At 59.3% G+C, this 68,970-nt stretch overlaps 2 protein-coding genes and 1 long non-coding RNA gene across 3 annotated transcripts; 1 reads left to right on the top strand and 2 right to left on the bottom strand.

Annotated features, from left to right (window-relative positions):
- Positions 1-39,393: 39,393 nt before the first annotated feature.
- Positions 39,394-40,196, bottom strand: LOC123385562. Its single transcript, XR_006598354.1, has 2 exons — positions 40,014-40,196; positions 39,394-39,582 (listed from the first exon to the last, which is right to left on the bottom strand). It is a non-coding gene; the product is annotated as an uncharacterized LOC123385562 (long non-coding RNA).
- A 9,307-nt stretch (positions 40,197-49,503) lies between these two features.
- Positions 49,504-51,545, bottom strand: MRPL36 (mitochondrial ribosomal protein L36). The gene is made up of 2 exons (XM_023239789.2): positions 50,211-51,545; positions 49,504-49,918 (listed from the first exon to the last, which is right to left on the bottom strand). The coding sequence occupies exons 1-2, from the start codon at positions 50,453-50,455 to the stop codon at positions 49,603-49,605; spliced, it is 561 nt and encodes a 186-aa protein (XP_023095557.2). The 5' UTR covers positions 50,456-51,545; the 3' UTR covers positions 49,504-49,602.
- Positions 51,546-51,640: 95 nt separating this feature from the next.
- Positions 51,641-59,085, top strand: NDUFS6 (NADH:ubiquinone oxidoreductase subunit S6). Its single transcript, XM_023239793.2, has 4 exons — positions 51,641-51,809; positions 52,550-52,603; positions 57,941-58,063; positions 58,909-59,085. Exons 1-4 carry the CDS (start codon positions 51,678-51,680, stop codon positions 58,975-58,977), a joined length of 378 nt encoding a protein of 125 aa, XP_023095561.1. The 5' UTR covers positions 51,641-51,677; the 3' UTR covers positions 58,978-59,085.
- The last annotated feature ends 9,885 nt before the right edge of the window (positions 59,086-68,970 follow it).

Below are 68,970 nucleotides of genomic sequence, written 5' to 3'. Positions count from 1 at the left end.
CGGGCCAGAGGGTTATTTCCGTTTGGGGATGTCGGAAGTGCTCACACAGTCTGGGCTTCTGGGATAGATCACGTGCCAGACCTGAGCACAGTGATGGGAGGTCGCCTGTGCCCTCTCTCTGTCCCCGGTCCTGAGTGCAGTGATGGAGACCTCCTGTGCCCTCCCCTGTCCCCTGTCCTGAGTGCAGTGATGGGAGGTCGCCTGTGCCCTCCCTCTGTCCCCTGTCCTGAGTGCAGTGATGGAGATCACCTGTGCCCTCCCCTGTCCCCGGTCCTGAGTGCAGTGATGGGAGGTCGCCTGTGCCCTCCCCTGTCCCCTGTCCTGAGTGCAGTGATGGAGATCTCCTGTGCCCTCCCCCCGTCCCCTGTCCCCTGTCCTGAGTGCAGTGATGGAGATCTCCTGTGCCCTCCCCTGTCCCCGGTCCTGAGTGCAGTGATGGGAGATCACCTGTGGCCTGCAGCTGCCCCCAGGCCTCCTAGGGAATTATGGGAAGATAAATTTGCATAAACCTGTGTGCTCCCCCCCCCCCCCACTGGCGTCCTCCTCTAGGGACACAGACTAAGGGGAAGGGAGTAAGGAGCCCGAGAAAGCCTTGCCGACCCCCCGATGAGTTTTGTGCAACTTCTCAGTCTCTCTGTGTCTGTTTCTATCGACCCCACTTTCCCCCTCCCCCTCATTTGGGTACCATGTTGGGAAGTGTGCAGTTTTCCTGGTTTGCCCACCGAGTCCTGGGCTAGGTTCCCCACGGTGGTTTCGCCCTGGCGACTGGGCTCTGGTTCCTCTGCTCGCTGAGTGGGAGGTGTCCTGTGTCCCAGGGTGTAGACGCCCCCCCGCAGTCCAGGGGAAACATGGTGTGAGCCACGTGTGCAACTTGAGCCAGAAGAAACGGGCAAAGTCATTGCATAATACATTTTATATCACCCAGTGCATCCAAAGTATTCGGCACATACTGACTAGACACCCACTGCTGAGAGAGTTTACTTCAGTTCTTTCCTGCCTGAGGTCGGAGCGGCACCTCTGGGTTCGGACCAGTTGCGTTTCAAAGGGTCCAGGGCGCGTGGGCTCCCGCTGCCATATTGATGGTGCCGGTCTAGACCCGGGAGCTGCAGATGCTTCAGACTCAAGTGGCTTCAGACCAACCCCGAGCCGGTTGAGTAAATGGGACCTACAGCAGACTATTTCCCGGCGAGGCAGGCAGGCAGGCACCCTCGTGACCCTCGTGGTTTGGGTGTGGAGTTCATGGGCCCTGCGCGAGGGTCTGGGTGAGGGTCTCCCGGGGTGGCGGGGGAAGGGGCGAAAGGGGGGGGTCAGGACTGGTCCAAATTTCATCCTGCTGGAGACCCCTCCTCCTCACTCTGCACACGCCTGACACCGCCTGCGGGGGGGGGGGGGCGGGGAGGGGCCCGCCGACCCTCCCCCATCCTGGAGCCCCTCGGCAGGTGCACGCCCTGCTTCCCAGCCTCACTCACTCCCCTCTCGGGGCTCGGGGCACCTCGGGGTGCAGGCTCCGCTGACCTTCTGCCTGGCTCCGCCCCCAGATCCCAGGGCTTCGCTCACCTGCCGGCCTGACTCCTCCTGCCCCACCCAGACCTGCCCAGGGGCAGCAAGACGGTCTGGAAGGCTAGGGGGAGGGGGGAATGCCCAGGGGACCCTCAGCAGGGCTTTCCTGTTCAGTTCCTACTGCGAAGTGTCTGCTCACTGGGAGGTGGGCGAAGGCGGCTGGTGGGGGTCACGCTGGAGGTGGAGCCCCAGAACCTCGGGGAGGAAAATCAGGCTGTAATCAAGCAAAACGGGTCTGAAATGATCCGCGGACTCCACCCGAGCCCCCACCCCCCTAAAGGCCTCTCTCTCCGTCTGGGGGATGTGAGCCCGAGGTTTTGCAGGAAAACGTTTAAGTATGGCTGCTGTGTAGCCGGCAACGGCATCGGATCCTGACCCCTGGGTCCGGGACTCCCGGCCTCCAGAACCCAGAGAAGCAGGGGGTCTCTGCTGGGTAATTAGGTATAGTCAGGGTTGAGCTGGGCAGAGTTTGAGGTCAGGATCAAGGGGAGGAAAATGAACTTCTCTGGTCCAGCCCTTCCCATGGAAGAGCAGTTTACGTCAGGATACGGGGCCCTGCCTCCGTTCTCCTCACATCCCGTGTGGGGCCAGCCCCGGGCTCCACCTTGGGGTTCCGGATGCAGCCGCCTCCCGGCTCTGCGGGCCTCTCTCAGGACAGGGCGCCGCGGCGGCCGAGGCCCAGGCTCAGGGGACCACGACGGGGCGGCCGGGGCTCCGGGGAGAGCTCGGCCCACAGAGGTCCGGGTGCTTCAGATCCTGAGACCACATCTACCCCGCCCTTCGAGGCCGGCGAACATTCCACGACAGGGGCCTTTCCAGCGGCAAGAAAGAAGTAACTCTGGGAGACAGCTTGGACTTTTGAGGAGCTTTCCTACCAGGGTGGGGTGAAAAACTGAAAATTACTCTGAAGCATGCGCTGCAAACTCTGCCTATCGCGCGTGTCCTGACTGAACCTTTTTGGTTCTAGGACATTTATTTGGACGCTTTACAGTCTGAGCGCCAGCGGGAGGGATGGAACCCAACAGCTGAGTTCCCCGCACGCAGCCCCGGGCCGGACGGAAAAAGCGGAGGCGTCACCACGGCCACTGCAGGTGCCCGTCCTTCCCGGGCCTGCACGGAGCCCACTGCTCTGGTCTGTCAAGCGGTTGGTCACCCCAAACCTCCACCCCCGCTGGGGGCCACGCTCTTCTTACCATTTGATTCATGTGGCCTGTGCTGCTCGGTCCCCAGCCAATGTGCTGGACAGGCCACAGGTGCTGTAAAATCTTTGCGCGTGGCACAGGGAGCGGGGTGCCCGCACTCACTCGTGGCGGAACCCCGTGGCTGCCGTGGACATGAACTAGGAACTGAGTGCCGGGCCAGGGCGGGGGGTGCCGTGGGCGCGGTGTGCCTGCTTCCTGGCCTAGTCTGGGCTGTCAGTCCCCTCTGGAACGCCCCGGGCCCAAGGGCAGAGCCCTGTCACAGCTGTGACGCACTCTGTGCGTAGTGATGGGAATAGATGAGTCGGAACGGCCTCTCTAGAGCGACCATCACTTTATTGGAGATGAATAAAAAAAGACTTTTTAAAGGATTTTTTTTTTTTTTAAATAAAAGAACACTGTGTAGACGTGCACCTTTGGAGGCAGGACCGGGAGACCCCTTCCGTGTTACACGGGCCGGTCGGTTCTTCCGTTTGTCATTGATATATGTGGCATGAAAATACAGAACGCATGCATAACATAAAGGCTGCGTAAATATACATTAAGGAGAAGCGGTTCCCTTATCTGCATTCGCAGGGTCGCCAGATCCATCAATACGGGTGCAGCCCGGCTCTGGGTCCCGGTCCCGGGGGCCGTGGGCAGGTGGGACCCATGCGTTGTGCAGTCAAATGCAGCCGGCTTCCATTTAGAAATTCCTATTGTGGGGCAGGGGCAAAGTATCTATAATAATTTTAAGGACATTTCCCAAATGTTTATTTAGATAAAAGATGGGTAACAGTAAAACTCGGGAACCTGCAGCCTGATAACAGGTTTTATTAATGACCTGCCATACGCCAGGGCTGGATAATTAAAGTTTTTCCCCCCAAAGGAAGAGAGTGGACAAATTTATTTGATGGTTTGATAACCAGGGACACTGGTTGAAAACTATTGATATAATCGGAGCTCATTCGATTTGCTCAAGACAGCCACTCCTATCAGCTAATTTCACCTGTGCATAGTTAATTATCCTCCGAATGCATATGGGCGAGCCATTAATAAAATTTGACTATGTCATAGTCTCTTTGTCGCCACGTGTGCCTTCTATCTCCTGCATCTCCTTCGTCTTTCGCCCCCTTTTTTCGTTTTCAAAATTCCTTTCCATTCTCTCTTAAAAAAAAAAAAAACGGAGCGAGGGAAGACGGATGCGGCGGCGCAGGGGCGCGCGTGGAGGGCGCTGGAGCGGCCCCGCAGCTGCGCCCCTGCTGACGCCGGGCCCTGCGGCCCCGCAGCCTTCCGAGCGTGTGCAGGTCCCGGGCGGCGGGCCGCACCCGGAGCTCTGGGTGGGGCTGGGGGCCGCCCGGGGGGGGGGGGGGGGGGCCAGGAAGCCCTGAGCGTGTCACCCGCCCACGCGCCCGAACTTGTCGAGGCATGGTGTATCTTCCTCCGGTCATGGCCCTGAGCAAGTCAGTTAATTTCTCTGATTTCCCATTTTCTCGGATGTAAAATGGGGTTGATAGTATCTACTTTCAGTGAACACGTGGGCTGCAAAAGCGACAGATGTAGAAGGCATGTTGGAAGACACCCCTAGAGAAGGGAGGCCCCAGAGGCCAGGGAGGGCAGGGGAGGAGGGAAGGGGGGAAGAAGCAGAGGGGAAGACGGGGGAGGGGAGAGGAGAGGAGGAGGGAGGGGGGAGGGGGGAGGGGGGAGAGAGGAGGGGCCGTCAGCACCCCCCATTGGAACCACCTGGACTCTGCCCCCGTGGCCCCCAACCAAGTCCAAGGTCCACGGTGGCCTGACCTGGTCACCCTCCCGGCCCTACCTCAAGGTCAGTTGGCCCTGCTGGAGATCCCGTACCCCAGCCCGGCCTGCGGGTCATGGGGTGATGGCACCGGCTTCCCGGGTCACTGGACAGCACGGCCCCAGGATAGCCGTCGCGGCCCCATCATTTGCCCCTCTCCCCAGGTGCGGCACCTCCGACTCTCTTACTCGTCCTGCTCAGACCCTGCCCCACCATTGGAGGGTCCCCTCGGTGACCTGCCATCCGGGCAGAGTCCCCTGCCCACTGGCCTCCTGCTTCTACTCCTGCCTGGGAGCCTCCTGCCGGTCCCCACAGCCGCTGGAGGGATGCTGGCCGATCCACCCCAGAGCTGGTCACTCCCTTGCCGAGCGCTGCAGAGGCTCCCACAGCACCTGGGATAAAATCCACACCCCTTGACCCAGCCCATGGGGTCTCCCAGGCGCCACTGACCCTCAGTCCCTGTGGCCCCCTGCCCTCCCCCCCCCACTGCTTTGTGGCCCCCTCGGCAGCCCCAGGGCCTCTGCTTGGCCACTGCGTGGTGTGCTCTCCCACCCAGACCAGCACACCCCGCCTTCCTCCCGCTCAGGTCTCCCCTGACTCTTCGTGGAGGGACCACGGTCCGAGCACCCCCCACCGTCCCCCATCACACATCATATGCTTGTTACTCCCAACCTTTCCTTCCCACGTCTTGTGACTTCTTTGCTCATGTCTGCACCCTGGGGGGTGAGGAGGGGCTCAGACATCTGGCTCTTGGCAGTGTTCCTGCACAGAGTTAGCACCCCAAAAGCACACGCTGAGGAATGAACATCCTTTTGTGGGGATGCCTTACTGCACGAACCATGGGTGGAATTTGCACCTGCTGATCAAGCTGACCTGGGTGAGAGAGTCCAAGATGCCCGAGGCCCTTCTACAACAGGGCCCCCGCACCTGCTTCCCCCGGACCTGCATGGGGGAGTCCCATAGACGTGCTCTTGCGGGGCTTCCCAGAGCCTGCGGGTCCCCTGCAGAAGGTGGTGGTGGAGAGGGCACAGGTGGGGGATGCCTTGGCCTGTTTTGAGTTTCTTGTTCTGGGCCAAGTCCCTGGGACGTGGAGTCTCCCTGGACCACATGTTCCTAAAAGATGATGTTCTCAGTTTGAGCTTGGAGGTCCCATTGCCATCTGGGGCTAGAGATGAGGGGTTAGGGGCCCTGGGGTGGGGGTTGGCTGGGAGGAAAGCTGATAGGCCCCCTTGGGCTGCTGCAGGCTCGGGGTGAGCCACGTCCTCGGCCACGGCCCGCCCTCTGGTGGGGGTGGGGATGTGGGGCCCGGGTCTCTGGAGCCCCTGGAATCAGACAGGTGGCAGCTGGTGGGACCTGAGCTTGCCTGCAGAAGGCCTTCCAGGTCCTCACGCGAAGGGCCGTAGGTCCACAGTGGACGCCCCAGTCTGTAAACCAGGAGCCAGAGAGTGGGCGTGGGGCCTGGGGGTTCTGGTGGGACCTGGGGAGGGGGCCGGGCCTGGATTTCAGGGTTCTCTGCAGTGATACCCGGGTCAAGAAGGCCGTGAAGGCCGTGCCTGGTGTTGCTCATGGGAAGCGTGCTGGCTGGAGCGTGGGGAGAAAGGCTGCAGCCTGCCCGTAGCCGGGTAGGGGGTAGAGCATGGGTGAAATCCAGCAGAGGGAGAGGCTGAGATCTGGAGCCCGGGAAGGCTCGTTACCGTGATGTTGGTCGTGGGTGCGGGAACACGGGCGTGGGCCAGAGTCCTCTCTAGCCGTCTACGATCGCAGCGGGGCATTAGCCCCCTGCCGGCCTCGGGAGTGGCTGGTCTGGTGGACCGTGGGCGTCAGATGCCACACACGGGTGGCCAAGGGGCCGCTACCGGAAAACACGCAGGGCAGGTAGAGATGAGAGGGTGCCCCCTCCAACCGACCGTATGAGGTATTTACGGTCGGCTCCTCAAGCCCGAGGGCTTTGTTCTCTGTGTGACGAGAATGACAGCCTCAGCCTCCCGTGGTCTCTGCCCTCGCGCAGACACGTGGCCTGTGTGTGTGCAAGCACGTGCGCCACTCACAGCTCCACGCACCTGGGGCTGTTCGGGGGAGGGGGTGCTGCAGAAGGCAGGGTGCTTCCGGCGTGTGCTACCCACTGTGTGTCAGATGCGTTCCGGGCAGGGGCGCTTGGAGGTGAGCAGAATAGGACACCTCTACTCAGGGGAACGACAGCCCCCAGCAGGGCCGAGTATCCGATGGCTCTCACCCTGTAACAGATCGCCGAGTCTGGGGGCTGCAGACAACCACCACTGGGATCTGGGTGTCAGCAGGTGGCTGGAGGGGTAGGAGTTCCCACACTCGAGTCCCCACAGCAGTAATTTGGCAGCCACCTGTGGACAGAAGTGCCTTTGAGCACACTTCAGGATCAAGGTTGGGACCCGAGAAACCCCAGACAAGGGAAAGTTGTTTTGAGGAGGGATGTCTACACTTGGATGGCAGTTCCAGCCCCAAACCTGGGAACTGCCCCATCCCCTTTGGAGATCAGCTACATTTGACCAGGGCCCTGGGGGCAGTTGTACCTGCCCGAAGTCCTGAGCCTGCCTCCTGCTCCTCCTAGTGACAGTCCAGGAACAGTCCTCTCCACCTAGGGACCTGCTGGGAAGTGTTCCCGTCCATGGCCCTGGAGGCAGCTCAGCCATGATCCAAGGGCAATCCTTGGTCTGCGTAGGAACCTGCCCAAGGACGTGACAGGATTCCTTCAAGGGACCAGGTGGGAGCCACTTCTTCCATAAGCATGGTAACAGGCCTGTTGTTCACAGACCAAACTTGAGATTGAAGTAGACACTTGTCCCAGCAACAGCCCTGCTGACCGAGGACCTGGAGGCAGTTCTGTTCGCCCTGGGTCCAGAGAGGGCCCCTACCCTCCCTAGTCTCTGGTGACAAACATGGAAGAGGAGTCATCACAACAGATACCACAGAAATACAAAGGATCATAAGAGACAACTATGAACAATTACATGCCAACAAATCAAATAACCTAAAATAAATGGATAAATTCCTAGAAACACACAACCTACCAAGACTGGATCAGAAAGGACTAGAAAATCTGAACAAATAGAAGGCAAGGAGATTGAAGCAGTAATCAAAAACCTCCCAGCCAGGAAAACCCAGGACATGGATGGCTTCATGTTGCCCCAAATATTTAAAGAAGAGTTCATGCCAATCACTCGCAAACTCTTCCAAATAATTGAAGAGGAGAGAACACTTCCAAACTTACTTTATGAGACCCGCATTATGCTCATTCCTAGCCAGGCAAGGACACTACAAGGAAAGAGAATTATAGGGCAATATCCCTGTAATGGATGCAAAAATCCTCAACTAAATACTAGCAAATCAAGACTAATAGGACATACAAAGGATCATACACCATGATCAAGTGGGATTCATCCCTGGGATGCGAAGATGGGTTCAACATGTAGAAATCAATCAAGGTGATCCACAACATTGGCAGAATGAAACATTTATAAAAAGCATTTGACAAAATTAAACATCCTTTCATGATAAAAACTCCACAAATTAGGTATAGAAAGAATGTACCCCAATATAATAAACACAGAGATGACAGCCCACAACTTACATCATCCTCGATGATCACAAGTTGGAAGCTTTTGCTCCAGAATCAGGAACAAGGCAAGGATGCCCACTCTCACCACTTTCATTCAGCACAGTAGTGGAAGTCCTAGCTACAGCAATTAGGCAAGAAAAAGTAAAATCAGAAAGGAAAAAGGAATACGTGACTATTTGTAGATGACATTGCCTTACATATAGAAAATCCTCTAATAAACCGATCCTATAAAGTTGCAGGACACAAAATGAACACATAAAATCAGTTGTGTTTGTATACAGTAAGAACGAACCATCTGAAAAAGAAATGAAGAAAATGATCCCATTTACAATAGCATCAAAATGAACAAAATACTTAGGAAAACATTTAGCCAAGGAGGTAAAAGATCTGAACACTGAAAGCTATGACATGGATGGAAGAATGAATGAATGGAGGGATATCCCATGTTCATGGATTGGAAGAATTAATATTGTTAGACTGTGCATCCTACCCAAAGCAATCTTTTCATAGGAATAGAAAAAGAAATCCTAAAATTTGTAGGTAACCTCAAAAGAACTCACATAGGCAAAACCCTATTGAGAAAGAACAGAATTGGGGGCACCACAGCTCTTGATTTCTTGAACCATATTTCAAGTCTATAGTAATCAAAACAGTGTGATGCTGGCATAAAAACAACCACGTAGACCAACAGAACAGAGAGCTCAGAAATAACCCCCCCCCCCCCCACCACACACACACAATAGGCAACTAATCTTTGACAAGAGACCCAAGAGCTCTCCATGGGGAAAGGACAGTCTTTTCAATAAATGGTGCTGGAAAAACTGAATGTCTACATGCAGAAGAATGGAATTGTATCCTTATCTTATGCCATTCATAAGAATTAACTCAAAATCGATTAAAGATTGAAATGTAAGACCTGAAACCATAAAACTCCTAAAAGAAAGCTTAGGGGAAAAGCTCCTTGACCTTGACCTAAGACCTTCGTCTTAGCAGTAGATCTTCAGTGTTCCCCCCACACATGCACGACGGCAACTGGGCGAGGTGGTGGGTGTGTAAATTCACTGGGTCACGGTAATCACATCGCCATATATACATAGACCAAATCATCACGTTACACCTCAAGTATGTACAATGTGTATTTGTCAGTCACACCTCGGTGAATCTGCAAAACCACGTCCGTTCATCACTCGTGATTCCCTGGATGCCATGTTGGTCTGGACTCCGTGGGGCTCAGGGGGGTCCTGGTGTGGGTGTGAGTTCCAGTTGTGGCTGAGCTTGTGGGTTTGGGGCCCTGGCTGGCACACCCAGCTGGCCAGGCCCTGGGCGTGTGGCTTCTGATCACGAGAGATTTCCGGAGGGAGGCCCTTGAGATTTCTGCCCCTTCTCCCGGAACGCAGGGGGCCTCCCTGCTGGTGGTGGGCTGCAGGTCATGAGGATGTGCAAGCAGCCTGAGGCCACGGGGCAGGAACAGAGGCCTCCAGTCCACATCCAGCGTCAACTTTTGAGGCATGTGAGTGAAGGCCCCTGGATGTGGGCCCTCCAGACCCGTCAAGACCTAGAGGGACTGCAGCCCCCACGTCTCATCTGCAGCCTCACGAGGGGCCCGAGACAGAACCTGCCGGCCTAGCTGTCTCCACATCCGGACCCAGAGAAATGATGTGAGGAAGTTACAGGCTTCATGTTGACAAGTTCTGGGTAATTTGTCATGCTGCAAGGACAACCGGTCAACCCTGCAGCCATCCAGGCATCACCGTGCACGGTCTCCAAGTCACAGCGAGGCACTTTCTGATCCCCTGAACTATCCTTCCCGGGTCCTGAGAAAATTGTTATAAAAGCTGTGCGTTAGGGCACAGAAAGTCAAAGAAGCAACAGTCCATTTTGTACCCAGAGTGTGTTCCCCGGGCAGCCTGGGTGCTGGACGGGGTGTGCTTTGACACGTCCGTTGGCACCCGGCTCCCCGACCCTCCCTGCGGAGCGGCTTGGGGGACGGTGGCCAGGTGAGTGCAGGTCCCCTGGCCTCTGGCCTCCCCACATCCGGGGCTGTGAGCCGTGGCCCTCATGGGAAGAGGGGTGCCCAGCTCAGGAACTGTTCGTAACTGGTTGTCTTCTCCTTGCTCTGCCAGCTTCAGGGCCATCTCATGTACGGGTGTGGGGTAAGATGCAGAACACGTGGCTGAGTTTGAGTTTCAGTTAATGATTGTTTTTGTTTTTTTAGTATAAGTACGTCCCACGCAGTATTTGGGACATACGTATACCAAAAAATCATTTGCTGTTTATCTGGGGCCCGTCTTCTTGCTGCTCTTGGTTTCTCTACAGCTGGCAAGTCTCTCTCTCTCACACACACACACACACACACACACACACACACACACACACGAGTGGAGAGGGAGCCTGCACGCCTCTGCCCTATCCTTGCAGAGGAACAGCTTGGGGCGCCCTGCCGTGGGGCATTCAGCACCGAGAGGGTCCATGGGCCCAGGGTGCACAGCATTCCTCCAGGCCACGGGCTGACAACTTAGAAGTGCCGTTAAGAAGGCCCAGGGATGAGCGTGTGGGATCGCCTGCGGGGCCGGCCCCTGCACCCCTCCGTGGCCGACCCGCTGGACGCAGCAGTTGGTCCTGGGAAACCAGCGCGCGGTCCCCGTGCCCTTGTGCTCCCCCTCTCTCCGTGACCTTGACCTGGCCCCTCCCGGGCCTCACCTGAAAAGGGAGAGGCCGGTCGGGCGACCTGCGATAGCCCCGTGCGTTCTCTGATCTCCCGTGTAAGGGGACTTTCGTCGGAGGTGCTGTTTAGGGAAATGGCGATGTTCTCGTGGCCCAGGCAAGCGTGCTTGCGCTCGTCGTGGCTGCGAGGGACCCGAGTCTCTTCCGGTTGGCCGCACCGTTCTGTGGCTTCTAACACCCAAGCACGGTGAGGATAAGTCACGGCTTCTCACTGGCTCGGGTTCGGTCAGTGACCTGGTTCCCGCGTCCCCGGCTTTCGTTTCCAGGCGAACGTGTGCTTCCGCTGCCTCTGACGTAGACACGAGGGTCCCTGGAACAGACTGACACTGAGCCGTGCTTCCTTTATTTTCCAGAAGCAAGAAGAGTTTTACACTTAGTATCTGAAGATTTCTCCTTTCCCTTTGGGTTTTATTTCCCTCAGCCACACCGAGGGTTTCGTGTTCCCTGCACGTAGCAGAGGGTTACGAGTTCTCCCCAGTTACGTGTTCCCCGACTCCAGCAAGGGTCCTCACGGACGGGACTGGTCAGTTCCCCCTTCCACCTGTCCTTTCGTCCCGGAGACGGACGCAGCTCATCCTGGGACGTCCGGCCGCGTGACAGACAGCGGCCGGCGGGACGGGACCGCGGCGGCATGCTCCTGCGGCCTGGGGGATGTGGCCCTGGCTGGCCCTGGCTCGGCAGCCTTTAGGGATCCACCCCAGCAGAAGGGGTGCGCCTCTCCTTCTCCAAACTCTGTTCAGACCCAAAGGAGGCCTGGTGTGCAGCCCGAGTGGGGCTCACTGGTGACTGTCACCAGAGAGACCCAAGTGCTGAAATACTTGTATGTCCCGGCCATGGGTAGGCGTCCGTGTGGGGAGGATGGTGGGCCCTGGCCCGAGCAGAGCTGTGACTCCTGGAGGAAACCTGGATGCCTTTCAGGGCCACACAGAAGCGACCCGGGCCCTGCGGCAGGGAAGGGTCCCATGCTGGCCAAGCCGCGGCAGGTTCCTGAGGCTGACGGGTTGGGGGGCCGGACTGGTGAGCGATGGGGGCGAGGGCTCAGGGTGGTCCTGCTCTCCGGACCCCGTCCCCCTTCTGGTGCCCACACTGCCATTAGCACCGCCCAGCGAGGAAGCCCTGTGTTCTGGGCCGGATTTTGTCCTCCCGGAAATACGTGCCAGAGTCCTAACCTCCAGGACACCTGACTGTGACCTCACGTGGAATGAGGGTCTTCACAGAGGTAATTAAGTCAAAGTAAGGTCATAGGGTGGGTCTTGATCCAATATGACTGACTCAGAGACACACACACACACGGAGAAGACGCGACAGTAACACGGTGAAGTGTCTACACGCCCAGGAAGGCCTGGGGTTGCCGGGACCCCCCCAGTCCGGGGGAGATTCTCCCTCGTGGCACAAGTCTGTGACACCTTGGTCTTGGACTGCTGAGCCATGGTGCTGTGCACCCAGGACACTCTGGCCGTGGGGCTGCAGTCTGGGGACACCGCGTCCGTGTGTGTCCCCGTGCTGGGCAGGTCCTCAGGTGCTCAAGGAGACAAGACTCCCGCCCGCCCGTGCTCTGCGCTCTGTGTGGCCATGTTTACAGATGAAGCCTTGGGGACGCCAGGTCCTTCCCGGTACATGGTGATCACCCCAAAAAGACAAAGATGCAGCATCGGCCACCCTGAGGGAGCCCCCCTTGCCGGAGAGACAGTGGTCCCATGAGAAGTCTGCCGTGATCTTTTCTGGAGGAAACCGAAAGGCGAGGCCCCTTCGTCCCCTGATGGACCTGAGCAGCAATCAGCCCCGGGCGGCGGAGAAGGTTTCCTGAGTCCCGGCATCGTAGACTCACCAGGAGGGTTTGGTGCGAGCGTCCAGCTCTGGGCCCTCCTGACCTGGTGACTGAGAGGCACAAAGAAGGTCGTCGGCCCCAGGGCCGGAGTGAGCACCGGGATCGGGCACCCGCTCTCTGGCCGGGGAGGGCCCCTCCCCTGCCGTCCGTCCCTTCCAGACAGGACTTGGGGCGCGGCGCTGTGTCCTGTCTCCTGGTTCTGGGTCCCTCCTGGGCTGACGCTGGGCGGCCAGGCCCGCTGAGCCCTCCCCGTGGTCAGCTCCGGAAGTCTGTCCTCAGCCGGCCCGGGGCCTGAGCTGCTGCAGAGTTACATCCAGCAGACCATCCTTTCCCGGAGATCTGGCTCTTCTGGGCTTGGGGACAGCTGGTTTTGTCATCAAGACGTCTACTGTTTTCAGAAAGCTTCTAACTCTGTTTACACGTTCACCGTGTCCTTGAGCGGGGCGCTTTCTCTGATTTTCAGTGAGATTCGGCAAAACGATTTGCCGACCCAGTCACCGCCTGGCTATTTCATCCAGCAAACATTCCCTCCGTGAGCACCCACTGATTAGGATTTGTGCACACGGCAGTGAGGGTACGGGGTGAACGAGGCCAAGAAGTGCCTGCCCCCATGGGGTTGAGGACCTGACTTTGTCCAAGGGGCGAGGGACCCAGCAGACAAGGACAGAGGCCCGGGGGCCCCCGGAGGGACTGCTGCGCACAAGAAGCTCCTGGGTGCCCAGAAGTTCCCCGAATGTCCCCTGCGGACAGTGCAGGAAGCCTCGGTGGCCGAGGCAGCCCAAAAATGGAATCTGTTGAGGCAGCTACCACAGCCTCCCACCAGGGCAGCGGGAGGCTGAGACGCACCGCCTTCGAGAAAGCCAGTGAGAGTGGGGGTCTGGACTGTGTCCCCCGAAATGCACATGTTGGAGTCTTTTACTTTTTTGGAAGCAGGGTGCTTTCAGGAGAAGATGGGGTCACACTGGAGCAGGTGGGCCCTAACCCAACAGGGCCCGTGACCTCATAAGAAGGGCAAGTCTGGGGCAGGCTCACATGGAAGGCGCCCCGTGATGTGGGGGCAGAGGTGGGGACACTGAGCCGGAGAGACGCAAGGACCAGAGTCCCCTCCCCGCCTTGGGGACCAACCCTGCCTCACGTCCATGCCGGGGAGGACAGACTTGCTTTGTGCGGCCGCCCCACCTGCCTGACTGCAGTCAGAGTGCGGGAAAGGGGAAAACGCTTAACACGAGGAGGGTCTCCGGACCTGCTGAAGAGTCAGACCTGAAGTTTGCGTGCTCGTTATGGAAATTCTGGTAAATGAGCCGATTTCCCATTGCCGATCTTCTGGAAATGGCTGAGGGAGGAGTGGGGGGGGGGTCCCTGGAAAGCCCCCCCCCCCCCCCGCCGCCCCGCAGCTGTGGCTCTGGGCCCGTCCTGTGTCCCACTGGGAGTCTCACTGACCCCATCCTCCAGGCAAAGCTCCAGGGACTGTGTATCAGTCAGAGGCGGCCAAATCTGGAAATGAAAGCCCTGCCAGTGACTCCCAGCAGGAAGACTGCACTGTCCCTCCGGGTCGAGGCGGGTGGGAACAGGTGTCTCCTCCAGAGTGGAGCCAGGTAAGGGGCACCGTTGCCCACCTGAGGGGACGCCTACCGAAGGCCGGGTCCGGAGACACATCTCAGGCGCCCCCCGGACTAACGGCCCCAGGGAGAGCGACCTCGGGGGCACTTGCGGGAGAGAGGGCTTTCCTGCCCACCTCTCCTCCGGACCACCACCCCTCGGGCTGCCACGGGGCACGGGTCATGGAAGCAACCACCGGGCAGGCCTTCCTCTTCCAGGAAGAAGCCACTGGGCCTTGAGGGCAGTGACTTGGACGGATGGTCCCGGCCCCTCCCAACCATTCCCGGCCGGGCCAGCGGCAGACCGCAGCCAAGCGTCCTCCGGGGCACCCCGTGCGCCCCGCGTCTGCACAGAGCAGGCCCGCAGTGAGCGGCGGCCGGTGGGAGGCTGGCGCCCGTCCCTGTCCCCCCCGCCCCTCCCCTCCCCCCGGTGGGGGATGTGCGGGAGCAGGCTGCCCAGATTAGGATCTCGGCTCCTTACAAGATGTATGAACGCGCGGGGCTCCCTGCTGGGGCGCGATTCTCCTGGCCCATTAGCGGGGTATCCATCACGGAGCCGTATCTCCCTCTGGAGGGCGGGGAACGGCCATCCTGGCCTGCGGTGTGCGGCCCCCGCGTGTCGCGCGATCCATCCCCGGGTGCCGCTGCTGACAGCGCATCAGGACGTGCGGCTCCCCGCGGCCCCGGTGCCTGGGGGGTCAGGGAAAGGAGCTACGTGTCCCGGGAGGTGGCGGCACAGGCCTTGGGAGGGAAGCGTGGCTGAGTGGCCCGGCAAGGGGAGGACGGTCAGTCTGACGCCCGTGGGCACCCTGGGGGCCGTGGGCCGGGAAGAACGTGCCGTGTTTTCTCTCCGTGTTGAGTAGCGGGCGGCCTCCCGCACCCCCGCCCTGCCTCCGTCCTCACGGGCCTTCCCCCGTGGGCCTGCGTCTCCCCTTTTCGGAGCCTCGCAAAGACCCCATCGTTGGATTTAAGGCCTACCCGAAACCGATCTCATTTCCAACTTCTTACCTCAATCACGTCTGGAAAGACCGTATTTCCCAACAAGGCCACGTTCACAGGGCATCAGGACTTGAACACATGTTTTTGGGGACACGACTCAGCCCACTGCAATGCTTTAAGGGCACTGGCCTCTGCTTCTGGTGCTGGCCGTGGGCCTGCGGACTTGTGACTGTCACCCCTGCTATTGGGACACCGAGTTTACACTCTGGCCAAACGGAGCACCGGCAGTAACGAAGCAGGGTTGGGGCCCCTTCTCGTCCCCGACGCTCGACCAACCCAGGTCGTCTCTGGGTGACTTCTGGGCCCTCAGCGCTTCCCCTCAGCTGTCAGCTCACCCAGTTGGGAGCCCCTCCCGGCCGCACCGCCAACAGGACCGCGTCCCGGCCCCTTGGGTCCCGTGGGCCTTTGGGTTTGCGGCTCTCACTGTCTAAGATAATGCTGCGCACCCCTGGCTGCCGTCTGTCCCCGAGACACCGTGGGCTCCCCAAGAAGGTCAGCTCTGGGGGCAGGTGCCCCTGCCTGCCACCCCCGAGCTGCCGCGTCCTGGAGGCTCTGCAGAGGAAGCTCTCCCTCCCCGCGCTGCCAGATGCCCTGTGGACAAGCCACGTATGGAGGACAAGAGGTCAGGCCCACCCACCACGGATCTGTGAGCCCCTCCAGCAGCTACGGCAGGAGCCTGGAAGCGACTCCTGCCTGCGGAACCTCCCAGGACGCAGCCTGGCCCCCGCGGTCAGTGGGGACCCTGGGCTGGTGGGCCTGGTGAAGCCACACTGCTTCCGGACCACAGAAGGGCAGCCTGCCGGAAGCCACCCAGTTCTGGAGCGACTTACCCGGCAGCACCAGGTGACTGAAGCCTTGTGTTTTGTGGGCCCGGGGTATCCGTCCTGCTCCGGCGGTCACTGTGGCCACAACACGCGGCCCTGTTTTATTTCCCACTTTGTACGTGGAAACCCCACGAGGGGACATGTTTGGGGGACATGCCAGGAGTCACAGGCCGGATACAGATCGTGGTCCCGTGGCCCGCGTATCCTTGTGGGAGGCGTGCGAGCGACCTCTCCGAGCCCCGCTTCCCCTGGCTGGCTGGGCCCCATTCACCTCGGTCTTCTCTGCGAGGAGGACCCGGAAGGTGCCGTCCCGGGGCGGGGGGCATCCCCGAGGCCCTCCCGGCAGTCGACCTGGGACTGGGTCCGTCCGTGTCCCGGGAAGGGTTAAGACAGCTACTGGCAGATGAGGAAAGACAAGGAGCGCCAATGGGCGGACAGACGCCCTCGGTGCCCTGTGGGCCGCTGTGACCACACGCATCTCACGCGCACTGTGCGCGTAGGGTTTACGCCCACAGCACACATACGCGATACAGCCACGCAGGCCCTTCTGCCCACCCTGCTCCCCCTTTCCTGTCGCCACTGCCCTGGTGTCTGGACACCGGCCAAATCTGGTCTAGTTGGCTCCTTTGAGGAGAATCCAGGCTGCGTTGTGACCCTGCCGTCTTCCTGGGCCCTTCCCGGTGGTGGCGCGTGGGGGGTGTCCGGGCAGCGGCCCTGGGGGCGCGCGTGGGGCGCTGGGACGAACGACTGTGGGCGGGGGCGGCGGGGCCAGGCTGGATCGGGTGTGGCGTCGTTCCTGATCCAGTCTCTGCAAGTGTCAGTGTCCCTCACACCAGGTTCTGGGGAGCCGCCACCTTGGGGACAGGGTCCCTCCCGGCTGCCGGCCGTCTGCCCACTCCAGCATCCGGGTGTCTGCTCCCTCCGCCCACAGGCTCGCTGGGCAGGACCTCCCTCCTCAGCCTCCTTGGGCACACACCTGGGCTGTGGGGCTCAGCTCCACACTGACTGCCCCTCGCCAGCGGGGGGCTTGCCCAGAGCAGGTGCTGTTGGAGTGGGCAGCGGACAGGGAGGCCTTCGTGTCCACCCGTGACCTGCGTGCGGGCTGGTGGCCCCACAGACGGTCCCACCCGTGGCCCCGGCTTCTCCCGGAACTTGGAACGAGGCCACCGTGACCTGGCGTTTCCGTTCGAGGACGCTCAGCCACACACACGGCTTTGACGGGCAGAACTCGCTTTGTGTTCAATAAAAGACGACACAGGAGATCATTAGAGTCACGATGTCAGATTGAATGTGCTTCTGTGTGCGAGAGTTGGGCCCCTTTAGGCATCCTGCAATTTGCTTTGTCTTGCTAGAAACAGTGTGGTCCCCAAAGACCGTGGCACGAAGGCCATTACAAAACGTAATTCATATTGCATAAGTTCAGGGTGTTCTGCACAACGACAGAGGCAGGCAACGGTGCAGGATTTATGCTCTGCTGTGGACAAGGCATGTATGAGTCATGCGGGTCCCAGGGCCCTGCGGCCAGGCGCTCCCTCAGGACGTGCTCGGCCTTCGCGGTTAAAGCCGAAGGGGGTTGGCTTCTTGGACACACGGGGCGCGCTGCTTCCCTGGGCCTCTGCAGGACGGCGAGAACGAGGCCAGCGCCTCCTTGTTTCACACCCCACGCTTGTCATCTGTCTGGAGACCGGGCCTGGCTTTGCCTCATTGCTGTCTGGGGCCTGCGGACGGGACGGGAAACGCGGGAGCACGGGGACGCGCCGCACGCAGAGAGCTGACGAATGACTTGTTAGAACGTGAAGGAAGGAGGCGGACGGCCCAGGAGAAAATGCGCCACAGACTCACGGGACGGCTCCCAGGGCAGGACGGCAGCCGCCCGGAAAGCGGAGCGCCCTCACGAGCCACCAGTATCACGGGGAGCTGCGGGCCCCGCCAGCGGGACGGGGAGGGGTGCCAGGCTGCTCTTGGGTTGACACAGAGCCAGCAGGTCTCAGGAGGACGTAGGCGTGGAGCCAGCTGTGCGACACGTCCCCCAGGCGTGAAGCTGGGCGTCAGCACGATTCTGCATCAATACGGGGTCACACACCCTGCCTGGAGGGGAGGTCCAGGCCCTCCCCCCAGCCCCCACCCCTGCCCTGAAGCTTCTGGACAGGCCCCTGCTGGGCGGGGGTGGCGGTCACCAAAGCTAGGTGACAAAAGCCATCCCGAAGGCTCACAGTGTCACCCGCCTGGTCCACGGTGCCCACTCCGAGGGGAACCAAGTCCTGGGTGACAGCCGTAGGCTGTGCACAAGCCTTCACACGCGGTGCACACACTTCACACGCCGTGCACACACCTTCACGCCGTGCACACGCCTTCACACGCACGATGCAAGAGGGAACATGGGGAGGCTCAAACAAAGATCAGGAACGGTCTCCTAGGGGGTTTGGGACGTCCTATTAGACGGTTGGCTCCGGAATCATTTGTGCTTTGTACAAAGAATAAAATTAAAGCAAAATGAAGAAAATGCAATCCCGAAAATTGAAAACAAGCTAAAACAAAAGAACCTAATTATGTATCAAGTTGGTGACAAAACCCCAGGGAGAAAAGCATTATTTCAAGACTTGAGAACACAGTACTTTGTTCATTCTCCGTGGGAAATATTGTAGGGAGATTATCTTAGGGAAGGAGCAAGAGAGGCCAGCCAGCCCTTCAGAAATGGGGGAGAGGATGGGGGGGGAGGGAGGAGGGGAGAGAGAAGGGAGGGAGGAGGGGAGGGAGGGGGTTAAGGAGAGGAGGTGGGGGAGGGGAAGGAGAGAAGGAGGGTAGGGGGAGGGCAGGGAGAGTAGGGGGAGGGTAGGGAGCTGGCTAAAGAGGAGAGGAGGTGGGGGGGAGGAAGAGAGGGGAGGGAAAGGGCAGGGAGAGCAGGGGGAGGGAGGAGGCCAAGGAGGAGAGGAGGTGGGGGAGGGTAATGGAGCTGGGGGGAGAGCAGGAGGCGCTAGTGTGCTTCCAGGAGGCCCCGCTGTGGCCCTGGCGGTGCCTGCCTCCGCCTCTCCACGCCTCCCCCTCCCGGCGCCGCCACCTGCGGCCCCTGCCCTGGTGGCCCAGGGACGTGGGAAGCCGCGAGGGCAGGGGCCCCTGGGCGAGGAGCCGCGTGGGTGCGGACAACGGGCGCAGGGAGGGAGGGAAGGGCCTCCCGGGGAGGGTGCCCAGGGCCCTTGGGGGCCTCTTTCAGGGGCCTGACACCCCGCGGTCAGCCGAGGGCGCTGGCCGCCCCGCAGGACGTGGGGGATCGGGGTCCGTTCCTCTGAAGGCCAGCGGGACCCCGGGGCCCGAGGGGGCGGGGCTGCGGCAGGTGTCCGCCCCACCGGATTTGCACGTGCTCGGTGTGTGGTTTCTAGGTGAAGGGGCGGCTGTAATCGGTGTCCCTGACCTCGGAGGGGAGCCGGGTCTGGGAGGGGATGGGGGCGAAGCCGAGGCCCGGGGCTTTTCTTTGCCCTTTTAGATGGGGCTGTGACATCTTGAAGATATTTACCTAATTCTAAGGAAACCTAACAGTCCAACCCCTGAACATGGAAAGCCAGGCTCCCTGAAGTCTCGCTGTTCCTTCCGTCCTAGGCGCGACCACCCTTCCACGGCAGCAGCACCGGCCCAGGTGACCGCAGCAGGCGGGAGGACAGGCTGGGGACGCGACAGTCTGGAAACTCCAGCGGTGCTGCGAGCTGTGCGCGCAGGAGGGGTCTCCTCCGGAAAGCTGCGCCGTGTCTAGAGAGTGTGGGGGACAGAGGAGTATGACAGGCACCCTGTCACCAAGATCCATTGGCTAGGGGGGCCCGAGTGCTGAGTGTTGCCGTTTCTGGGGGGCTGGTCACTGCGAGAAGCCGGAAGGTTCGGGGGCCGCGTCCCCCTTGCCTTGGCTGTGGGGACCACCCGGAGAGGCCGTGCCCGGTCCTGTCGGTGAACCGTCGATGGCACTTGCAGCTGGGGATGAGGTCCCCAGAACCTTCCGCTGGGTGCAAGCGGAGGGGGCCGCAGGCCTGGGCGCCGTGGGCCACGTGCCCACCCCATCCTGGGGTAGTTCTCGGCACCCGCCCGGGCAGAGGGAACTCGGGGCAGCGTCACCACGGGCGCCCCTTGCTTCTCCCGGCCATGGGTCCCCATGCCGTGCCAACCTGTGGATGGCCACTTGGCTAGCTTGCTTCCAAACGGCAGACAGAGCCTGGCCCCTGGCACACACGTGCCCGCGTGGTTTTCCCAGCTCCTCTCTGCTGCAGACCCCTCCCCCTCGTGCCACCTGGCCCTCCTCTCTCCCGCCTGAGGGGTCGGTCCCAAGTCGGGCTAGTGTCCCCCAGAGAGAGAGGACTGTGTTTTCCTTGAGAGAGAAGTCTGCTTCTGACCTGGTTTTCTCACTCCATTTAATTTTTGTTTGGCTTTTGTTCGCTGTTTTAATTACCAAAGCAGGGCGTGCCCCTGGTGGCAAGTCGAACTGCGTAATGAGAACGTTAGCCCTCCCTCCCAGCCTCCAGAGGTGCGATGTTAGGAGTCGGGTTATTACCTGTCTACGCTTGTGCAAACGTGCACTTCAAATTACGCAAGTGAGCATTGGCTGTCTTGTTACTTTTATTTTTATTTTTTAAATGTTTATTTTTGAGGGAGGGGGACAGAGCACGAGCAGGGGAGGGGCAGAGAGAGGGAGACACAGAATCCGAAGCGGGCTCCAGGCTCCGAGCCGTCAGCACAGGGCCCGCCTCGGGGCTGGAACCCACGGACCGTGAGATCATGACCTGAGCTGAAGCATCCGTCACGACCTGAGAGATGCTTAACCGACTGAGCCACGCAGACGCCGCTGTCTTGTCACTTTTAAACAGAACCAGAGGCTTACCGCGCCCACTGCTCAGGAAAGTTCCTCTCTCTTAATGCACCTGGCAGGCTGCTTCTGAGTTGGACCCCCCCTCCCCCGCCACACAGCTAACACACTAGGGGCCTGTCCGCGTGTCACAAACACGGGAACAGCGATTGTGTGTGCTTTACCAAAGCCTCCGGAGAGCGGACCGTCGCGCTGGCCTGACGCTCTGCGGGAATGGAACGGCCGTGTCGGGAGCCATTCACCTCTGCAGGGGACGCGCACCGTGTTCTACTCGCCTTCCGCCACGGGAGCGTAGGCCGGGGCTTCAAGTTGTTACCAGTTCAAACCCTTGACTGTGTGTCATCGCTTGGGACCCCTGAGCGGCTCGGTTGGTTGAATGTCAGACTCTGGATTTTGGCTCGGGTCACGATCTCGGGGTCGTGGGATCGAGCCCCGCATCTGTGCTGAGAGTGGGGAGCCTGCCTGGGATTCTCTCTCTCCCTCTTTGCCGCTCCCTCAATAAGTAAAACATTTGAAGATGTCGCGTTTATAAGTTAGTCTTTGCGCGTGATGGATACCCCCAGAGCGTGAGCGGGCGTGAAGCACATTCACTTCTCAGCAGACACAGCTTTCTCAAAGGTGGTTTGGATTCGCGCCTCGGCCAGAGACGTGAAGGGCACCGATCCCCCCGCGCCCCTCGGCGCCCGTGAGCAAGTGTGCGGTCGGGCGGCCGATCGCCAAGGCAGGAGGGGGTCTCTGCTTCCGCCACCGTCTGCTTCCCCTCACCCCCTCCTCGGCTCTGGGGGCCCCCCTCGCCAGTGGCGGGCTCCCGTCTTCACTGTTCTCCCACCGATTGCTCGGCTCTTCCTAAGGAAGAAGGGCGAGGGCTTGTCTAGGAGGGAGAGCGGCCCTTTGTCCGTCACGCGGCCCTCCGGTCCCCTCACTACCCGTGTTTCTGCAGCGTGGCCTTGCCGTGCAGGAACACAAAACTTGTTAAAGTAAATGGTATCTGACGTTCCTTTAAGAGTTGGGGTCTTAAGAAAAATTCTCCCAACTTCCAGCTTATAAAAAATTACCATCAAATTTCCTTCTAATGACTTTATTGTTTTATCTGTAACCTAATCTTTCGGTGGCCCCGTCTTTCCCGTAGAGACTGTGTGAAGGCTGGTGCCCATTTTCTCCCGGAGAGGAGCTCAGGCGGGCACTGCCACCCCCTCCCAGGTCCAGACACTCAGCCTGACGGACCCTCGTCCCCAGTGTGCTGGGAGACCGTGTACGTGCCTGCAGGCTCCCCCTTCCCACGTGCACACATGGCACCTGGACCCCCGGCTCTCAGGAAACCAGCCGTGTAGAGGGTAGGATGTGTTAAACCAGCAGCAGGTGACTCTAGAGAACAAATAATTCCCAGATCTGAAACGTTACTAAGAGTGTTTTAATTAGTATCTACAGTTTATACATTTATAAAAGTTTTTTAAAAGCCAGTTCCCAGCAAAAAGAAACAGAGAACGATTTTCTAAAAAGGAAGAGAAAAAGAAGAAACCTACCAGAAACTAAAACTATGATTGCCGTCCTCCGTGCCCTCCACGCCCTCCACGCGGTCCCAACAAGGCACGTAACACAAGGCAAGTCAGCAGTGTGGACGTGGCTTCAAACTGCATCAGAGGGATCCTTCAGCACAGGAGACAACAGGTGCTGGCGAGGATGAGGAGAAAGGGGACTGTCCTGTACTGTTGGTGGGAATGCAGACTGGTGCAGAGATTGTGGAGAAGAGTTGGAGGGTCCTCAAAAAGTTAAAGATAGAACTACTCGGGGCGCCTGGGTGGCTCAGTCGGTTGAGCGTCCGACTTCGGCTCAGGTCATGATTTCGTGGTTCGTGAGTTCCAGCCCCGCGTCGGGCTCTGTGCTGACAGCTCGGAGCCCGGAGCCTGCTTCGGATTCTGTGTCTCCCTCTCTCTCTGCTCCTCCCCCACTTGTTCTCTGTCTCTCTCTGTCTCTAAAAAATAAATAAGAATGTAAAACAATAAAAAGATAGAACTGCTCTAGGACCCAGCAATTGTCCTACTGGATATTTACGCAAAGAATGCAAAAATACCGATTTGCAGGGACATGTGCACCCCAATGTCTATAGCAGCATGGTCGACAGTAGCCAAATTAGGGAAGGAGCCCAAGTGTCCACTGACTGATGAATGGATAAAGAAGATGTACATACACACAAGGGAATACTACTCGGCAATCAAAAAGGATGAAATCTTGCCATTTGCCACGATGCGGGTGGGGCTACAGAACGTTCTGCAAAGTGAAATAAGTCAGAGAAGGACACACCCCATATGATCTCACTCACATGTGGCATTTAGGAAACAAAAGAAATGAGTCCAGGGAGGAAGGGGTGCGCAGGGCGTGGGGAGGCAAACCTGGCTTCAGCCTCACAGCCTGTGGGGGTCAGACGGGGCGCCCCGAACCCTCGTGGGCCCGGGGGGAGGCCGGCACCGAGCACGGCGCACGTGGTGAGATCACGGTGGAAACGCCCTGCCCCGCGTCCCCCACGACTGGCCCTCCGGGGAGCTCACCCCGGGGGTCACGCAGGCCTCAGAACGTCCCAGGCTGTGACCTCTGCCCTGGCCCCCTGATCAGCAGCAGCCTGGGGGTGCAGGTACGGTGGGTCTGGGCGGCCCCCGAGTGGGGGAAGGGGCGTTGCCACAGCGGAGGGGCTGCCGGGTGAGCCGGAAGCATGCGGAAAGGGCCCTCCCTGCTGACCGCAGGGGTGCGGGTGTGAAGGGGTGAGTGTGGAGCAGAGCAGGGCGCCGGCCTCCTGTGTGTTTATTTCCTGCACGAAGACCTCGTCAGGTAGGAATTCAGCAGGACCCTTCCCTGTTGAGGATCCCCAAGCAGGTGGTCCCCACGTGGCAGGTGGTGGACACGGCCGGCCACCAGACTGCCTGCGTCCAGGGCGGCCGCCCCCGCTCCCAGTGGCTGACAGGCTGCCCGTGGCGCCAGCGCTTGGGGCCCGGCAGGGACTTCCACCTGACCAGCCTCGAACATCTGGGAACCACTCTGTCGGGAGGCTTGGGGCCCGGGAAGGGAGGCCTGAGTTGGACGGGCCAGCCAGGCTGGTCCTTCCCGCAGGTGCTGGTGCCTCAGGTGTGGACGTGACGCCCGGGGCTGCAGTCCTGGTTTTGTCTCTTGGACAGTGGCCCAGCGGGCACATCTTCGGCCCCCTGAGCCCCGTGCTGGCCATAGGTCCGTATAGGGACCATCACCAGCTACCTGCACGTCCGTCCCATACTCTGACCCCGAGTGCTGGTGAAGGGCAGCACACGGCTCCTCTGGGAAGGAGGCCACCCAGCCGTCACCCGGCCCTCTCCCGTTTCCTTGCATCATGTCCCTGATGGTGGAGACCTCTGTGGGCACCGGGCACTGAGGCCCGCTCTCCTCCGCACGTGGACGGGGTGCACACGGCTCTTTCTGCAGGCGTGGGCACTTCGGGATCTGCTGCTTGCTGAGAGCCTGTAGCCCCTGCCCTGAGGAGCGGAACTGACGACTGGGGGCCACGACACGGGGCCACGGGTGAGGCCTGGACCCCGGAGCCCAGCTCTAGTGGGGGACGGCGAGCTCGCCCCCGGGGACGAGGCGAGGAGGGAGGACGGGGAGCAGCCGGGCCCTCGCGGGGGCTCCCCTGCGCCAGGCGGCTCCGGGAGGAAGATCCCGTCCCCAGGCTCACGCGCCACGGGGTCCCCGGGGAGCCCCGGTGTCCGTAGAGGGCAGTGTCGGCATACTGATGGGAGGCTGCGGCCCAGAATCACGTTTGTTCTTACTTAGCAGAAAACTATGCCATAAATTTGCCATTACCACGAAATCAACGTGTCTTTTTTATTAAGAATGTCACAGAGCCGATTACTAGTGTTTATGTCACAGCTCTGTGTGCGGCTCCTCTTAGAACAAACAACACCCGCTCCCCGCCGCGGGAAGAGCGTGTTCGCGACGAGACCAAGTGGCTGAAAAGTTGAGCCATGCTGGCGGGCGGGAGAGCCGTGACGCACACGCGGGACCGACGGAGGCGGAGGGGCCGTGGCGGGGGCCCTGTCGCGGTGCCGCGTGCCAGCCCGTCCTTTCCCCGATGCCACCGCGGCCACCGGGCCACCCCGGGCCTAGGCGAGCGTGGCTGCGGCGCACGTGCGGTAGGCACGGCCCCGACCGCGGTGTCCGCCGTGAGGGCGTCGGCGGCTCTGCGGGTGTCGTGGGCCAGTCCGTTCACCGAAAACCACATCCGACCCGCCACGTCAGCTTAGTCTCTCACGGGAAGTTGAGGTGCAGACAGAAGCGTGCGTAACGGGAAGGAAGATGCTCTCAGCCGGGAAGCTACAAGGCGCTGGGGCTGCCTCCTCGGGGTCCTGCGGCCTCTGCGGGGCCCTCGCTGTCTGGCTGCTGGGTTTTTGAGCTCTGCTGCGGCCCCAGAGTCGCCGGCGTCTTTCCCGGACCGCTCCCCGCCCGGCCACCTTCCTGCTCGGGCTCTCCACCTGGCCAGTGTCACTGCCACGTTCGTATCCGTTATCAACGCAGATTTTGCCCCAGAGTCACAGGTGCGGGTCAGAGGGACGGCTACTTGTTCTGAGTCCGGCCCTGGGCCCGTCTGTCTGCGGCCATCATCTGCCTGAGTCCTCTCAAGAGGCTTCCTGGGGGCCCTCCCCTCCGGGCGCGTCCCGCTTCTCTGTGCTCAGTCGGAGGGATGTGTGTCCTCGTCCTTCTTCCCCTACGGGCCCTGGGCTCTCGTCCCGTCCGCGTCTGACCAGACACCCAGGGCCTGACCGGTTTACAGAAGGAGGAATAAATCGCAAAATGGATGAACGAGCGTTCGGCATTTCCATACACGGGCCTGCGTGGTTTGCTGTCTTTACGGGGAGCAGGTCCCACGGAGGAACAGAGCGAAACTCGGTGAGGCCACGGCACGGCCCCCTCGCCTCCCGACACAGGTGCCACGTGCATCCACGTGGGCTCATTCTCCTTGTCCGTGGCCGGGACAGGTCAGGGAGACGCCGCTGGGTCAGGGGCGCCTTCCGGGCGTCACATCGGGCTGACGGCTGGACAAGGACCAGCAGACCTCACCCCCGAGCCCTTGCTCCAGCCTGTTGCCTCGCCATCTTGGGAGTGAGGAAGGTCAGTGCTTTCGCCACCTTTCGATGACTCTGGTGTGTGAAAGACCCCCCGTGACTGATCAAGCAGAACGTTCTGGACACACAGGACCCGTAAGCCGGTTCCTGTGCTCAGTGACTTAAAGGCCACCTCTCTCCATCTCTCAGTCTTTCCCTCGTCCTTGGTTCCTCATGGTTGCAAGATGGCTTCTGGAGCTCCAGGCGTGGCCACGTTGCCCCATGATGGCCAATTTATGTGTTAACTGAGGTAGGTCACGGTGCCCATTTGTTGAGTCAGACGTCAGTCTGGATGTTGCCACGAAGGTAATTTCTTTTTAGATGTGATTAGCATTTAACCCAGTAGATTTTGAGTAAAACACATTAGCCTTCATAATGTGGTGGGCCTCATCCAATCAGTTGAAGCCCTTAAGAGCAAACACAGGTTTCTCTTCGGGACTGTAACATAGAAGGTCTGCCTGAGTTTCTGGCCCACCAGCCTGCCCTACACGTTTAGAGTCAAGACTGCAACCTCCATTCTTCCTTGAATTTCCAGCTTGCCGGCCTGATCTACAGATCTCAGACCCACCCCCGTAATCACGTGAGCCAACTGCTCGAAATCCGTCTACCCGTGTGTGTATTTACAAAAACCAATGTGCACGCTGTCGGCTCTGGTTCTCTGGAGAAGTCTGACTCTTACGGCCCCGAGAACAATTCTGCTCCCTCCCAGCAGGCCAGAACCAGGTCACGTGGCCACTCGCTCTGCAGACAGGTCAGGAACCTGGGCGTCTCGGCTGCCCTGCTTCTGAGCTGGAGGAAGAAGGGCTGGACGGTCCGCTGGGTTCTCTGCCGTTGTCTGCAGTCCAGGTGCGCTGGGACCACAGAGGACCGGAGTCAGAATCGTCCCCGCCCCTCCCAGGACGCGTGCCCAGGATCAGTCCTGCACGTCAGTGAGAAATCACAGGTTGGAGCCCAACGTGCAGACCTGGAGGTCCGCCCCAGGCTGTTTCAGGGTCAGGTGTCTTCTGGGTGCTCGGATCCCTAGGGAAAAAGCAAGCTTTCCCGTTATTTATTAGTCCCTAAAATTCAGTTTCTGTTCACTTGCACACGATCACGGCAGGATGAGGTCAACACAGTTTAAAAGTCTTTGTGCTCCCAGAGCAGTGGCTTCCTCCCGTGCCGCTGGGTTAGAAGGGCGATAGGACAATTTTAAGAAAAAAATTCTTGATTGAATTGGAGACTCATGCCTAATTAAATCCGTTATGTTTCTAGGTACATAATAATTTACCTGCATAAATAAAACAAAATAAAATAAAATAAAATAAAATAAAATAAAATAAAATACACAGGTAAACGGAATATGCAAAGTTGACTTAGCGTGGTATCACCGATGAACAGGAAGTCCAAGCTCTCTAAACAAGAAGAAAATACGGCCTTTTTCAAAAAAGGCGCCACGTCCTACACGCCGAATGTTGATTAAAATTCTGAAAAATCAGATGGCTTGAAAAGGCAGCCTCAAATTTATTCTTTCTTCTGAAGCAGAAAAACAGGTGTCTGTTTGCCAAGGGTGTCGTTTTGGTTGGGAGTGAGAAGAAATGATGGAAAACCCCCATCCGGCAAAACGGCGGAAATGGAATCTCGTGCGGACAGAAGCTGCACCCGACCAACCTCGGGAGCCGACCGAGCCGCGGGTGGGGGCGGATTCGCTGGGGTTTGTGCAGAACTAGAAGCGTCCGTCACGAGCTACTGGAGCTTCCGTGGCCCCCGGGCTGTGAGCGGGAGGGAGGACCTACCTGCACCTGGCGAGGGCCTCGGGGATGACGAGTCAGGACCACGGCAGGAAGGACCACGGAAATGTGGAAGCACGTGCGCATTTTTAGCTGCTTGCCTGGATTTTGTGGGTCTCGCCCGTGATGCCGGGGGCAGGTCCCTGACCCGGTGGGGGACGTGCAGGTGGCAGCAGAGACTCGGGAAGGCGTGTCTGGGCTCCTGCGGACCACCCACGTGGAGGTGGGCACGGGGGCCCGTCCAGCCCCGCCGAGGCGTGCAGGTAAGAAGCCCGATGGGGTGACGGGAGCCAGGAGGTGGGGTGTGTGTGTTAAATAGGGGAATGGTGCCCATGTTTGGGCTTGAAGGCTGGGGTGTGAACCGGACTCTTCCCTGCTGGTTGTCCAGCATCAGCTCAGACACTCAGAGGGGTGACCGGGAAGCCGACGGCCACAGAAAGCCCCGTGGGCCTGGGGAGGGGGACAGGACAGCGGTCCGCCTGCAGGAGCGTGTGCCGTCCAGGCTGGAGCTGGGCCCCTTGGCACGGGGGCCTCCGAGCTCACTGTCCCAGGGCAGAGCTGAGTTCCCAGCCAGGAGTGGGGGTGGCATCGAGCCTGTGGGCAGCCGGCACTGAGTGGCGAGCACATCCCCCACCAGGTCAGGGACCTGCCCCTGACCGGCGAGACCCACGAAATCTGCCTCCTTGCTCCTGACGTGCGGGTGGGGGGTGGGGGTGGGGGTGGGGCTCTGTGCCGCTGCCCAGACCTCAGCGACCACCCTCAGAGAGGCCGCCTAACAACCCGGGGAACCTGCCACGTCCACGGTAATGAGTTTGGGTCGGGCCAGAGCAGCACAAAGGCACCTCGTCCCTCCTGCAGTGGTCCGATGGCCCGTTAGACCAGCAGGGCCTGAGCGCAGGTCCATTGGTCGGGTCAGGCCAGCAGGGGCGTCAGTGGGGACCGGGGGCATCAGCGGGGACTGGGGCATCAGTGGAGACTGGGGCATTACTGGGGACCAGGGGCATCAGCAGGGACCGGGAGTGTCATCGGAGGCCAGGGCGTCAGCCGGGATGGCCAGGCTTGGCCGGGGGTGTCAGCGGGGCTGTTCAGTCCCCACGCAGACACGGCTGTGGTCCGGGTCCCACAGCTGAGCCTGTAGGCGGACCCCACGCCCACGGCGCTGGACCCCATGGAGGACCCTGCCCAGGCCTCAGCCTGCCCTTCCCTGGACTCCCACCTCCTGAATTGTCCCGCTGGAGCCCCCGCCACACGTGGCCAGCTCACAGCCAGAGGACCCCCGCCCAGGGACGTGGAGCCCTCGTGCACCAGAGGGGAGAAGGTGAGGGGGCGGCCACGGTGGAAAGCCGGCTGGGGGGGGCCGCAAAGGCTAAGCGGAGTTAGCGTGTGGCCCAGTGAGCGCACTCGTAGGGCTAGACCCGGGAGGACTGAATACGGAATCTCGAATGAGCGTGTGTCTGTCCATCGACAGAGGTTGGGTAAGCGGCTGCCGGTGTCTGTCTGTCTGTGGCCGTATCACCCACGGTGTATCATGGGGCACCATCTGCCGTAAGGGGCGATGCAGCCGTGGTGGGTGCCACAGTGTGGATGTCCTGCAGACCACACACGTGCAAGGGGCCAGACATGGAGGTCACGTGCTGATTCTTTTGACGTGAAGTGTCCACACTAAGTAAATTCAGTGATGGAACACAAGTCAGTGATTTTGGGGGTGGGAGGAGGGTTGGGGATCAACTCCCAGGGCTCCTTCCTGGGAGGGAGGAACGTTCCAGAACTAGACGGAGGTGGTGGTTGCGCCACACTGCGGACACGCTAAATGCCACGCAGTTGCTCGCTTGAGAGCGACTGCTTTTATCTGCGTGAATCTCACCTCCACTGGAAAAAGAGAAAGGATGCCCCGCCCAGTGCCCCTGAGACCCCGCTCCCCCGCCTCGCTGCCAGTTCCAGACGCATGTGGCTCGGCCCCGAGCGCACCGTGTGGCGGCGCTCCGTGTCCCCAGGCGTGGCGGGTCACAGACCACGAGGTCCGAGGGAGCCCCGGCCACCGGCAAGGACGGCGGTCCGCGCACGGGGCAGGGGGGTGGGCGGGGGCAGGGAGAGAACTCCTGTGCCCGGTGCCCAGCCCTCTGGGCTCCCAGGTGAGGACGGGCACCAGACTGAGGGCGGGCGGGCGGGCGGCCAGCCGGCTATGTCTGCATGTGTCGTTCCATGGGAAATGTTTGGTGCCGTGTCTGGGCCTGTGGCCGGGGCGCGTCTGGCTCGTGTCGCGTCTCTTTAACTGTGAGGCACACGCTCTGATCTCCCGGCTAGCACGGAGGGGGCCCTGGCCTCCGCCTGGTCGCTGGAATGGAACCGGCCGTGGGGGGCACGAGGGCGGGGGTCCACGGGCTGGTCCGCAGCCCGTCACATCCTGGAGGGAGGCTCTGGGCCCTTTGCCTCCGTCCCCCGCTTCTCACGGGCCGCTATTTCCTCTGTGTTTCCTGAAGCCCCACAGGCCTTTCCGGTGTCAGGTCCCCCAGGATTTCCCGGCAGACCCGAGCTCACCGGTCTGGAGCCTCGGGCACTGGATCTGGAGGGTCCGGAATCCCCGTAGCTGTGGCTCTCACATCTTTGCTCACCCGGCGCCCACCCGCCCGGACCGTCTGGGGAGGGTCTCCGCCTCTGCCCTTTCCCTGGGGAGGCCGCACCTGGGTGAGCACCCCCCACCCCCCACCCGTTCCCCAGCGTCCTCTCCCTCCGGCCCCATTTGTGGACGCGGTGGGGCAGGACGAGGAGGGCAAATGGCACCCGTACCCCCTTCACCTGGAGCCTCCGAGCACAGAGTCGTCTCCTCCAGGGCCCTCCGGGAGAACCGGGGGCATGGTGCCCACTGTGAGCACGGACCTCGCCAAGCAGGACGCCCGGAGCCCGTGGACACGCCGTGCCTGGCTGTGCTGGACGGGCTTCTCCTTTCGCTGGAATGGAAAGGATGACGTTAGGCTGAGCTGAGTGGCCCCGAAATTGACAGGCGAGGCCCTAATCTGGTGTGACTTGTTGGAGAGGGGCCGTTCAGGAGGTACCTGAGGGAAGATGGGGTCACGAGGGGGGCCCTCGTCCAATCCAACCGGTGTCTTTGTAAGAAGAGGAGATCAGGACACAGGCACAGAGGGACGGCCGTGGGGGAGCCCAGTGAGAAGCAGCGGTCCACACGCCGTGGGGAGAGGCCCCTGGAGAATCCCCCCGGAATCTCGATCCCGGCCATGCAGCCCGCAGGACGGAGGGAACATGGATGTCTGTTGTTCAAACCTCTGGATCTGTGGTATTTCTTATGGCCGAGCTAGTCAGGACAGACGGGGACTTGTGAAGAGGGTGAGGTCAGGGGGGCGGCTGGGGCGCCTCGGGCGTCAGGAGACCCAGCTTCTGGCCGGGCCGGGGCCACCGAGCCTGGGCTGGGCCAAGGCAGAGCGCCCCTGAGCAGCCCCGTGGCCCGAGCTCCGCAGCTGCTGGGTGACCACGGCCACGGTGGCCCCGCGGTGGTGCCGTCCAGCCTCGCCAGAGACTGTCTGTCCACGGCCGTCAGTCCCACGTGAGCCCCTGGTCTCGGAGAGGGCAGGGTGCGTGTGTACATAGACACAGGTGCGTGCACGTGCACGTGCGTGCACGTGGTGCGTGGGTGAGCGCGTGTGTCTGCGTGCACGTGTGCGCGCGTGGGTGCGTGACGCCGGGGTCGTCTGTGGCATTGTCCCAGGAGGCAGTGAGGGTCCAGCTCTCGTGCCCTCGTCCGCAGGGGCAGCGTCTGGGGTCTTGGAGCGGGGCAGGGTGCTGCCTCCGCTCCCACGAGCCCCCCGGTGCCCGTACCCCCAGACCCGCGGAGGAATTCGGCCGGCTCCGCTGGCGGTAGCCAGTCCCCTGCATCTGTTTGTTTCTCCCGAAAGAAATCTTCTGTTTGGTTCTAATGAGTAGCTTTTCCTAAAGAGAAACAGTAGGAGCAGCGGAAACGCAAGTGGGTTCTGTAAACTTGTAATCACACGTGTCAAACACCAGGCAGCATTTTCCCTCTAAAATAGACGCGGTGCGAAATAACACGGGCCTGCGCAGGGAACGGTGTTTCCTCTGACAGAAGTTAATTCTAAACTAAGTATTCCCTGAAAGAAAAGCGGGGGAAACATTTTTACATGTCTATCATTTGTCCTCAGAGGACACAAAGCAAATATGTTTTTTAACGCGTGACACCTGCATTATTCCGGTGGCCTCGGGCTATGTGCTGTTTCCAGTTTGCAGAATTGGAGAAGCAAACAGCCCTGCATTAAGAGGCACACACGGTACAGGCTAATCATAACCGCGCAGGAATCAGAGGCCGCCGGTGGAGGAAAGGGGCCAGGAGCCAGTGGGGGGTGGGGTGGGGGGGGGTGGGGGGGGAGCGGTAGGGGAGTCGGGGGGCAGGGCTGGGGGGCTGGGAGCCAGGGGTGCTGGGAGCCAGGGGGCAGAGGAGCCAGGGGACTGGGACTTGGGGGGCTGGGCCGGGGGACTGGGAGCCCGGGGGGGGGGTGCTGGGAGTTGGGGGGCCGGCTGGGGGACTGGGAGCCAGGGGGCCGGGAGCTGGGGGACTGGGAGTTGGGGGGCTGGCCCAGGGGACTGGGAGCCGGGGGCCAGGAGCTGGGGGTGGTCGGGAGCCAGGGAGTGAGAAGCCAGAAGCAGCAAACAGTGGGCACCCACAACAGCACACATGAGCAAATACTCCACTGGCCGGAAGCTCATTTCAGAACTTCTCAGGATTTCCCAGAGACGTTGGGTTTAAATTTTGAAGGGCGGCCCTGGGAAGGCACAAGGAATTTCGTCAGTAGCCCGTTTCCCGGAAAGAATGGATTCAGGCTGGGGGCCCAGAAACCACTCCGGGGCTGATCTGGGGACCGCCATCAGGCCTCCCCCTGAGCACAGACGGCACGCGCTGCACAGACCTTCAGGGTGACAGGGCCCGGCTCTGGAGGGCAGTGTTCAGAACATGGTGCTGATGCTCCCCTGGCCGTGCCTGGCCACCACTCAGCTATCCGTCCTCAGTCCTAGGACAACCACTCTCAACTCCTTCCAAATGGGGCATCTGATCCCAGTTTGGGACATGCCCACGGGGGACACCGCAGTCATCCCAGTGAGGGCCTGGGGCTGGGCAGTAGACCTGGGGGGCGAGCCCGTGGGGGCCCCGGGAGCCGGTTTCCCGCATACCCCACGGGGTACTGGGAAACCAGTTGGCAGGTTCCCTCCGTTTCACAATTCAGATGGGCGCCTGCAAATGCCCCAGGTGTGCAACCCACACGCGTGCACCATGCCACACGTGTGTGCACGCCACACCACAACGCGTGTGCACATACTATGCCACACGTGTGTGCACGCATGCACACCGCACCACAACGCGTGTGTGCACACACGTGCACGCACACGTGCTCTGTCCTAAAGGAGACCCAGCAGGTCCCTGCAAGCCCAGTCCCTGCCCCTGGGGGTGACCGTGTCCCCCAGGTCCCTGCAGACGATTGTGAGCTCTGTGCCCGGCGCCCCCAGTGCTCCCTGGAAAGGCCATGGCTCTGGCCAGCTCTGCTGGTACGAACACGTGTTCTAGAATGATGCCTCTAAAGCAGTCGCCCCTCTGCTGTAGTTGGTAGTGACCAGAGTCCCTGGTGCTGCCCCTTGTCCCATGTGGACAGGTGCACGAGCGAGGCCGGGGGACTTGTTCATAAGGGGAATTTGGGCCCGTGAAGCAGCCTTTTATGAGTCTGGAGGCTCCAAGTTTGGCTCCGTGCACCTGCTCCGCGGGTTAACGCACTCACCTATAAATAACGGTGCTGACAGGTCCCCTGTCAGCACCACTGATGGACGGTCCCTTCTCCCGCCATTACAGCCTTGTGACTGTGGGAAAATTAATTTAAGTGGTAGTTAATTTCTAATGAATTCCACTCAAGCGGTTAATGTGGTCCTCGGTGTTATGGTAACCTTCATGGATCATTGCATTATGTAAATAAATTCTACTTTACGCTGGTTTATTAAAAAAGAGAGTGAGATTGGGGAGTCTGGCTAAATCCCGTCTGCACACGCGCACAGCGGACTCGCGGCAGGGACGCCCTTAAATGGGGAAGAAACGGAACATCCATCAGTCTCCGGGAGTGCAGAGCCACTCCCTTTCACCTGCCCCGCCGACCACACTGCCTGCTTCCACCGCTCTGGATAAGCATCTCCAAATTCACTCTGTTGTTGCATTAGAAGGAAAAGGAGGAGAAGTTTTGCCTCAAAATCCGTGTGAATTTGGTAACAAACCTTAAAGCGCGTCTTTCCTGAAACCCCGTGTGAGGACAAGGCCAGGGCGGGTTCGCTCGGGGGCCGGTGGGGGGAGAGTCGGCAGGCTCGGCCCGGTAGGGCTGGCCTGGACGCACTCGCTCGCTGAGCCCCAGGGGCTGGCCAGTGCGCAGGGATGGTGGCCCCCACGGCCAGCACCCCAGGGACGCTCTGTGTTCACTCCCACGACCCTGGGTAACCCGTCTCTGCTTCTTAGCTCGGCCGCCGTGACCGCACCACACGTCTTTCTCTGAGGTCCGGAGGCTGGACGTCCCTGGGTCCCCTCTGGGTCCCCTTCTGGGCTTGCAGACGCACCTGCTCCTGTCCTCACCCCGGGGGGTGGGTGGGTTTGTGGGGGTCTCTCCAGGCGAGGGCACTGATCACATCGGGCCACGGCCCCGCCCTTGCCACCTCCCGATGCGTCACCCTGGGCTCTCTCTGTGGGCACTGGGCGCCGGCTGCGTCCTGCTGTCCGTACCTTCCCCTGCGCGCCTGCCCCCGTGGGGGGCCACGTCAGGAATGGGCAGGACAGACGTCCCTGAGCCGCACCACTAGGCCGCCCCACCGCTCTGAGGGCCTGACGCTTTCTTCTCCGGAATCTCTCTGGCGCCTGGGCTGAGACGCTGGGCTTCGTCTCGCGCTGCCGTCTGGAGCCTCGTGAAGTTGTGGACCAGGAGTGGCCGCCTTGGCCGGCCCCGCCGCGGCCTTGACAACGACCGGCACCTGGGGGTGATCCAGCAGCGCAGAAGGGAGTTCGGCACGCCCACAGCCACAGCTCGCAGACACGCACGAGCGCGGGTACTGAGGGCAGCCCCGCTGGCCCGCGCCCCCACACGGGCGCCTCACGGAGGCCCCTCTCCCCCCACCGAGGCCGTCATGTCTCCGCTGGCCTCGGGTCTGACTCCCAGGCAACGGGCAGACTGGAGGCGTGTGCTCGGTGTCCGGATCACGGTTGGGTCAGCGTCCACGATGGCCCGGCGGCCAGAAGCTGGAGCCCACTGAGCGCCGCCCCCGACAACGACCTCGAGAGCCAGCAGCCCACCCGACACCCCCGAGAGCCCCCTGCCCCGTTCGCGGCCCGTAGCCCAGCAGGACACGGTGGGCAAGAGGGCCCTCCTGCTCCCTCCACCATGGCCACTCCTGAGTCTCCCACGTTATCCCAGCAAGAAGGTCAAGAAGGTCTGCAGGGGTGCCCGGCTGGCTCGGTCGGCGGAGCGAGTGACTCTGGACCTGCAGGGCGTGGATTCAAGCCCCACGCCGGGCGCGGAGCCCGCGGATACGATACGAACGTGAGCGGGTGTGGCATGGAGTGTGGGCCCCGCCAGCCTCGCCCGCGCCTCTCTGCGCCTGCCCTGCTCCCCGCTCTCCACAGACCGCCCTTCCCGTCCTCACACCTGGGCTGGTCGCCTGGCTGGACACGTGAACCGTGGCTCCTACGTTTGCCTCTTCCAGACCCTGCTGTCAGGAGCCCAATTCCCAGGAAATGCAGTAAAGGTGTTGGTCCTGCCGGTGGAGGAGCCACTCAGTGCGAGGGGACGGAGGGGGCAGGGGGAGGGGTGGCAGATGGCTGGGACTCACACGCGGGTGCACGACCGCTCCCTGGGGTGGCCGGTGCTGTCCCGGCTCACAGGTGAACTCGCCAGGGTGTCGTCTGAGCAAATGGCCATTCAGAGGGTGGAGGAGGCCGGGGAAGGTATGGAGGAGAGCCCAGAAGCCAAGTTTAGGCTTGGGGAGGGGAGGGAGGCAGGGACAGGGGAGAACAGATCGGCCTCCCGGGACCCTGAGCCCCGGCCCGGTATCTCCTGCAGCCGAGACAGGGCAGAAGCCGGCTGTGTGCGGTCTCCCCGTCTTTCCTCGCTTGTGAGACGCCTCCAGGCTGCCCCGCCACCGGCTTCTGGCAGCGACAGCGAGGCTGATTTGGTTTCTCCGCAGAGTCGAACCGGAGCTCAAATGTGGAAAGAGAAAAAGAGAAAGAGGAAAAGCCTGCTTTGGAGGATCCAGAATAATATCCCCGAACTCCGTCAGTAACGGCACTAAGTCCCGAACCAAGCCAGCAGCAAAACCCGCAATGCGGAACGCTGGCAGTCCGGGGTCAGACCAGACTGAGATGCCGCGAACCGAGAAGCCGTGCGGGGCCCTTCCAATAAAAACGTCGAGGACGTCAAACCCGCCCGACTGCTGGAATCCTAGCGTGTGCGGTCGTAATAAGCAGGTTTACTGGGAGTTCTGGATGTGAAGCCCTTCGTTCCCTCGCACAGAGGGGGCCGCGGCCCACGGTCCTGGACACGGACGCGAGCACCGTGAGCCACTACGGGCTGGGCACCAATTCCCTCCCCCCGCCTCCCCCCCGCCCCCCCCCCCCCCAGCAGCAGACCCTCCCCAGCCTCACCCACCTCGAAAGATGGTGCTTTTCCTCCTCTGAAGCCCGGGGTAGCTTCTGGCCAGTTAGCCAATTGTTGGATGAGTCAGAGAGAGCTGCTTATTAAAAGGATGGGAGGGATGTGACCAGGGCCGAGTGTCTGGTTCGTCCCCCAGCCCCTCCCTGCCCGTCTGCTTGCTACGTGGGATGTAATAGCGGGGGCCCCAGCCACCATATTGTGCCCTGAGGTGACTGTGGGCATGGCAGCCGAGCCCGGAGGGTGGTCGGTGAGGGAGAGGATGGAAAGAGACGGGACACGGACAGCAGCTCAGAGATGCCTTCGCCTGCCTTCCTCCAGCACGAGGCAGTACGTTGCATATTTTGTTTAAGCCGCTGCCACTTCCAGCCTCGTCTCCTGCGGTGGACAGACGTATAGCTGACTGCACATCTTTGGGTGGTCAGGCAGGACTGTCTTGGGCACGAATCCACATACACACCATGTGTTTAGCCGCGTACGTGAGGCAAAATAAAAGCTTAGCGAGTATTTGGGTGAGCGGATAAACACACGAAGAATCGCATTTGATTCACCAACCAGAAAAGTCTCCACCCGTTATTCTACCTCAAACAACACATTAGGTAATTAAACTGATAAAAGTGGCAAGTAAAAAAAAACCCCAAAACCTACGGCTTCGTGCTCCAGTAGGTGAGTCCCTGCTGTCGATCACCGAGGGAGCAATTGTACCGTCAGACGGAAATCTCAGGACAGAGCCACAGCCTGGACGTCCCGGGGCAGCCGACGAACCGCCGGGGTTTCTGCAGTGACTCATGTTGTGTTTAGTATAACGGCCTCACTGGGTAAGAAGAAACACGCATCCCTTTCTGAGGAAAAGACGACGAATCCTTCACGGTGCGGCCAGAGGCGGAAATCTGTCTGAAGCCCGCGCGTGGGGGCGGCTCGGCTGGACCCCTGGGCCACCAGGGACGCTTCCTGACAGCTCTGTTTCTGAGTATTGACACAGCCAAAGTCAATTTCTCACGCAACGCACAGCAGCCCTCTTTGTTCTGTACGTTTCTCCCTTCCCCCACGCTTTTAGGAAAGAAAAACGGTAAGTTCGGAGGGAGGAAAATGACTGACCTCTAGTCGGGAATCACAAGCCTCATTACAAATGCTCAAATGGCCAAAATGCTTAACTCGTTAAAAAAGGAAAGGGGAAATAAAAACTCCTATAGGTGCAGAAAAAGGCCCCGCATCAGAAACGAGGCTTCCGTGATCCCATTCCATGTTGTCGAGGAAGCCAAGGGCAGAGGCGCCAGGGGGAGGGGGCTGGCCCTGGGTGCCTGCCAGCACCCCGTACGGACGCGTCCCCAGGTCTGGGATGGGCGTGCGAAGCGGGAAGGGGGCAGGAATCCCAGGGATCTGCTTGGGCGTTCACAGGACCTAACTGATGATCCCGCTGCCTTCCGGGGACAGGCCTGGGGCTGGAGTTCAAGGCAAGCACTGACCACCACATCTTCAGGAGTCTTTTGCATTTTGAACAGTGCAGATACATTATCTATTGGCAACGAATTAAAATTATTTTCAAAAATATTCTGTGTCGCTCGTAGTGGATGAAATTAGTGTCCTTGCTACCCGAAAGCTCAGGGTGTGACCTTATTTGAAATAGGGTCCCTGCAGATGTAATTAAGCTAAGGATCTTGAGGTGAAGTCACCCGGATTAAGGTGGGAGAATAAATTTTTGTTGCCTTGAGCCACCGAGTTGGTAACTTGTCACGGTGGCCACAGGCATCAGCCCACCACCGCCTTCCCCGGGCCCCCTTGACGTCCAGTAGAGAGCACTGGAGGTACAATCAAGGGGACACGTGAACTCACGTCCCTCTTACATCTGCATCGTATGTAGCCCTTCCCCAACCTGACTGGCGCGTAACGCGCGGTAAGAAAACACTACTGGCCTGCAGCCCACCTGGCCACTCAGAAGGACAGCAAGACCGCGGGCAGGCTCTCTGTGCGACAAGGGACGTTTTTGTAAACACAAGACCGCTGTGTCCTTCACGCGCTTCCCAAAGAATAGTCTTTTACCGCCATGAGAAAACTGGGTCTGTGAGCTCTTAAAGGCTTTAAATTTTAAGTTTAGGGAAAGCACGTGATTTCAAGATCTAAACTCTGCAACAGCAACAGAAACCCACACCAGTGTGCACACAGGAAGGGAGGGTCGGGTGAGATTGGAGGACGTGTGTAGACGGTCCGCGGGGTGTCCCCGAACAGCACGCCTGGGGTGATATGAATGAAAAGTACATGCGTTCAGTCGGGTTTAGAACAGCAAGCGCTACAGGGAAGGCGGGAAGGTCATGACGGTTTCTTTAAATCTTTTTATTTATTTACACCGGGTGACTTTTTAAAATGACCAAGTTTTGGGGTCCCTGGGTGGCTCAGTTGGTTAAGCATCGACTTGATGTCAGCTCAGGTCATGATTTCATGGTTTGTGAGTTCCAGCCCCGCGTCAGGCGCTGTGCTGACGGTTCGGCCCTGCTTGGGATTCTCTCTCTCTCTCTCTTTCTCTCTCCCTCTGCCCCTCCTCCGCTAGCTCTCTCTCCCGCTAAAAATAAATAAATAAAGTGAAGAAAATGAGTAAATGTTGTTTAGGGTCTTTAGAGCTGAAATGAAACCCCCAGGCCCCTGAGATCCTCTCTGCACTGCTTACTGAACTGACCATCAGGTACACTCACATACAACGTGGGCTCCCGGGGCCAGAGGCTGTGCTTGCTGCAGAGTGTTCTAGAACAGGGTTGGCAGATGTTTTCTGTAAAGGGTCAAAGAGCAAACGTTTCAGGTCCTCTGACACAATTGCTCAGGGCTGCCCATGCAGCGTGAGAGGATCCCCAGTATCCGCATGAATGAAGGAACATGGGTGTGTTCCAATAAAACTTTATTGACAGGAGCAGGGAGTGGCAGGGCCTGCCCACGTCTGGCTAAGAAGAGCAAGAGATCCTCCTTTGGGGAAACCGATGACCTGAAGCTCACACGCACCAAAGGGATAAAGAAACGGAAGGAGAACGCGCCCGTCGTCTCCGCTCACGCCGTAAGATGAAAGGAACATGCTGTAGGAAAACATACGGGGGCTACTCAAAAAATTACACAGGGCGACCCTATGATGCCTCAATCCCACTGCTGGGTGTTTACCCAGAGAAAATGAGAACACTCGCTCGGAAAGGTCTCTGCACCCCACGCTCACATAGCCAGGGCACGGAGGCGGCCCAAGGGAGGGAGCCACAAATGCGCAAAGATGGGGTGTCTACCCCGGGGAAGACTACTCAGCCACGAAAGAGAAGGACATCTTGTCACTTGCCACGACATGGATGGAGCCAGAGGGCAGGCAGTGTGCTCTGTGAGATCCGTGAGTCGGGGAGAGACAAATACCGATCCCCTCTTAGGCGTGGAGTGTAGAGAACAAAACCCGGAGCGGGACTGGGGGGCCCGAGGCGGGGGCGGGGGCGGTGAAGTGGGCGAGGGGGCGTCTAGCACCGCCAACTTCCGGTTTACAGGAGGCGGGTCCTGGGTATTAACGTATGCACGGCGACCACAGTTAACGACGCCGTATTTCACCCTTGAAAGTTGCTGAGAAGTAGGTCGTAGGAGTTCTCGCCACACACACACCAGGTCTCCGGGTACGTGTGGTGCCGGACGCCGATCGCCAACACTTCCAAAATGTACAAACGAGCCATCACGTTGTGCACGTAACACTAAGCCACTGTACGTCATTCAGAACTCAGTACTAAAGCAGCAGTGCCTGCACGTGGGTGACAGTATTTCGTGGGCCCTGCGGCCCCCCGGGAGAGGGGCCGCGAGAAGGGTGGGGAGCTGCCTCGCACAGTGATCACAAACAGGAGGCCGTCCTGCAGGGCGGGAGCAGAGGGCGCGTGCAGGTTCAGGCAGGGTGGAAGGCCTGGAAGCCTGGAAACCAGCTCAGACTGGGGGTCCCCCCTCCACCCACGGAGCCCCCCGGGGAAGCAGCGGCATCCACAGGCTGGAGAGGAGGTGCGGGCTGGCAGGTGCTCGGGGTGATTCCCCGTCAGGGTCTCCGTGAGGCTCAAACTCTCTTCTGGGAGCAGTTTTAGATTCTCGTAGGGATCGGTTATAAAAGCGAGACATGATCCTGACTCCTCAAAACGCAAAACCTACACCAAAACAGTGGGCCACCCGTCCCCTCCCCACCCCGTCCCATTCTCCCATAATTTCTGCTTTGGTGTGTGTTTCTCCAGAATTTTTATTACACGGTTACTAAGTACGTTTACTTGGGAAAACATGTGGCCAGGTTTGTAGGAGTTTAACGTTCATGTAAACGAAAACATGCTTTATGCACTGTCGTAGAGCTTTCTTCCAGATTTAATATTCAGACATAACGCCTCAGCTTGTGTCGGTGGCTCAGGGCCCAGTCGTTTGTCTTCCCGTGGCCTCGTGGCTGCCTGTACCTGACCACGTACCCCGCAGGATGCCAAACTTGTTCCGGCTCTTCGCCGTGTCAGACGCTGCTCTGGGAACAGCCCTATGGATTCCTCTTTCTGTGCAAGCATCTCACTAAGGATGCCGTAACACGGGGTCAGGGAGGATACGTGTCTTCTGCGTAAAAGTGGCTCGCTTGGTCTCTGCACACGTGCCACCGCCCACGGCCTCCGGAATCCGTGCTCCTCACCAGAGAGCGTTCTCTTCCTAAGGTCTGCAGCTCTGATGGGCAGATGCGTGCTTCATCTTTTCGTCATTCTCACTTCCTTGACCAGGAGTGACTTCGGTCATGCTTCAGTGCCGATTCTCGGACACTCCCGATCCGTGCCTTCTGCCCGTTTTTCTTGGACCTTGTTTTCCGTTAAGGGTGTGCGATGCCTTTTGCGTGCTTGTGACCTTCACTGTTGTGTCATGGTGGGTCCGTGCCCCGTTTCGTGGAATGTGCTGAATGGCAACATCTCCCTTTGGTTCTGGAGTCTGTTGAGGTCCGAGCAGAGGGCAGCGGGAGGACTGTCCACCCCTTGTAAGGAGAGCTCACGGACCGACCTTCGGGCCCAGGCCCCCAGGGTGGTGCTCCTCAGAGGCGATAGCAAGGACGGGTAGGACCTGGGGCCCGGCACAGAGGGAGCCACCCCAGCGGTGTTGACCATGTCCCTGGACTTGGGAAGCTCAGGCCACTGCTGGGGCCCTCCTGGGGGGGCCCTCAGGGGACAGAGAGCCAAGGCGATGGGGTGTCCTCTCCATGGCAGGAGGGAGGGGATCTAATTTTCCTTCCATCCTGACCAGGAGCCAGAGGCTACGTGGGAAGCCGTGTTTGGAGATCTGGTTCCTGGAGCAGACAGGGCCTGCCCTGCCGTTGGGAAGCAGCGTAAGGAAAATGGGTTCTCTGACATCCAGCACCTGGGGCCAAGTGGCTGCTTTCGGGGCCGGCTCCTCACGGCCCAGGGCTGCGGGCTTTCACCTGCGAAAGCGAGCCCGCGGTGTTTCTCGTCTTTTGACTTCTGGAGTCTGGATCTTGGGATGAGGTTTTCCCACCACAAACTGATGCAAATACTTTCCCGCACTTCTCTGTAACTTCTGTCCTCACCTTGCTTATTTGCGGCAGGTAGAAACCGCGCCGCAGCACGCGGAGTGTGGCCGTAACCCGACCCTTTCCCAGGCGGGACGCGGTGGTCCCCAGGCCGCCCGCTGAAGCCTTCGTGCTTTCCTTCTCCTGAGGAGCCACACCGATCCCGGTCCTGCTGAAGTTTCTCCCCAAATCTATTCAGTCCCCCGGTCCCTTTGTCCCTTTCCATGCACGCACGACTGTTGCACCCTGTCAGTGTGTTTTCACCTCTGTGGGTGAACCTCTGTGCACTTCTCAGGATGCAAGAACATCCTGGCTTCTGTTTACTTTTCTTCTTCCGAGCAAAGGTGGAAGCAGCCTGCAGACTGTGGCCTCCGTCAGCCTTCCTGCTGGGACTTCGGTGGCTTTGAGACGTCAGCGGGCCGTGTTCCCCTGAGAGTGGAGCCGGTGATGGGGACAGGTGAGCAGATACGTCTGGGATGTGAGTCCCACGGGTAGGGGCGAGGTGGGGGGTGCAGTGGAGAGGCGCCCAAAGATCCAGCTACTCCTGGGTCACCTTGCTTGTCAGCACCTGCTGCTACCAGACTTTAACTTCTGGACAGGCCAGTGGGTATGACATAGTATCTCCTCTGCATTAATTTGCATTTCCCTTCGGATTTATGGTGTGGGGCATCTCATGTGCTTTATTTCTGCCATTTTCCCATCACCTTTGGTGAAGTTCCACTTTAAGGATTGGGTTAACTAAGGCTCATCGGTGCGTGTGAACCACATGGGAGGCACCGTGAGGACCGTGGGCTGGGCGTCATTCCCCTGTGGCCCTTCACCCACGGGCTGAGGCTTGGGTGTCAACCCCACAGTGCTGGTCTTATGGGGCTTTGGACAAAACCCCGAGGAGGGAAAAGGGATCGTATGGCCAGTGGCAACGTGCAAGGTCAGGGGACGTGCACGGAGTGGCGAGTTCCAGGTCCGTCTAGACGGTACCTCCCCTCTGCCGCGCCCACGGAGCCAGTGCACCGTGCTTTAGAACGATCAACCTCTAGGAGCACCAGCTGAGGCCGGGTCACGGTTCTCACCCCGGGAGGAACCCCAGACACTTCCTTTCTGGCAGAACTTGCAAATCGATCGTGGACACCCGCCACCGACACGTAGCCTTGGATTTGAGACTTTGGGCTGAGGATGGAGAGGGGCAGGCGGTGTATTTTTTTCATTGGGTTTTATTGAGACACAATTCACATAAAATAAGATTTACTGGTTTGATGCGTTTCAACAAACGTGTACGGCTGTGAACCGGCATCACAATTAAGATTTCTGGTGTTGGTATTTGCATCTTTCTGCTTTCTTCTGGACCAGACCAGCCAGACATTTATGTGTCTTGTCCCTGTCGAAGATGGAGCCTTTGTGTTCTTCCCTTCTCCCTGCTGTCCCTCGGTTTTATAGTTTCGATTTCGCTCTCCTTTTTCTAGTCTCAGGTGGAAGGTGAGACCATTGTTTGCAGTCTTGCCTTTTCTCGTGTAAGCGCTCCGTGCTATAAATGTCCCTGTAAGTGTGGCTTTACCCTTTCCACGCGTGTTGATGTGTTAGTCAGTCCCCGTCTGGTTCCAGTATTTTGTACTTTCCCTTTCGAGTTCTTTGATCCCTGGCTTATTTAGAACCGGGTGGTTTAATTTCCAATTATTTGTGTGATTTCCCAGATATCTTCCTGTTGCTGAATCTTAGATTAATAGCACTGTGGTCAGAACATATATTTTTTTAATGACTTCAATCCTTTGAAACTCATCTCTTGGCCCAAAATACGGTCATTTTGGGTTGCACATCCCATGTGAACCTAGAAAAGATGCGTATTCTGATGTGAGGGGGGATGTTTTAGAAATATCAGTTTGATTAAATTGGCTGATAGGGTTGTGCAAATCTTCTGCATCCTTAATATTTTCTGTCTACTTTTCTGAGCAATTATCGAAAGAAAAGTACTGATGTGTACCGTCCTGATTTTTGTCTGTTTCTCCTTGTAGTTGCATACATTTTCGCTTTGTGTATTTTGCAGCTCTGTTATGAAATGCGTAGACATTTAACACTGTTATCTGTCCTTGGTTAATTAACCCATCTACCGTCATACCTGGTAATATTTGGTGATCAAGTCCACTTTGACCATCATTAGTGTATCCCTCCAGCTTTCCTTTGACTATTGTTTGGAGGCTATTATCTTCTACCGTTTACCCTCTCAGTCACTTGTGTTTTAAATGAGTTTCTTACAGACTGCATACATGTGAGTCTTCGTTTTTTATACAGTCTGAGGTTCTCTGCTGCTTGACTGGATGCTTACATAGGTACACGTGCTGGGATTATTGATAAGGTTGAATTTACATCTGTGGTCATTTATTTTCTATTTTATCATATCAATACGTCGTTCCTTTGTTCTCTTTTGGTTTTCTTATTTTAAATTAATTGGATATTTTGATATCGCACATATTTGTCCACTGTTGCCTTATCACAAATATCTTTTTATTTCCTTGGGGGCTGGTCCAATGTTTAGAGTGCACACTGTAACGTCACAGTTCACCTTCAAACAATACTTGCCACTTCACATGTGCAAGAACCTCATGAGTGTCTGCCCTTGTCCTGTGCTGGGCACGCTCACACTTCGGTCCTGCAGATGCCAGGACTTCGCTCTCATTTTTTCCTTACGTGATTTTTAAATGAGGAAAGAGTATCTTTTATATTTACCCAAATAAACAGTCACTGTTTCTAGCTTTTCATGTCTTTGTGTAGATCTGTGTTTCCAGCTGACTTCTTCCAGCTTCGGTGGATCTTCACCCTTAGTTTTCGGAGATGTTTTCACTAGACGTAGATTTCTCCGCAGCACCTCAGAGGTTTTACTGCCTTTCAGGCTGCACGGTCTCTGAGAAGTCTGCTGCTGTTTTTGTCGCTCTATGAAGAGTGAATCTCGTTTCTCTGTCTGCATTTTTTCTTTTTATCTGATATGGAGCAATTCAATAATGATGTAGAATTATGTGGTTTTCTTTATATTCCTCCTGACTGAGGTTTGTTAAGATTCTTGGATTTGTGGATTTATTGCTTCCATCCACCAGGGAAACATTTTGGCCGTTATTTCTTCCACGGTTGGTTTTTCTCCACCCTCCCCCAGGGCGGCAATGCCATTTACCCTACAGTGCTGGATACTGTCCCACAGCGCACTGCGTTCCTGGGTCTTTATTTATTTGATCTCAACTTGCTATCTGGAAATTCCATTTGGCTATTTTTTTTGCAAGGCTTACTGAAGTTGAATTCTAGGAGTTCTATAAGCGTATATTGTCATGAAATTGCTGCCATAATCAAGACAGAACATTTCCATCACCCAAAAGCATTCCTTCATGTCCCCTCGTAGCCAACCCTGGCTCCCCACCCGCAGCTCCCAACAACAGACTTTCTCCTGTGCCCATAATTTTGACTTTTCCATAATGTCATATAACTGGCATCATGAAGTATATAGCTTTTGAGTGCAGGCTTCTGTCAACCAGTGTGGTGGATCTGAGATTCATTCATGCTTTCATTCCTATCAATTCTTTCCTTCCTGTTGCTGAGAATTCCACTGTAAGAATGTATGCTTGGTTAATCCGTTTACCGGCCTGAAGCCCATGTGGGCTGTTTCCAGTTGGGGTGGTTTTCGTTTGAATTGTAAATAAAGCCACCATAAACACTGACATAAAGGTTTTATTGTGAACCTAAGTTTTCATTGCTCTCGGGCAAATACTCAAGGGATTGCTAAGTGATTGCATCATTCAACTTTATGACAAATGGCCAAGCCGCATTCAACGGGGCTGTGTTACCTGCGGTGAGGGTTACCCTTGCTACACGATCTCACCAGAACGTGGTTTTTCCATTTCTCAACCATTCTGTTGGGTCTGTAGTATTATTTTGTCATGGCAGCAATTTACTTTTTGCTAAAGCCACTGTTAAACGTTTTTTTGTGTTTATTTTCCATCGGTGTGTGTACCTTTGTGAAATAGCTCTTCGAATCTTTTGCCCACTTTGAATTGCGTTGGCTGTTTCTTTCTTATTGAGTTCTGAGATTTCTTTATATATTCTAGATCCATTCCTTTATCAGAAATGTGTTTTGCAAATATTTTCTCCCAGTTTTTGGCTTGTCTTCGTTTACTTGACAGTATCTTTTGAAAAGCAGAAGATATTAACTTTGATGAAAATATTTTGAAGATCCTAACTTTGGTAAAATCTAATTTATGAAGGTTTTCTTTCATGGATCATGTTTTTGGTGTTTTATCTAATAAATCTGCATAACCCAAAGCCACATGTATTTTCTGTTTTCTTAAGATATTATAATATTAGGTTTTACATTTAGGTCTGTGATTTATTTTTAGTTAACCTCTGTATATGGTGAAAGGGATTTTGTATATATGGAAATCCAACTTTCTAGCACCATAGGTACAAAAGCCTATGCTTTCTTCACTGAATCGCTTTAAACCTGTTTTGAAAATCATCTGACCACATATGTGCGGGCCTATCTCTGACGTCTCTATTCGGTTCTACTGACCTATGAGCTGTGCTGCATGAATACTACGGTGTCTTGGCTACTGTGGCTTCAAAGTAAGTTTTGAAATCAGGGAGCATGTGTCCTTTAACATTTCTTCGCATTTTCAAAATTCTGGCTAATTCCACGTAAAATTCTGAAGAAGCATGGCATTTTGCACAAAAATTCCTGCTGGGATTTTTATTGGGACTACAGTGAGTTTGCAGACTAATTTGGTGAGAACTGACAAGGTCAAATATTCTAATCCATAACCATGGTACAGCTCAATACTTATTTACATTTCACTCACATTCTTTCAACAGTGTTTTACAATTTTAAGTATATAGAATGCGTGCAGATTCTATTTGGTATCTAAACATTCACGTTTTCGGTGCTATTACAAACACCGCTTTTTATGTCCATTTCTATTTGTTTATGGCTAGTATTTACAAATACAAAAATCCTTCTCACTGTGGACGACGGAGAACCCGTGAAACGCTTCGGGCAGGTTGTGGTCTCTGAAGTCAAGCCCCAGGGTGAGGGGAGAGCTTATGTAACGTTCTAAACAAGGAGTCGGCACACTTTTTCTGCACGTAGAGCTCAAATGGTAAATATCTTTAGGTTTTTCAAGCCATATGTTCTTTATAGCAATTACTCAGCGGCTACCCCGCTGTCTTAGAGGCACAGACGATACATTCTTGAGCGCGCACGGCTGTTTTCCAATAAAACTTCACTTACAAAAATGGGTGGTGGGCGGGAGTAGCTCGCTGTCTCTTGTCCTAAACAACACTTGCTGCTAAGCTGGAATCCCAGGGCTCTGAATGCTGGTCCCTGCAGGTAGACCCTGGGACTCTGAACGCTGGTCCGTGCAGGTACGGGAAAGGGAATGGGCTGCGGGAGGGTTTGGTCAGCACTCACACGGTCACCTTGGATCAAATAGGGACGAATAATCCCAGGAGGGAGGAAGGACTTAAAAATCCATCAACAGCCTGTTAGAATTCCAGCTTGTCAACTGTAATCATGGGTTCCTGTGGACTTGGGGCCCATGGCTTCACTACCCCATTACTGCCTGTCCTTTGAAGATCTCCACAGAGGCACGTACCTGTGGTTGTGACAACACCGTCAGCCCCATACAGAGCCAGACACGCACAATGGCATGTGAAACCACACACCTGTCAAGGAGAAAACACTGAGAAGGCATGCCTGGTGCGTTGCGGGTCCGAGACGGGTGTGGCATCAAACTCCCCCACACGGGAGGTGGCTGAGCCCGCGGGGACAGGGCCAGTCTGCCACGTCTTCGGAACAAAGTTGTGTGCCGAACCTTATGGATGAGCCTGTTCTGAGTGGAGAGGACAAAAGGCTGTGTATTTACAAGCAGGCACGGTCGTCTGATTCCACTGTTATCACTGAGTGCCTACGGTGGGCCGGGCCTGTGACAGCCGGAGGGCGGAGCACGACAGAACCGGGCCCTGCCCAACCCAGGTGCTCAGAGGTTCTCAGAGGAACCCTGCGGGGAGGGCTGGGCGGAATCGGCCCCTGCGTGTCAGCCCCTCCGGGGCAGATCGTGCCGGGGAACGACTGCCATGTCTGGAGACACTTTCGGTTGTCACAACCAGCGATGAGGTGCTCTTGGCCATCTAGTGGGTGGGGGCTGAGGATGCTGCTGCACACACTTCAGTGCCCCGGATGGCCCTGCACTGGGAAAACCGTGTCCCGAGGGCCAGCTGTGCTGAGAGGGGAAACCTCCTAAGGTCACAGGGCTCCTCTGCAGCTGCTCTGGGACTGAGGTCTATGCAGGAGGTAATTACCCTCAGAACCCCTGCACTCAACACAGCTCGCTTCAGAGAAAACAAATCTAAGCGTTACAGCGTCTATACGGGCTGGCTGTTCTCAAACCAGGGCAGGGGTCCCGGGACCCCCTGAAGCAACGTGGGGAAAGAAGGTCTTTACTCCAGCAGAACTAGCTGAACCCCGCCTTCTCCCAGGACAAACTGCTCTGTGACATAATGTGCAAAACCGTGTCACTTCTTGTCCTGAGCTGCCTCCTGGGCTCTGCGCTGTGGTTCCGGGCATCGTGGTCAGGATCCCGGAGAGCAGGACTGTGCGTGCGCTGCGCCTTAGCGCGGCACACGAGCTGCCCGTGCGCGGTGCGATGCCTGTACTGCTCTCCTCCTAGTACAACCCGCTCCAGCTGTGGCCCGGACACCAAGGCTGCCAGGGGGGCCAGGGACATTGTGTGGGGGGCTCAGACCTTGCGGGTGAGGCAGCCGCTGGGACACGAGACACAAGAACACTGCACGCCACGGGCTCCAGGCCACATGTCTGCAGAGTCCCACGGCGGCTCTGCTTAGTACACACCCTCCAGGTGCGTCCTGCCTACATGTGTACAGATACACGCACACACCACATCCACGCAAATGGGGACATGCACGTACAAATACGTGCACACACCACCCACATCCATGCATACGGGGACATGCACGTGTGCACAGCGCACCCACACCACACGCGTGTCCATTCGTGCGTCACCAGAGATGACAAACACGTCTAACTGGTGTCTAAAACACCTTTACACACGGGGAGCCAAACTTTCCTTGACGTAAGTATTGCCGGCAAGGCTTTCATGCTTATCCGCGGCCAGGGAGCGGAGCAGTTGGCACTCAGAAGCTGCAGGTGGGCTAAATGCGGGGACAGGGCCGGACGCCGCCTTGCAGGGGCGCCTCCTAAGCAACTGGGGCCTCAGAAGCAAGACCCGCGCCCCCTCCATCTTGCCTCCTGCCCTGCAGCCCGAGCACGGACGGCTTGCCCAGAAGATAAGAACGATGCGCTTTCCATCCGGGGCTCTGGCTTGACCAGCTGACCTGGCTGCGCTGCTACATGGGGGTGGGGTGCCCGGCGGTAGAGTCAACAAAACCCGAGGCTCGACAGATCTTAGATTAGGCACTGCTTCGCTTTTATTTTCCTTTCCACGAGGTAGTACCGTTCCTCAAGATAGGGACACAGTCTTGCACATTATTTTACGGCGGAGACCTACATCTGTCTCTGTTTGTGTTTTGGGTTCGTTTTGCAGTAGATGAACCAGCGCCCGCGCCTCTTCACCCGGTAGCAGTCCCGACAGCGCTCCTTGATGACGCCCTTGGTCTTGAAGCCCAGGGCAAGCTGCAGGCCGGGCAGGAGGCGGCCGGGCAGGGGCCAGGGTCCCGCGGGCCCCGCGGTGCGAAGAGGTCCCGCCAGGAGAGTGGAGAGCGCGCGGGGCTTCGCCGGCCCGGGGCTCCCCCGGAGCAGCGGGCTCAGGGCGCACGCCAGCATCTTCGCCACGAGCACGCGGGCCATGTGGTGGCCGGGCCTGCGGGGAACCGAAAAACAATCCGTATGGCCTCCGCGCGGGAGGAGGAGTTTCGCCGCCAGCGCCCCCCCCCCCTCCGCCGCCACTCGGCTGTCCCCGGGCCCTCTCCCTGGCTCCTCCGCCCCTCCGCCGCCCCTCGTCTGTCTCCGGGCCCCCGGGGAGCCCGCCGGCCGAGGACAGCATCCCTCCGGGGCGTGGACAGCCCGGACCTGCGGCCGCGACGCACCCGGGGACTCCCGAGCCTCCACCCCGTCCTCCTCCCCGGCCCCACGCGACCCCCAGGACCACAGACCTGGGAAGAAAGGGCCGGAGACTGTCGCCCGCGCGCCTCGCATGCGCCTGCGCAATGGAGCGGGGAAGCCGCCGCCCGCAGTGTCCGCCAGAAAAAAAGATGGCGGCAAGGTCACGTGGTCGTCCCCGCAGCGCCGGGCGCAGAGACGGAGCTGCAGGAGCCCCAGCTACCCCTGCGCGGACGCCCTCCCGCCACTGGGTACCTACGGCCTCGGAGGCTGACAAAATGGGAACAGAAATACACATCTGGAATGAAAAATAAGTCACAACCAAGTAGACGTTTAAAAAAAACGAATACCGGCTCAAAACAAAAATCTAGAAGAATTCACACGTTTGTATTAAGTGCACATCCTGGGAGAAATGTGGCGAGGCTCAGGGAAGCAGTGGAGATAGGCACTGGTCCTAACTGGTTGCAGTTACATATCTTTTTTTCCCGCCCGTATTCTTTAATGAGACATTTCAAACAAAAGGTGAAGGACTACGGTGAGCACCCATCTACCCACCACCAGAGTCCACACTGAACCCAGTGCATCTTGTCATTCCGGGTATGTGTGCCCACCCATCCATCTACTGTCCGTGCACACGGAGGCGACCTGCAGACGGCGGCCCATCTGCACACCATCGATAAGGCAGCGAGCTCACTCTTGCACCTGCCCAGGTGAGCTTTGGCCCTGCCTCTGGGTACCTGTTTGTGGGCATCTTTCCGTTCTGAGATTTCCGGTGCATCTCATCTCTCCTCACCTTCCTGAGTTCTCTTCCACCTCCCGGAATCCCGGCTGTGGGTGTCCTCAACTCCTGGCGGGTGGGGGGGCATCCCCACCCTAGCTCTGAAGTCTGAGTCTGCCCCCCGTGCCCACCGCCCTCGGCGTAATTGACCCTCCTGACCCATCTATGAACAGGCAGTTCGGAGAGGGAAGCACCGGGACCGCCAGCGCGGGTCTGCACAGGTGTGCTCTAGAGCAGGGCACCCTCGGGGCTGATCTGCATGGGGATGACATCGAATGTGTCCTACTGGTAGCTTCACTGGAGTTCTGCTGCAGAAATCCGAATTTCTGCTGTCCCCGCGCCCACACAGAAATGCGCGCTGCGCAACGTGAATGTACATAGTTTACTCAATGCAAGGACCCTTCGCCAATGAAAACATTCGATACGTAACCTCCTCCCATGATTATCAATTGTCATCGAATGTGAAGAGTGCCCTTTCATTTTCCATCCTGCTCTGCCCTAGCCCTGGCAGGGGGGCCACTCAGCAGTCGATAAATGCTCAGGTTGCGCACAAATTTTCCCGCCTTTTCCGTACTGAGCCTCGGCCCCACCGTTGCACCTGCTGGGCGGCACTCGCCCGAGCGCATTGCGCTTGCGCGTCCCCGCCCCCAGCGTAAGTTGGCGCAGCAAGCGCCCCTCCCTGCGGAAGCCGTGCGCACGCATCAGCGCGTCGGTGCGCCGGGTCAGGGGTCAGCCCGCAAAGATGGCGGCGACGGTCACCTTCTGCCGGCTGCTGGGCCGGAGCCGTCCGGCGGCGCTGACCCTGCCCCGTGGCGCCAGGTGTCTAGGGGTGCGGACTTCACCGACCGGGGAGAAGATTACGCACACCGGCCAGGTAACCGCCGCGGCGTGGAGGATGCCCTCCATCTCGGCTTCCCGTCCCTCCGGTCCCCTCCCCCTGCGGCCGGGGGACGCGCCGGCCGGTGGGCAGGGTCTCTCAGGCCGAGCCCCGGGCCGGCCCCCGTTCACATTAGAGTGGGTGTGTGCGGGGGTCCCACGCTCTGACCGACGAGACGGAAGCCGCCCCACCCCCACGGCCGCCGCCGTGCCTCTGCAGTCAGGGTGGGCTCGTCCTCCGAGCGTCGCCAGCTCCAGCATCAGGCCCGTCCCTGTGGACAGGCTGACCGTCGGGGCCCGCGTGCGCTTCCTGTCGTGTCCGCGGTGCTAGGCCGTACATTTTAACAAGCCGAGGGGCCGCTGTAGTCTAAAACAGAAGGCGGAAAAGTGAGCGAGGTACCTGTGTTATTAAGGAGTCCCCTAGCCGACACTTCTATCCGATGTCGGCCAGAGGTGAAAGAAAATTGGGGGTGCCCCTCCTCTGCCCGAGTTGGTCTCTGCTCTTTCAGACCGCAACTCGCTACCTTCCGATTCCGATTGTTGTCCGGTCTCACCTTCGGTATCTCGCTGGGGAATGCCCCTGGTCACGAAGTTACACTTTGCGCCTCACGCACTTGGTCACGAGTGGCCAGAATGTTAAGAGAAAACACTTTCCTGTAATGTTTACTCTTGGTACGAAGTGACTTCTTCCCGGATCAGGCTGTGAAAATCATATAAGGTCTTTTTTTTTTTTTTCAGGCTTATGATGATAAGGACTACAGGAAAATCCGATTTGTAGGTCGCCAGAAAGAGGTAAGCCAAACGTCTAGTGAAAGAGAGGTAGGCTTTGGTAAAACCTTTATGTAACCAACAGGAAATAAAAGTTAATCTCTGGACTTAAATTCTCAAACTGGGGGGGGGGCACCCTGGAGGCTGTGGAAGTTTGCTTGTCTTTGAAATGCTGAATGTGCCTGTATTTGTTTTATCCCCCCCCCCCCATTGTAAAGTGACATCTTGTGTCTCTCGGTTTCTGTATAAATGGGAGTGATCTTTTTTACCCTCTCCATTTCTGTGTCTTATACTCCTGAGATCTTCAGATTAAAGGAAGTCACAGCAGCTTTTAAAAACTACTCTTTTGGTCACTCTTTGGAGTACGCTTCTCATATTTACTGCCAGACAGACCAGACTGTGTTCTCACCGGGACGGACATGCACACGCTGAAACCAGCACGAGGGTTGTCCTTCCCCGCGTGGGTCTGACGGCTCACCCACCGTGTAACCGCTGGAGACAGGGCTGACGGTGGAGTCAGCCCGCAGGGGCCTGTTCGCGTCCTGGTTCCTCACCCGCGCTGCCAGCTCCCCAGTCTCCGCGCGTGTTGGTTCGGCCGGTTTTCCACTTCTGAGTCTGTTTGTTTTCCACGGTCGCCCTGAGTCCGTCCTTCCCTCAGTCAACCTTCTCCTTGCTCCTCAGTTGCCCCTAAATCGTGTTCCCTTCCCCGCTGATCTTGGTTACATTGTCCCCTCTTAGCGTCTACATTTCTACTTCCATTCCTGCTTTGTGGGCCTGGTGGGGCAGGTGGAGGAGGCGGAGTTTGGTGCCCTGTGGGGAATGCATGGGTCCTGAAGCTTGGGGGTCGTCCCTGTGGCCTGGCCCCCGGCCCCCTACCTCAGCTCTTGTGATGTTCCAGCAAGCACCTGGGTCTGTCACAAGCTCCTCTCTGCTGGAAACTGTGTGGCCTCTGGCTTCTGATTGCCGGGGCCGGAGGGGCGGGGGTGGGGGGTGGTGGGGGAGGGTAGGGGGCGGTGGCGGCAGAGGGGTTGCATCAGGGAAGCAACCTAAAATTGAAACCGAAGAAACAAAATCAGAGTTGGCGAAGCGAGTAAAGTGGGAACGGGGCAGTGCTGAAGGTGTCGCCTCGCTCTGTGAGCTCCCCCAGGTCTGCACCCCTCTCCCAGCTCCGTGTGTGCGTGGCCTTTTCCTGGCTGAGATCGTGAGGGCCCAGGGGCACATCTTCACGTCGTAAAGGTGCACAGTGTGTCTGTAAGTGGTGAGTAGGCATCTGCTCCCGCTTTCCTTCCTTCTGGAAGAAGCCAACACAGCTGGGGGTCGCATTCATAGGCGTGGCTCTTCTGAAACATTTCCCTTCCCAGGTATATCCTCTCTGTCTTGACAGTGGGGTGAATGGGGTCTACGGGCCTTTGGCTTCCTGGGGTGGGGGGCATGGCCTGGCCGTATGTTTACCCCCCGGACCCAGAGGAAAACCCTTGAAACTGAGTTCCTAAACTGCAGGGTCCAGACACTGCTGGCCCTGGGCGCTGAGCCTCGCGGCTGGTGGCTCTGCAGCCCCGTGCTGGCTCCTGCTCCGCGTGTCTGAGCTCGCCCTCCTGGCACTGGCTGAGTGGCCCCTGAACCTGTGTCACCCCAAAGCACCCGTGGACACCGCTGTCCAAAAGTCCTAAGGGGCGTTTTTGAGCATTTTCTCCAAATGTAGCTTCCTTTTTAATTTGGATGAAAACTTCAGTTTTTATTTTGACTTGAAAATTATATATGTGTGTGTGTGCACGTACGTTTAGCTGGGTATAAATGTTGGTATTAGTATGAAAACAGTCGATATTCTAAATAATTGGATTGGGGCTTTTACTTTGCTTTAAATCTCTAGCTCTCCATGAACACGGTTAACGTCCTGCAGGACACTGGTTGCTCAACTAGGCTGCGATTCCTTTTTGTACAGATTAATACTGTCTCGTGTGGTCCCGTGTTTTGTGTTGTGTCTTTGAGCTGCACTTTCCATAGGAACTGTTGCTGCCAAAACACCAGCTAAAAAATACAAACAGCTCACTAGGTATTTGGACCTAAACATGTTTGTGCCCAAGTCGGTTGACCAAGAGGCACATAACAAGGTAGTTTCATGTTTGTTACACTAGTGACGCGTATAGGACAGGTGTCCAGCCATCGGTTTATGGCTTGTGACACAGCGTGTGCTCACAGCTGAGGTGAAGCATGCGGGACGCCGTGGCATTTCTCTGTTCGTCCCTTGGAAGGGCTGGGGACGCTCCTGGCCGTGCCCGTGGGAACCGGGTCGGCAGCTGGGTGCGCTCTGGCGCTGGGACTGGGCCCTGCTTCCTCTGCGGCTCAGTGTATGTATTCCTGCGGTTGGCCTGAGTCCTGGGAACGAGACATTCATCACGGTAGGTCAGGGTCACCTACTGAGTGACGGGGAGCTGAGTGACGGGGGCAGTCCTGTGTCAGTCTCCGGTGTCAGCTGCCCTTCCCGCGGGAGATGGTGGTCTGTCTGACTGCCGTGATGGGACCTGGGGGTTTGTTAGTGTGCCCTTTGTGACACGTTTGTCACTTAGGTAGACACCATACTGTTTTACAGCACGAGGCTTTATTTGTGGGGCGTGTGGCTCTGTCTGCAGCAGAGGCGAGTGAGCACCACATCCCTCCCTCCGCAGCCCGCCGTAAGGTGCCGGCATCGGGAGCGGCGGGGCCGTCCACAGGGCGCCGAGCTCAGAGCGCTGGTAGGACAGCGCGTCCACACCCAGCGCGTCCGTATCCCGCGTCCACGCTGCCTGGCCTCCCCACGCACCTGGTGTGTTGGCTCCAACGTAGCCGTACTTCCCAGTAACTTCCTACTGTGTTTCTGGAAATAGAAGTTGGAGGAAAGGTCTTACGAAGTCAGGGTCTGTAACCGTAAAGCTTTTTAAGAAATAACTAAACTTTTCCAAAATGTCCCCATCCCGTGGATTTGGGGCGTCAGGTCTGGTGAGGTGCCTGGGAGAGCGAGGGGCCGGGCCGCTCTGGGTCCCGCGTCCTCTGGACGGAGTCAGCTGGCTCCGGAGAATCTGAGGTCAGTTGTGCCTTTCTGACCTACTCCTGGGTTTATCACCCAGATTCAGAGGCCCCACCCCCCTATTGGTAAAGATGGTGCCTGACCTTTGTTTCCTTATCTTCACTGAGGCGGTAGGCGGGGCTCTGGGCACACGGGGTGGGGACCCGCACGGCCTGGTCACCGGGACTGACCCAGCGCTCACTTCTCGCCCGTAGTGACACGTCAGAACTGAGGCGGACGTTCAGCGAGCGGGTCGCGAAGTCGCCGGGCGGTGTGTGCTCTGTGCGGCCTTGTGCGGCCTTGCACTTCCTGTCTTGTCTCCTGGGGCATCTGTTGGGGACGCGCGATGTTCTGCTGCTGACGGCTGACGGCGTTCGGCTACCGTGCGCCTCGGTCACGTGACCCTCAGCCTCCGGGCGCGGGTGACCTTCCACGCGTGGCCACGCCGCTGTTTCCCTGCCTGGGTGGGTGGATGATGCTAGATCTGGAGGTGCCGTCGAGCGAGCTGCTCCTTGTCGGCCTGAGCGGGGTCCACACCTGCCGCCGACGGTGAGAGCGGGGTCCCGATGGCTGCGGACGACGGCGTCAGAGAGGAGGGCGAGCCGGGGCGGGGACCTCCCGAGGGAGGCCCTCCGGGAGAGGAGGCTGCGGCCCCTGGCACGGCCGGCCCGCCGCGGCGGGACACCGGAGTCGGCTCCCACACCGGGCCGTGGGCTCGCCAGGGACCGTGTGGTCTCGGCTTCGGCCCTTTCCCTGGACACCGACGCTGACGCTCCGCGTGTACGGCCTCCCCGGCCCTCCAGGCTTCGTCTGCGTGGCGCCCACCAGGCGGCCCCGAGTGGCGGGCTCGCTGCGAATCACGTACGAGCCAGGCGGGCCCCCTGGCCCGCGTCCCAAGTTTGCCGCGGTGGCTCGTCGTCAGAGCCGTGAGGTGCCGAACCGGGACGCTCGAGGGGCCGTTGCGACGCGGAGGGAACGTATCCCGGCCCCTGGTCCTGTGAGCCCAGCCGCTCCGATTCAGCAGCTTCCAGCGGCCACGCCGGCTTCCGCTCTGTCCGGCAGCGCCCTGCGGCCGCCAGCGCCGGCCGGCCGAGCGGGTCGTGACGTCGCGTCGCTCCGTGACGTCGGGTTCACCGGGGCGCACGTGTGTCCCGGAGATGCCGACGTGACTGCAGCACCACTTCCCGTGAGTGAGGTTCCCGGGAGTCCTTGAAGCGTCCAGGGGGTGGCAAGTGCGCTCGGAGTGTCCGTTACTAAAAATTTCATTTTACGTTTGTATCTTGGAGCCTAAGCTCCGTGCACTGCTGACGTGTCTCAGTTTCTTTTAACTTTATGTGTTGCCCCCCCCCCCCCCCCCCCGACCCCGCGCCCCCTCCTATCTGTCCATTTGTGTCCTTGGAGCTCACTTGTCAAAAGACCCGGGTCGTTTTCTCCTGTGGGGTCACCCCAGCTGGGTCTTCCTGACTGTGGTCCTTAGAGGTGTTTGTGCCTCTGTTCTGAGTGTCTAACGGGGGCGGGGTCAGGTCCGACTCCTGGTCTCTTCATGGCGAGGTTCCTGCGTGGGGCGCTTCCAGCCTTGAGATGCAGTTTCTCTGGGGTGGGGGTGGGGGTGGGGGTGGGGGGCGGGCCGAGGGTCACGTTCTCTTGCGTCCTGGTAGCCCGAGGACCTGCGTGAAAAGAAACTTTGGGCGGCCTGAGGAAGGTGGAAGAAATCGGTTCTCTGCTTTTGTTTATGGGTTTTTATCTCTAGTAAGGCGCTTACTGAATTTTTAAAGTCTGTAAAGTCACAGACTTGAGCCTAGCGTGTTTTGGTGCCTGCACTTACCGTGAGTGCCATTGTCCCTTGGATTCCCTCCCCTGCCCGGCCCTCCCCAGTTGGGTGTTTCCCCAGGTCGGCTGCCCTCTGGGGACTGTATTCCTCTCCTCTGTGACAGCGGGGTGCTGCTGGGGACAGTCCCTCCCATGGCTCTTCCTGACCTGTCCCAGTGGGTGGCTGGTGCGGGGAGGGGAGCCTGGGACAAAGCCCACCGGGCAGTTGTTAACTGTTAACCTGGAATCCAGGTTCTGGCAAGGGAGAGAAGTGAGAGGGGTTTGTATTCAAATTCTTGCACTGTTTCTGTACGTTTGAAATTGCATCCACAGGAAGCGCCAGAAGCGTGTGTGTGTCTGCACCCAGACACCTGTGTGCGACTGTGTCCGTGCCGGCTGGACCTGGGGGCCTGGGGGCCTGGGGGCACTGTCCACATAAACTTGGATTGCATGAAATTATGAAGCTGTTGCTTTTGGCTCTACGAATTTTTCTTTTCCTCTTGTTCCAGGTGAATGAAAACTTTGCCATCGATTTGATAGCTGAGCAGCCCGTGAGTGGAGCTGACAGTCGGGTGGTCGCGTGTGACGGCGGCGGGGGGGCTCTTGGCCACCCGAAAGTGTACATAAACCTGGTACCGTGTCCCCTGTCCTTGCTGTCCTAGTCTGAAGTGCCCTGTTGAGAGCGGCCGCCGCGGTGCCGACCTCGACCGCCCACCTTCCCGCTCGATCTGCCCGTGGACCCTGCCGCAGGGACCCCGTGAAGGGCACCTGTCCCCTGGGACGCGCCGTGAGGTGCTGTGTGAAGTACTTCGTGTGGCCAGCGCCGACTGTCCACTCTCCTTCCACGCGCCTGCTCTGTCTTCCTGGGACCGTCGTTTCGGCCCCTGTGCACGTGGATGGGTGCGCAGAGCCTTAGGGAAGATGAGACGCAGGGCCGTTAGAGCGGAGAAGGCGACCAGGGGCTGGGGCTCAGCTGCTGTGGCGTCATGGAGGGGAAGGGGGTCAGCAGTGCCCCGCTGTCCCGTCCACTGGGGGCCGGCGTGCGCCCGGACCGGACCCCGGTCCGGGGGTGCGCGGGTGGGCCTCTGCTCGGCACCCCACGCACTCCCGTCCTTTGAGTTCTGTGCTCAGGGCCAGAGCTCGGCCGTCCCGGGCCGGGAGGGCAGATGGGCATCGAGCTAAGGCCCCAGGCGGCCGCTGTGCCCATCCCCGCTCCCTGCGGTGCTCCTTCGAGAGGACCACAGGTTCTGGCGTAGGTGCTGAGCTGGGGTTCAGTCCGCTGCCCCGGCGGCTGCGAGTCAGGGTGTAGCGAGACCTGGGCCCCCGGTGCCACCATGGTTCTTGGTCCCGTAGCGACCTTAGAGCTTTTCCGCCGTCTCTAGGTGAGGCTGTAACTCAGGTCCGTGTCTGGTGTCTCAGTGTTTACACTTGGAGTAGAATGTGGAAACATGAGATCTCTCCTCTTGAATCTTTTCAGGACAAGGAAACCAAAACTGGGACGTGCGGCTATTGTGGACTGCAGTTCAGACAGCAGCATCACCATTAGCGTGGCCAAGCTGTGCACGCGCGGGCGTCTCCGCCTTAACACGCAGCAGCCAAGAGCCCGGTGCTGTCACGGGGCGCCGCCGGCTGAATAAAGGGCGTTGTGACCCAGGACGCGAGCCGCACGCGTGCTGCTTTCAGAGAGGACTTGGGAACGAGCACCCACCTGGAAGGGCAGGGTCCTCCTCTGGGCGCGCGGGGGGCCTCGCGGCACCTGCTGCGATCCGGGTGACTGCACCGCGTGGCCGAGGGGCGGGAGGGAGAAGGGCTTCTCCGATTTTGCAGACGAATTGGAGGTTCGTCAGGCTTAAGAGCTCCCACAGGGGCCGGTGCTGGGTTCAGGCCTCCACCCTCTGACTGGAAGCGTGTGCTCTCCCTGCCACTCCCCTGCGCCTGCGCCTCATTGTGTCCTCGTCTTTAGGGTGAAATATAGACTCTTAAAGCCTGGAAACTAAGCATCTTCGGAAGGTACGGTCACCTACGGGCCAAATTCAAGGCAATCCGTGTAATGAAAAGAGGAATGGGTGTGAGGTGACACAGAAGTAACAGGACTTTAGAGGGGAGGGGAAGGAGGCTGGGTGCAGCCCCCGTGGGCTCTGACCTGTGGCCCGTGGGGTCCCGGAGGAGGCTCCTGACGCAGATGGAAGGTGAGGCCCTGACTAAACCAGGAAGGAAGGAAGGAAACCCACAGACCACGGGGCCCCCGCATCCCAGGGGGACCCGTGAGAAAGGACAGCGGGGCGTGTTCTGATCACAAAACACTGAAGCCCGAGCCTTTAGGGGCCAGAGGAAAGGAAACTGTTAGGGCGTCAGGAAGAAGGAATAGATCACCCAGTGCAGAGGTTCGCGCAGGGCGCCTCGGTTTTCAGTCCTGGAAGCTGGACACGGGAGTAGTGTCACTGGCCTAGAGCAGTCAGGAGTCCTGTGCACGAGGTCCCCCACGGCATGTGGAGAACTCGCAGAGGCCCTCCTGGACCCCATCTCCGGCAAAGGGAGGCGCCACCTGGGAGCGCACAGTGGGTCCTCATGAAGCTCCTTGGCTGGAGCCACACAAGAGGGTGGGCCTCTGAGCAAGTGTCGGAGGAGGGGCGGGGTGGGGGTAAGGGGCCAAGGGACCCTGAGGCCCTGGGGCAGGGGAAGGGGAGTGGGAGGATGCACATGTGAGGGAAACCACGCTGCCTGGTCTAGTAACCTCAGGGACTGTCCGACTACAGCTGGCTGGCTGCGTGGGGTGGGGCACGGGTGGGGGTCGGAGGGTGTCTGAACATGGAGCACGGGGGTGGGGGGGGCCGATGATGTCATCGTGCAGAGCAGTGGTGGGGGGCAGGTGGCATCACCATGCAAAGGTTCTGGGACCTGGGTGAGATTGTCATCCACGTGAAGGCCAGGGGTGCGGGGTCTTGTGACCTCACGCAGAACCGGGTGTGCTCAAGTGGCGTCATCGTGTGAAGCACGGGTGTGGAGTCGGGTGACAGCCTCACACAGAGCACGGGACGCGTGGCCTGGGTGATGTCATCAGGCGGAGCAGGGGGGCCTGGGGGGCCCCAGTGATGTCATCCACGGGAGTATCTGGGGCAGGTGGGGGGTTTCTGGATGATGTCAGCCCTGAGCCCCTGTCCCCTGTCCCCTGCCTGGCCAGGTAGGGGTCCTCCTGGGCCGAGCATGCCGGGAAGGGGCTGGTGACCCAGTGTGTCTGTGTGTGGCAGTCGCCTGGCTCTCTGGCGGGATGTGCTGGGGACCTCCTCCCACCGTGGGGTTGGTGATCTCCCGAGGACGAGTAGGTGGGCGCCACAGACACCAGGGCGTCCAGGGAGGAAAGGCTACTGCAAACCGGGGGCTCGAAACCCAGGACCGCGGCCAGAAGTCTGGAATGGGGTGGCCCCAGGGCCCCCGCGCCCTCCCTCCGAAGGCACAGGCAAGCCTCCTCTGGGCTCGCAGGCCATCGCCCCTCTCTGCCTCGCCCCTCTTCCCTCCGTCCTGCCCCTGAGTGTCCTGTCTGAGCACGGTCATCGGCAGGGGCCCTGCTCCACTATGACCTCGTCTTCACCAGTGATCCTTGCGAAGACCGGGTTTCTAAATAAGGCCTGTTCTTCCACTCAGTGGTTGAGGGTTTGGGGGGCACGTCCCCCCCAGGGAACGTGGGAGCGGGGTACATGCTCCTCCCACCTGGCGTCAGGGCAGACCGCACCCCGAGAGTCTAGGCGTGTGCCCAGAGGGACGGCGTGTCCTGGCAAGGAGCCACGGGAGAAGAGGGGGTTCGCCTTTATGAGAACGTTTTCTGCATAAACACACACGTTTGACAAGTTTGCATAAGGTGAAAACACAACATTATGTCTCCCAGTTAACCTTGAGACATAAAAATGGAAATACGTATTTCTGGAGCCAGAGGAAGGAAACAAAAGCCTACTAAAGTGGGAACAGCCACATGCATGTTTCTCGAGAGGGACCAGAGGCACCGAGGAGCAGTGGAGGCCCCAGCCTGAGGGCAGCCCCCTCCTCCCAGCTCTGAGAGCCACTTCCTGATCCGTGCTGTGAGTGAGTCCGGTGACAGTGTTGGTGTGTGTGCCTCGTGGGGCCGCCCCTGCCCCCAGCGGGCCTCTGGGGCCAGGCTGCTCCCTGTAGTGCAGGTGGGAAGCTGAGGGAGGCCTCTCCTGACCGCCCACGCCCTCGGGGAGGGGGGGGGTCCGTGCCCAGCCCAGCCCTGCGCCCCCTGACTCGGCCACCTACGCTAACTTTCCTCTTTGGGACCCGAGAGGAGAAGTAAACCTGACGAGTACTGGGCTTTGATGAAGGGGGAAACATATCGAAATGACCGGTTGTCTGCAGGCAAGCGCATAAACTGTTTACGGGCCGTGTCTGATGGCGTGGTCACCCCGCAAAGCCTGCCTGCCTGCGGTCGGGGGCGGGTGGCATTACTGGTGGGGCGCACGGCCCTCACGAGGCGATGCAGGTGTAGGTGTGAGACCCCTTCTGTAAACACGCCTGCCCCACCGCCCCTGTCGCGTCCTGCCTGAGCACAGTTCCCCGCACCGCCTGGGACGGAAGTACGCCGATCTGGGGGGTACCTTAGACACCCCTCCCTGTAGAAAAGCAGACCCGGCTCGCATGGCCAGTGGTAGCGGGAGCACGTGCGGTGTGGAGTGGAAGGTTTCTCCCTGGAGCGGATTCAGGCCAAGGCAGGGGCTGGGCCACGCAGCCAGCAGGGTGGACGCTGGTCTGCAGGAGAGGAGGCAAGGCTTCTGGACCGGCCCAGCAGAGCACTGAGGAGGGAGCCTGGCCGTTCAGAGCTGTGCTGGGGGCTCCCGGGACTGTTCCCAGGGGGCGTGCTCTCTGTGGGCTGTGAGGGGTCCCTACTTCTCAGAGACAGCTGTCCTTTGCAGGCCAGGATGGCCACCGGGATACGCTGCTTTGCAGCCGGTGCCCCTGTGTTCAGGGGACGGCAGAGACTGGGGACAAAGGCCACGTGCATGGTTCCAGGTGAGGGGTGTTGGCCTGTAGCTCCCTGTGGTTGTGACTCAGGACCCCGGTGCTTCTCAGGTTGAGCTGGATGGACAGACAGCCCCGAGGTTCCTGCTTGTCTAAAAAACACGAACCAACCCCAGGCCCCAGGTCTGGGGCAGCTCCCTGGCCCCAAGGGCCCATGTGACAGGTCCTCCCCAGTCCGGGAGACGTCACCTGGGGACCAGATGTGGTGCAGGGCCCCCGGACACGCTGGCTCCTTCCTCCGCCCTGATGTCTGCACAGTCTGCGTCCCGTGGCCGCTCCTGTCTTCCTTGATTCAAGTTTGGGCGATGCTTCTCCCTCCTTCCTCCTGCAACCCGCCTGCTTCCTGTTTGAAGCGAGGTTCTCGTGGGCAGCACAGGGTTTTGTGAATCCGCTCTGCCAACCTGTCTCTTAATTGATGTATTTAGACCGTTTGCACGGAACGTAGTTATTGGAAAGTTAGGGCTCACGTCTGCCTCTTTTGGGTTTGCTTTTGTTCCGTTGCTATTTCTGGTTTCCTTTCCCTGACCCCCCCCCCGCCCCCCGCCCCGGCCCCGTGGGTTCCCGGAACAGGTTTAGAGTTCCAGAGCTGGTGTGGGCTGACGATGGCTCCCCTCCCCGCCTGCCCCGGCGGCCCCAGCAGGGTTTGGTGGTGATGCCTGGCCGGTGGCAGGCTGGTTCCGCCGTGGCCTGCGCTGCGTGGCGCCGGGGTGGGCCCCGCGACAACTGTGGCGCTTCGCTGTGCCGCCGTCCGCCTCCTCGGCTGGTTCTCTGGCTGGAGGGCACGGGCCTTGGCGTTTGTCCGCAGGCTTTGGCCTCCAGAGCCCCTTCCGCCCGTGCCTGGGGCCCGCGAGGCGAAGGGAAGACCCGGGAGCTCGGCAGCTGGTCTGCGGGTCCCCTGGGCCAGTGGCCCAGCCGGTCTGCCACGCCCCTCTCAGAGTCCTCGACCTCTGCTGTGGGTGCAGCGCCCAGTGCGGCGTGTAGCGGGAGGAGTAGGGACGGCACGTGGGCCCCACGCTCCCAGAAGCGGAGGACCACGCCATCTCCTGCGGGGAAGGACACGCACACCCGGGACTGGCGCTGCTGGCCCGGGGTGCCGTGCCGGGGGAGGCAAGGTGGACGGCCTGGCCCGGAGGTCCGAGAGCCGGCCTGCTTGTCAGCGTGTGCACCCGGGCGGTGCTGCTCCCCCGGGAAGCACCTCCGTGTAGATACCACCCAGCCTGGGCCCTTGGCCTCCTGGTGCCCACACCCGGGGGCCCCTGCGCCCAGTGGCCGTGGCCACAGGGAGGAAGGCCAAGCATGCTTTCTCTCCACGCCGGCCTGATGGAGGTACCAGCTGCCAGCTCACAGACCAACACCGGACGCTCACACGGGACCTCCCGCGAGGCGCCCCCCTCACGGGGGGTGGCACCCGCTCTGGGCACGGCGGCCGTCCCTGCTCCCAGCCTCCTGCCTCCTCTCAGCAGGTGTTTGTGGCCCTCCACGGGGCAGTGTGTCGCCCACTGGTGGCCAGCGCACAGGCCGGGTCACTCAGAGGCGAAGGCCTGGGGGCCAGGACGGGCCGGAGGGCCAGCACCCCCACGGTCGGGCCCAGGGGTGCACGTTGGGAAGGCGCACTTCTCATCCCTGTGGCCTCGAGCTCCGTGGGTTCCACCTTCCGCCTTCTCGTGCAGAGTTCCCACCCGGCAGTCCCGGAAGGCACGCCCTGTGAGCACGAGGGCCCGGCTGGCTGTAGCTGAGGGCCCTCCAGCCATCGGTGCCCTTCCGTGTCCAGTCACGGTCACTAACGGCCAATAAAGCAACGGACAAGGCCGGTGAGCCTGCGCACTTCCTGGGGTGAAGGCCGAGGAGAAGGGAGGCGGGCTGTTGGGGGCGAGGCGGCCGCTGGGGGCCACACGGTCACGCGCTGCAGCAGGTGGCTTCCTTCCACGTCCCGTGGAGCCCAGCCACCCGTGGCCGTGCAGGGGCTCCCACCTGAGCCGAGCTGATGCAGGCAGAAGGGGGCTGCCGAGGCACGTGCCGGCTCGTCCACGGCTCCCTGCCAGCCCAGCCACGCTTTCCTGCATCACCTTTCACGGGCACCGGCACCCCCTCCCCTGAGAGGGGCTGGGTGCCGGCTTCTCGCTCTGGGCTCCGTTCACCAGGACCTGCGCCGCCCTCTGGAGACCTCCACGCCTGCCCGCTTCAGTGTGGCCGCCCGCTGACCCCTGTGCCCTCGGTGTCCCCCCAGGGAGGGAGCCCGGCCCCGGAGCCACTGATGGTGAATTCTGCCGCAGTCCTGGTGAGCTGCACGGGAAGAGGTGGCCCAAAGTGCGGGTGCCCGCTCTCTAATCGTGTCTGCAAAAGCAAAGGGACGGTTCAGAAACGGAGAGCGTGATTTTGCCGGGGGGGGGGGGGGGGCGGCGGCGGTCAGACGTGACTGTGTGCGTGGCCTTGGGTTCCGGGACTGCGGCTGCCCGGACCCAGCAGACCAGCCCCGAGTACCAGGGGAAACGCACAGCCCCAGCTGGCCGCGTGCAGGGATCGGCTTTAGCCTCTGGTTCTTTTTGCAGAGCGAACCTCTAGGCCACCTAATTTGAGTTTTCTCCAAGAAATCCGTAATGACCCCAGACCGGGAGGGAGGGGGAGAGCCCGTGTCGCTCCAGAGCGGGTGGCCCAGACAGGGCTCATCATCACTTTCCACTTTGGTCCAGACACCGCGGCTGGCGGGTGTCAGACGGGGGACGAATGCTGGGGAAGCCGCCGTGGGAGATGGACATCGTGTCACCTGAAATGGCCGTGCTTACTGTCGACCAGTGGAGGACGCTGTGTGGGAACGAAGGTGCCTTCCAGGCCGGCCGGTCGACAGTGTCACACGGGGGTGGGTCTTGCTCACAGCGGCCCGGGGGCGCGGGACAGAGGCCCCAGGAGACTTTGCACGCCCAGCAGACCTCAGATGGCCGTGTCACGCTGGAGGCCGGTGCGGGACGGCCAGCCTCCGCCTGGGAACCTGCCGTGGGGGCCGGCGCACCCCGACTCCTGCCGTGGGGGCCAGTGCACCCCGACTCCTTTGGGGTTTGCTGCCCCTGTCCCTCCTTAGGGGATCCGTGCTGGGTGGGATGTGGAGGCCGAGCACCCCGCCCACAGTAAGCGCTAGCACCAGGGAGCAGGTGCGCCAGGCTGGGCTTGACTTTGAGGTCAGAGTGGCCGTCTCCCCTGTGCTCAGCCAGGTGGGCGCTCCTGGGGCGCTGCCGCTGCCCTCGAGTCCAGGGGAGGGGGCAGGGGCCACTGGAGGTGTTTCAGGGACACACGGGTGGGGAAGGACTGGGAAGAGGAAGGATGCCGAGTGACGGGATGTGGGTGGGGTGAGGAAAGGCCCCCTGCGGGAGGAACCCCCGACTTCAGCCAGGCAGGTGGTCAGCGGAGGGGCAGATTGGGGGAGGGCTCGGATCTCGGGGCTCCTTCCCTGGCCACTGTGGGGGGCACAGAAGCAGACGGGAGTCCTTCTTCACATCCTCTCCTTCTGTGGCTCACAAGTGGGGGAATCCAGAGTCGAACAACTGCGTTTTCTTAGATGCTGAAGGGATTTTTTTCAGGTTTTTCCTGGATCCACATCGCGGCCACCCTGCCTTCCGTCCCCTGAGAGGCTGTGCACTGAAACAGTGTGCAGTACGCCCTGTGTCGGGCTCTGTGCTGACAGCTGGGAGCCTGGAGGCTGCTTCCGATCCCACGTCTCCCTCTCTCTCTCTGCCCCTCCCCTACTCGCACGCTGTCTCAAAAATAAATAAACGTGGGGCGCCTGGGTGGCTCAGTCGGTTAAGCGTCCGACTTCAGTTCAGGTCATGATCTCACGGTTCGTGAGTTCGAGCCCCGCGTCAGGCTCTGTGCTGACAGCTCAGACCCTGGAGCCTGTTTCAGATTCTGTGTCTCCCTCTCTGTCTGATCCTCCCCCGTTCATGCTCTGTCTCTCTCTGTCTCAAAAATAAATAAACGTTAAAAAAACTTTTTTTAAAAATAAATAAACTTACAAAAAATTAAAAAAAAAATTTTAGAAAGAAAACGTTTGTGGTTAAGATTTCTAGAGAGGATGGAGAAAGGATGATGGAAAAGCCAGCAAGGGCCCCTGGGTTGAGTGGAGGAAGGAATTTCCCTGGGGTCACGAAGGGCGCTGATGGAGGTCACGCGGGGGGCTGGGTGCACACGCTTCCTGGGCCTCGCCCATTTGAGGGTCCCCAGAGGCGCCCACCTCCCCCAGCGAAGCCGTGGCGAACACGTCCGGCACCGGGATCTGGACTAGAAGCAGGGAGGAATGCGGACAATGCTTTCCCGGAAAGGCAGGTGCAGGGGCGGCGCCCTGGGCGGGGGCACGCTCAGCGTGGGCACTGCTAGCCCTGCCCGGCCTGCCCAGCAGAGGGCAGTGGTGCGCAGCCCTGGCCACCGGTCCCAGCGGGGCCGCCCTTGGAGCTGACACCTGACCCAGCTGTGGCCGGGAGGCCCCGACCGCGAGGTGTGATGTTGCCGCCCAAACCCGCAGCGGGAAAGGGAAGGGACCTTTGGGAGACCAGTCCTGTGGAGTCCTGGCTCCGTCTGGTGGACAGGACACCTGAAGGCCATCGACCCGCAGGAGCTCCCTCCCCTGAGTGACCCTCAGCCCGGACACCCCACCCGGAGGCCATCTGGCCGGACCTGCAGCTTCGCTGGCCCGCAGGCTCGCAGGCGGGTGTGTGGGGCCCCGGGGGAGCAGCCCCCTGCCCAGCCTCCCGGCTCTGCGGCCACGAGAGGGCGTGCAGCGGGCACAGCCTCCCACGCGAGGCACATGTTAGGTGGCCTCCTGGCCGGGGGGTGATTGGCCAGGAGCCCCCGGGACGAGGACAGACCCTCTTGGGCTGGTGAGCCTGACCATCGGTGCATTTGTGCGCGGTTTCGCCCAAGTGTCTGCTCCGAGGGACGGTCTGGGTCCCTGTTCCAGGCGTGACTACTGACCCGGGACACCGCCGGGCTGCCCCCTGTGCTTGCTGAACGCACTCGACTCCTCAGAGGCCGGTATCACTATTACGGTACTAATTTATTAGACGCGGGGAGATTTTAAATTTCGTTTCTGTGCAGTTATTTATAATTTAAAAAGTTAACGTCTAACCCAATTACCTCTCAGCTGGTCACTCTCCAAATGCACCAAGTCGTATAAAATATGGATCAGGAGTCTTTTAACAACTTAACGTGTATGTGGATGATCTGCTATGGGGACCGTCCTGTCCCCCAGTCGGCCTCGGGAAATAAAGCAGAAGAGGGGAAAGCTGGCGGACCCAGTTCGGAAAAGCGCCTCGAATGGCTGACGTCAGGTTCTGGGCTATTCACACACAGTAAATTCCTTCTCCCGTTTTGCAATAATTGTGTTTTCCTGGTTTGACCTTTCTCTTTGGCGATTTCTGACATTCTCGTGATTTAGAGACTCCAGCGGAGAGAGCCTGTTTTCGGCCTGGCGGGGACGCCCACCATCACGGGGACCCCCTGAGGGCAGTTAGCCCACGGACAGGAACGTCCCTCCCCGTGGGTGGGTCACATGGAACGTCCGTGGCCTCCTAGCTGCCCGCGTGAGCGAGGACTCCAGCAACTGGCACAGGTACGACAGGGCGGTCCCCGGTCCAGGAACACTCGGCACATGTGGCTCGTGGCCCGAGTATCCACTGCCCGCTGGACAGTGGACCAGGCAGGGTCCAGGCAGGGTCCTGGGTCCTGTGTGACCAGGCAGGGGGGCCAGACCAGGCCCCTAAGGAGACGCGGCCCCGGGGTAACGCTTGGCTCTGCAGTGGGGCGGAGCTGGGCTCCAGCCCCGGTTTGCCAGTGGCCAGTCGTGAAAGTTGCCTTATTTCCTCATCTCAGGCACACGGACCGTAAAAACCTCCTTTTAGGGAAGTTGTGTGCGCTCGGCCACGTCTGGAAGCTCAGAAGCCAGCGGCGGGCGCAGTGGTCCGTGCCCTGCAGGCATGGATGAGGGGAACCCAGCGCCGGCCAGCGGAGGGACGGGCCGCAGTACCTTTGCACGCTGTCTGCAGGCGGTGGGGACCGTGCCGGATCTGCATGTGGGGGGCCAGTGAGGTTAGATGTCCCGACGGGGCCACAGGAGTCACCCCAGCAATAAGATCAGCAATGTCAGAGTTAGACGTGGTGGCCACTCTCTGCAGGCAGTGATTCGATCGTAACACTCGGGGCACTTTTGCTGTCCGGGAGAGGTTTTGGGAACTTGTCAGAAGCACGGCCACCCCAGAGAAAGCCAGGGAAGGGGGAGGGAGGCGAGGCCAGCTGTGGCCCTGCCTGAGTTCTGGGGACACGCCGGCTTCTGCTCTGGATTATTTCACTTTGGGGCTTGTCTGGAGACTCACACAGTTCTCAGTCCATGTGTAGGTGCCGGTTCCGTTGGGTGGGGATGTGTGTCCCCCGCCTCGACGGTCCAGCTTAGGCTCCGAGGAGCTGCGGGGTCAGAGGGTGGAGACTGTGCAGGCTCCTTCTGCTCCCGGGGAGCTTCCCTGTGTGACAG

This window comes from Felis catus, chromosome A1 (assembly GCF_018350175.1).
Source record: "Felis catus isolate Fca126 chromosome A1, F.catus_Fca126_mat1.0, whole genome shotgun sequence".
Classification (NCBI taxonomy): domain Eukaryota; kingdom Metazoa; phylum Chordata; class Mammalia; order Carnivora; family Felidae; genus Felis; species Felis catus.
The sequence above is the reverse complement of the archived record's forward strand: the minus strand, read 5'-3'. Positions and strand labels throughout refer to the sequence as shown.

Coding starts and splice junctions, on each gene's coding strand:
- MRPL36 (XM_023239789.2), bottom strand. CDS start 50,455: ATGTGTATTTCTGTTCCCATTTTGTCAGCCTCCGAGGCCGTAGGTACC. Junction 49,919..50,210: donor CTCCGGCCCTTTCTTCCCAG/GTCTGTGGTCCT, acceptor GGTTCCCCGCAG/GCCCGGCCACCACATGGCCC.
- NDUFS6 (XM_023239793.2), top strand. CDS start 51,678: ATGGCGGCGACGGTCACCTTCTGCCGGCTGCTGGGCCGGAGCCGTCCG. Junction 51,810..52,549: donor AGATTACGCACACCGGCCAG/GTAACCGCCGCG, acceptor TTTTTTTTTCAG/GCTTATGATGATAAGGACTA. Junction 58,064..58,908: donor CGAAAGTGTACATAAACCTG/GTACCGTGTCCC, acceptor GAATCTTTTCAG/GACAAGGAAACCAAAACTGG.